Source organism: Uranotaenia lowii, chromosome 2, assembly GCF_029784155.1.
Source record: "Uranotaenia lowii strain MFRU-FL chromosome 2, ASM2978415v1, whole genome shotgun sequence".
Taxonomy (NCBI): Eukaryota; Metazoa; Arthropoda; class Insecta; order Diptera; family Culicidae; genus Uranotaenia; species Uranotaenia lowii.
In genome coordinates, this window is record NC_073692.1 from 369488501 (window position 1) to 369560589 (window position 72089).

General features: G+C 31.0%; 1 protein-coding gene across 1 annotated transcript; it reads left to right on the forward strand.

Annotated features, from left to right (window-relative positions):
* The first annotated feature begins 22018 nt into the window (after window positions 1-22018).
* Window positions 22019-23560, forward strand: LOC129743157 (uncharacterized). Its single transcript, XM_055735127.1, has one exon. The coding sequence runs from the start codon at window positions 22019-22021 to the stop codon at window positions 23558-23560; it is 1542 nt and encodes a 513-aa protein (XP_055591102.1).
* Window positions 23561-72089: the final 48529 nt, after the last annotated feature.

A 72089-nucleotide genomic window follows, 5' to 3' on the forward strand; every position in this document is an offset into this window, starting at 1 on the left:
ATGCGTTGGCAATTTTAGAATGAATTAAATCGTACTTTGGGTAGTAAAAATGTTATGGTTTTCAGTAGAGATGTACCGAATAGTGGTATTCGGCGAACGGCCGAATACCGAATATTGACCTTTTCAACTATTCGGCCAAACGAATATTCGGCCGAATATTCGGTCTATTGAGTTTTTAATGAAAAAAAACTTTAGTGATTATTTCAATGCTTTCTATTTCTTCAATATTTATACCCCTCATGTTTTTAAGTCGATTATTTTCAACCAGATTATATCATCGGATGAGAGATATTTTTTAAGACATTCTAAACATCACCGAAAAACATCAACGAGAACCCCCAAAAGATAAAACCAGCGGTGATCTAAACGGTCGTAAAAAAAAATAAGAAGGGGCCTTTCTGATTTTTAAAATGTCACCAATAACTGAAAAGACATCAGATGACTAGTCATTTCTAGGGCGTGTATCACCAAAGGGATCCTGTGAAATCTGGGACAAAACATGTCGAAACAGGTGCCAAGCAATTAAGAATTGCTTCTTTGGTATTGAATTAGATGAAGGTCAAATTTGAGTAAGATATCTTCAAAATAGTTGTTGAAAAGAAAGATGATCTTTAACCTTAAGGGGGGGGTAGGGTCTAACGGGTATAAAAAAAACACCTTTTTCACGATTTTTTTCTAGAGCTATCGTTCCAACAAATGTATTCAAATTTTTTGCATTATACAAAGCATTGTTAAAAGAACATTTAGTAATTTTTTCGTAGAAAAATATTGAAAAATGAGCCGGTGACGGAGCATTTTCGAGGATGCCTTTTAAAAAACAGGATTAGCGGTGGACACTGTATCTCAGCACAGAATCATCTGAAGTCAAAAAATCAGAGCAAAATATTTTTAATAGATGTTTTTCTGGACCCCAACGTTTTTATTTAACTTATAAATATTTTTATGAAATTTTTGTGGCTGTTTGAAGTGAAAACTACGATTTTTAACTTAAAAATCCGCCATTTTTCACCTCTAAAACCTCCCCAAAGTAAAAAAATCAAAAAAGAAAAACGTTGGGGTCTGGTATTTTATATGTAGAAAATATGTTCCAAATTTGAAGAGAATCGGATAAGTAGTTTTCAAATGACGATGTCCACGGACTTTAAAAATGCGCTTTCGAGAAAAACGCGTTTGAAGTTTCTGCTCTTGCTTTCTTGCAGTATTAGATAGGAGGAGATAAAGGCCTATAACTTTTACAGTTTTGCTTCAATCGACTTGAAAATTTGACACAACATTCTTGAAATGTTTTACAATAAGAAAATAAAAAAATAAAAAAATCGATTTTTTTAAAGTGTTAGACCCTACCCCCCCCCTTAAGCATACCACATGTACCCACATGATCAGGCATTCAAGACGATTTTTGAAAAAAATAAAATAACAAAGGGCAAAATTTATGTTTATTTTATAATCGTTATTCAACACAAAGTCTAAAAAATTTAAAGCGAAATTTGAGTTTTTATTTGATTTGGCAAATAATTTGAATAAACCCGAGCAAAACTCGAGAAGTTTTAAACACCAGGACATCCCGGCGAGATTTGACTTATCTAAAATCTTTACTGGATTTATGGGCAAGCCTGAAAATACCCAGAAAATCTGGAATAAACTATAATCAAAGTATAAAGCTATTCATGTCAGCATTCTTCTGTACGATCTACACAGCAAAAAAAGTATTGCTATATTACATCAAATACCTGCACATAACTTGAGTCGCAAATGGTACCTAATTTTACATTATCTTGATGTGCCCGGCTGTTTGGAGACAAATAATTTGTTTCGTACCGCTGATCCATATGAGCCAAATTTCCTAAAAAAGGAAAAATAATGAAATTTGTTTTGAAGCAGTGGGTTTGCTTATATTTTTAATTAATTTTGGAAGTACTTACAAGCCAAACAAATACAGCTGAGGTCCATAATCCGTTTCTTGATTTTTGAAATGAAATCAAATTCCAACGTCAACAAAGGAAAACATTGACTACTTGATGCGATATCACATAGAAGGTTTTGATATTACATTTCACGACGTGTTCAAGTTGTGTACATCATTTAGATGTATTATTGCAACAGAAATACGTAATTCCCAGAAATTACATCGTCCATCGTTACATTATTTTTTGCTGTGTATGTACATTAGACCGCTGCAAGCTTTGTATGGAAATTTCAAATTCTTAAATTTTTACACCTCCCATAACTTTTTTTGGTTGTTTTTGCTGCCAGAAATAGCAATAAAATTTTTGGAAGCGATCCATCTAGTCCTGAATTAGCGCAACGAGTTTTAATTTTGTATGGAAATTTGTATGGGAAAACAAAATTTTCCATTCAAAAATCGCCAGAGATGTTCTGAAAGTTCCAAAAAATAAAACTTTGGATGAAAAATGTTCCTTGATTCTTGCAGTACATTTCATGTGAACAAAGCACAAACCTAAATTGTACCCCAGGAAAGATATTCAATGTTTTATAAAATTTTTGTTTTCAAAATTCATTTTTTTAATCATACCGTTTTTGACTGCTTTGTTGAAAGCTGTATAACAGTAGGATGGAAATAAAAAATCTCAAAAAACTGCTTTGCATTGCCAGAGAATTTATTAACATATAAAGCCTTTGCAAAAATATTTCATGCAATTATTAACAGCTCTAGCAAGTAAAGTCTGCCGTTTTTGAATACTTTTCAATGGATTCAGATTTTTTATTTTGAAATGGTTATAACTTTTTTCATGAAATTCTTAGCTGCTTGTCATGTAAGCAAAAATGAAGCTTAAGAATAGTCAAAACTAAAAATTAAAGACCGACTTCATTTCAAGCTTATTTGAATTTTCAGGATGATTTAATGTGCAAAAATTTCTTCTTCCATACAAATTTCCATACAAAATTGAAACGCGTTGCGCTAACTCAGGAATCAACCAAATCATCTCAAATTTTGCACTGATGCTTGGTGACCCAAAAGGCATCGAAAAAACATATGGGAGCAAAAAGTCATTTTTTGCAGCGGTCTAATGTACATTCAACATTGAGAGATACGCAAATACACCTTAGATGTTTTGCTGAAACCATAAGTTTTCAATGATTGTGTAGCTTTTACAACATTACTTTTGGATATTTTATACATAATCCAACACCTTTTGGAAAATTTTATGAGTCTGTAGTAGATATTCGGCCGAATACTGAGCTTAACTATTCGGTGAGCCGAATATTCGGCTTAACGGTTTTTCGGAGGTATTCGGCGCCGAATATTCGGCCAAACGAATATTCGGTACATCTCTAGTTTTCAGTAAATCAGAAAAGAGCAAAGGCAAATAATTGCAAGTAAAGACCCTGATCGATCTAGGCAAAACACCCGAACATTATGTATTACCAAAATCCAAGGGATTTTGTACTTTTTTCAAATTTTTTTCATCAAGTTTTGACTATTTTTAATCATATTTTGTTGTTTTTTATCATTTTTTTTAGACTAAGCTGGCCCGGTTTCATTCAGATTTGCCTGGATATTTCACACAAGATTTAGGAAATCTTCAACCCGGTCTGGTTGCCCGGATTCCCTTGAAAATTTTACCTTTATTTTACCCGGATTTGGCCCGGATTTATTCGTTATATTTTGTGAAATACAACATAATTAACATAAAAATTGTCGATTTTGCGTTGTGTTGAAATGAATAATTCAACGCAGGTTTCAGTGGTGGAATAGAGTTATCTTTATTCATGTTTCGTCTATGAGGTCACTAGATTACAACTATATTAATTAGCGATAGCTAATTGTCACTTCCACATCTTATAATCCCTAACCGGGAAAGTACTCATTTCTCAATGAGTACTTTGATATTCTTACCCAGAATATCTGGCAACACTGTTGTGTTACCACGAACCCAATTTATGTTGTCTCGCTTGACCGTGTGATGATGTAAACATTTATACCGTGTTTACCATCATCAGCTGTCATCTTCAATCATCACCGCTATTGTTTCAATTGCGAATTGACTCAAAGCATGCGGAACCAAAACAAACTGTTTTGGTTCTGCTCGTGGGAGCAGAAGTTGCTGCTTGCTGTTCCCAAGGAAAACCGTAAGTTTCAACACGTTGTTTCGAGCATTTTATATCTTAAGAATAATGAACAGTTTTAAGCCTAAACTGCGATACAAAAACTGCTAATGTGATTTCAAAGTAGTCGAAGATTCCTTTGAATTCAGCTACAGTATTTGAAAGACCCAAATACTAGTATTTCACTAGCTACTTGCTAGCATCCTCAGTGGGTTATCGACTTAGATAACCCACTGAGGATGCTAGCAAGTAGCTAGTGAAATACTAGTATTTGGGTCTTTCAAATACTGTAGCTGAATTCAAAGGAATCTTCGACTACTTTGAAATCATAGTTTCATTCAGCTAAGAGGTTCTTCAAACCTTTGATTATTAGTGACTGCTAATGTCTTTTGATTTTTGTTGAATATCTCCGTTGTTTTAATAAAATATGCCGAATATTGCCGGATATTTTATTATTAATTTATATATTAATTTATATAAATATTTTTTTAAATTAAACATAAAATTTGACATTTCTAATTAAATTTTGATGAAAAACTAAAATGATTCAAGAGTAACAATGATAACAATCTCAACTTCAAAACCTCGAAATTTCATTGCAGGACGACAATTCTACAACAGTTTTTCAAAAAAATTCTCAATTTGCCTGCATATTGGCCGTATTTTAAGAGGAAATTTTGAATTAATATGCCCTAATTTCGCAAGGTTTTCAGATAAAATTGCCTGGATTGGCCCAGCCCCGAAACTTTGCGGAAAAATATCTAGTAAGTATCTAATTCAATGTTCTTGATTATAAGTTTGGATCAGTTCGAATATTTAAAATTCAAACCATTTTTAAGATTTGAACTTGAAACATAAGAAAAATTCATGAGTCCAGAATTGAAAAATGTGAAACAATATCATCATTCACGATTTGATTTTAATTTACAAGTTCAAATTACGAATAATAATAAAAAAAAAATATTGAAAACCACAAATTAAGAATGAAACAAGAGATTGCCGGTTAAGGGTTCTGTCACAAATTTCGCCTTTTGGTTTCAATTTCATGGGATTACTTACCTGGATTTTAGATTCAGGTTTTGAATTCAGGTTCAAAATGCAAATTTTAGACTTGGAACAAAAATTCAAATTAAAGTTTTATGATCAATATTGAAATATCAATATTAGAATTTGAGCATACAAATTTAAGGAATTTATTAAATTAAAATTTGAATTTAATGAAAATTTCAAATTCCATAAAAGTCATATATGAAACACAAACCTGGCGAGATTCACATATTCAAAAATAAGAACTGAATTCATTTCAAAGAATTTGTTTTTTTTTTAAATCTAGATTTTGATTTTGAAAACTTTAATCACAGGATTTAAATTATCAAACATAAAAAAATAAATGATAATTTTTGAACTTGTTTTTCATTCTCATGTAAAAAATCAGCTGGAAATTTTATTTAACATTATTTACGTATATTGGAGATTCTTCAAAATCAAAGGATCTAACTGAAATCTTTAATTTGAATCGAGTTTACAAGAGTAGAAAACAAACATTATTTGAACCGTAACACTATTTTTTTACTTTTATTTCAGAATATTTGATACATTTTTACCATGTTGAAAATGCTTATGCTTGGGGTTCAAAAGAATAAGCTTGCTCATTTGAATGATTAAAAATTTAGTTTTTCTAAATGAAGCGCTCAAAATCCATTTTTATTTCGATTATGGTCGTTTCTACATCATTGTGTCACTCGCGGCTTTTATTAACGATGCTTTGGCACCCCAGTCATTGAAGAACTTTTCTGGATTAACTGTGTTCGATGTTTTCTTTTGGCCTCGAACTCATGGACATCAGCTCAGGGGGCAACTGAATTGTCCCCATATTTTTTTAAAGCTTTATGAAAAAATTAGTAACTCCTAGGACTTATTTTAAAAAAATAAATCACTTATAATGCAAAATAACTTTAACCTGAATAATTTGTTCTTCGAACAAATACTTTTTTTTCACTTGTACATTGTGCATGCATTTTTCAAGCAATTCAGCAAAAAAATGCAATCAAACCACCCCCCTCCCCCCCTGAGCCGGTTCTTCCTACGGCCCTGATTCCTTTATAGATTCATATAGCGATTTGTTTTAAAATTTCCACACACCACATCACCAAAAACCAGACGAAAAATTCGACAAACAATCTATTTTATGATTTTCTAAGGGAATTTACCAAATTAGCTCGACAAGCCTTGTTGGATAAATTTGCGACTCGTCCTGAAAAAAAAAACCTGATGTCAACTTGCTGTATAGAAAACTATTTGAAACCATAGACACCAAAAATGCTGTTTCCATGTCTGAACTGATGAGGCATACTTTATAAGTTTTGAAAAAAAATGAATCGGATCTGAATTCAAGCTTTTTTAATTTCATATTTCCAATAAGTGACAAATTAAAAGTACAAAAACGTTCACAGTTCTTTAACTTCTTCGTGCTCGTGAATCAGTTTTCATGAAATTTGTCTTCAAGTTGTTCGAGTTTTGTCCCGTTTCTAGTTGATTTTGTATAGGAGCCCCCTTTTATTAAAAGAGAGATGGTTGAAACTATTATACAAACTATTTCTGACCCGAAAAACCCTCGGATTCCAAGTTTCACTTCATTTTGACGGTCGGTTTATACGTGATGGTGTTACAAAGAAAATGCCTCCATTTTTTATAAATAAGATTTTTCAGAACTAACCCAGTGGCAGTCCATCAACAGATGATTTCATTATTATTATTTTTTCAAAAATCTGTATTAATCTGTATTGAGGTTGAAAAATCTGCATGGAAATTTGTACCTGTATATAACCTGTATTGGTGTTTTACACCGCTTCTCGCTAGACACCCGGCAAAGATGTCAATTGTATTTCTTGTTTTTCAATGCCAAAAAACATGCCCCCTTTCAACACCCAATAACTTTTTCGTCTAATAAGATACGAAGTTATGATCTTCGACAAAGTTGATCAGCTGCAAATTTTCTTTCAAAAAATTTATAAATTGGCACAAAAACCAGTCTACTGTCCCAAAGCCAGTAGTAACGGACCCCTTGTAAGCATGAAGCATATTTGAATGTGCGATCGAGACTTTCCGTAACGACTCAGGTCGAAATACCTATCAGCCACTGGTAGGTCAAACATACAAACATACAATATAACTTTATTGCGGGAATCTTGAGTTTATAAACTCAAAATCCGGAAATTCAGAGAAATTACAAATTGACACAGTTCACAAAACAGCTATCTTTGAAAATCAGTCAAAAATTCTGTGTTGAGTGTTTTGATAATCTAAAAATGCCAAAGTGTGTCAAATGAAGTAAACTTTCCATTCCATTTTTCAAAATAAGTTTACTGTGAATGATACAATTTTTACGGTTCATTGATTAAAAAGTACGATTTTTATACCAATTTTATACATTTTCTGTCGTCATGATCTTATAACTTTTTAAAAATATATACACTTGTTCGCAACGTATAGCTTCTAAATTAAGCTATTATGACACTAAGTAAAATTTTTGTTGAGCATTCCGGCGCTGATCTACGGTATTTTTCCGAAGCATATTTTTCGGATTTTTTTATAGCTCTCAACGGAATAACGGAAAACTGAAGTGTAGTTCCTGTATATGTCTGATGAACATGTTTGATCTATATTACGAGGTTTCTATAACTATCAACTTTGTACAAATCGGTTGAGAATCAAGAGAGATATAGCGATTTTAACCGGGAAGTGACAAATTGACACTCAAGGTCTGATTAGCGAGTAATGATGCAATTTGTTGATAATTTTTTTAATTTGATGCGCTTGAGTAAAGATAAAAACAGCCAAACTTCACATAGTGTCATATTGACACTCAAAAGTAGTGAACCTGTATATTTGCATGTAGGTTCACTACTCAAAAGCAGATTAAGGTTAATCAAGTGCTCTTAGCTTAGATTTCTTCAATTTAAGTATGTCATGGGTGAAAAATAACACACATGGAGAGTTTGCAGCAAAATTAAAAGAATAAAAACTTCTAAGCCAAAGAAAACCACACTCTGAAAAACACTTTTGATGCGGCGATTTCTAAAATCTTTATTGCCGAACCCGAGCAGATTTTGATGCCCAAATTGATAGCAAAGTGAAAGCATTATAAGATGTCAACAGCAAATTGATAGCATCTTTTGCTATTGAGTTTTGTACGAGAGCAAAACTAGGCATAATTGAGGTCTCATACATTTAGATTTTACAGCAAGATAAGACCACATTTAGGTATCAACAGCAAATAGTGAGCAAAATTTGGAATAAAATTTAACTTGATAGCAAAAGTAGGCATTATGGAGGTGTCCTTTTTTTCTTATAAAATGCAAACCCGAGACCAACTTTAAATATCATTTGCTGTAAAACTAAACCAAAGGCAAAGTTAAGCATCATTGCGAAGTCTCTAATTTTGACCAAATAAAAATTTTAAATCAAAATTAAAGCATAACCTTGAAAGAATGCATTAATTTACTCCTGATTAAAAACAAAAATTGATAGCAAAAGTAGGCATTGATGAGCTGTCCATATTTTTTTTAAAATAATGTTTATGAATCAATTCGAACACCGGTAACTCAGATCTTAAATCAAAAAAATTGGTGAGAGCCGAATAAGGTTCTTTTTTTAATCTTGAGCTTCAAATGTTTGTTTTTAACTATTTAAACTCCTGTATCAAAATCATCGTTTTTATCGAAAAGTAAAAAAAAGATTTACCAATTCAAGCTACACAATTGAAAAGGTTTGAAAATGTTGTTTTGAGTCTTATCAAAGATATCGTTCATAAAAGTCAAAATAGTTATTTATGCAACACATTTTAAAAAGTAATTTTTTCAGCACGAGTCTTAAGTTTACATCGGGTGCTGATAAAATCGAGTATTGCAACGAGTCACATACACAATATTATGCGGATTCGGAAAATTCCCTTAAAATTCATTAATTAACATGAGCACATCTCAACAAATAACCGCATGTGGACGAACATGTCAATGACAGAAAAATTCACTTCTAGTATGTTTTAAACTTTCCATTTTTAAGCAAAAAAAAGTGTTGAAAAGTAGCAGTTTTTGATACTGTTTTCGGTGTCGTTTAATTTTTGAAAAACACTTTGTGTTTTAGGGGCAGATAAGATGCAAGCAATTGTCGGTTACTTGCAATGAATATTTTTCCCTGTTTCTTTTCTTCAGTGATTCTTTCAATCAGAAAATCTTCCAAAATTATAAAAAATTTGAAATTTAAATAGGATTACATGGAAATGTACAAATGATCGAAAATTGTATCCTTTTTTTCATTCTTTATGTGATTTTACATTTAAATGAGATGTTACTACCTTACTCATACAAAAACATACCAATTTTTATAATATTTAGTAATTCTGTGTATGTACAAATAAATATTCATGGTTATTACAATTCTAAAAAAGTTTAATAAATACTACTCATTTTTTCTCGAGTAGTGAATTTTAAAAATATTTTGAGTTCATAAAATGCAACTCAGTTTTGTTCCCAGGCATAACCTAACGTTGAGTTAAATTTTGTTAGTAGTGTACGTCAATGTTGTTATTGTTTTGATTTGCTGCGCGAAGTTTTGTTTTGTACGGGATTTTCTGGGATGATTTATCCCGATTGCTGCGGGGATGGTTCGGTTCGGGTTACAAAAATGGTTCCTATGCCACCGGTTCCTCCTCTTCGTTACCAGCGTGACCATCAATCAACAACCGGCTCAAACGGCTGAGATAAAAGATCTCCACTGCTGGCGATCCGGATCCAGCATCTTCACTTGCTGCCAGCCAATGTTCTCGTCAACTGTGTGGATTCCAGCGGCTAGACTACGCCGCCACGAGCTTCTGGGCCTGCCTTCAATGGATTTAATCCATATTATAATATATTATATTATAGAAAGTAAGTCGACACTCATTTTAACAATTATTTTTCAGCGACAGCGAGCATTGATTAATATTGGTCCAATGATGACTGTGGCTTTTAGAGGGACTCAAGATAATGAATGACCCAAAGGAGGCAAGAGGTACTGGTTGATCATTTCTGCGAAAAAGGTAAGAGTTTTATTTCATTTTTTTTAATCTTGGATATCAATTAGTTTTGTCCTGGGGCTTCCTGTTTTGTCAACATATCGGGAGCCGAATACAAGATATCAGCACCAACACGTAAAAAGGGTCTATGTTTATTTATGGCGTTTCGAGGAAAACGCGTTTTAAAATTTTGCAATCTTTTTTAAATCGCTAATTAAAATTCACGAGGAATCTTCCAAGTCTTATATGGTCAAAACGGTGCGTAGGATCATTTTAAATATGTTTTTATCGATAGGTCGGTGTTATTATGTAAAAATAGCTCTCAATTGTTCATAGACCCTAGCTGGAGTATGAAATTCGTCTAAATGTTTTAAACACCTTTGCTTTGTACTGTATGTCTCATATGTGTGAGTGAGATGGAGATAAAATTTCCCCTATTTTTGGACGAAGGCTTATGGTTCTCGTTAAAGGAGTGAGTGAAAAGCTTTCCGCATTCTTCCCATTTTAATGTTTGGCGTCTAGTCTTGACCGTTTGCTTTGTTGTGGAGTAAAGGGTGTATAAAACAAACTGTGTGAGGAAAATGTAATTTTATGGCTCTATTTTTTCTAGATCCTTTGCTCAAACTGCATCACAAATCTTACCAAAACTGAAAAACTAAAAACGGTTTTTATGTTAAGTAGAGCTTATATTGGGCTATGTGAATCCACTGAAAAACGGCTTTGTTTACTTTGGACTTTTATACCCTTTTCACATGTTGGTGTTGATATGACTAAGAAGCACGTAAATAGTGAGTACCTTTTTTTTTAATTAAATCACGGATCATTGAGGCGTTTAGAATGTGTAGTATAGGATAATATATCATGAATATCCTTCCTACCATGAACTAATATTATGAACATATTCATGTATTATGAATATCGCAACCAACTGTGATTGCATAAGTGAAGGCGATTTTCACAACTCTTTGCTTAATAGAGGTAGAGGTGCATTATCGTGTATAGTGAAAATCGCCTTCACTTATGCAATCATTGCTGAAATACGATATTAAGTTCATCGTTTTCACGGGCGCGTAGTTTCATACCATTTGAAGATAATATTTTAAACCATTGCTATATTGTATACGCTATAATTTTAACACGCCATTGTTAACTATAGTTTTGTTGCGGTAAATTTTTCGAAATTTGCATGTTTTAACCCTAATCCGCTCTTAAATGTCAATATGACACTACTGGAAGTTTAGCTGCTTGTAACTTTATTCGGGTGCATCCAAATAATACATTTTTTTCGGGGACCCTCAATTAATTCTCAAAATCTTCAATTTTGCATCATTACTTCTTTTATGGACGCACCCAAAAAGTCCAAAAAAAATCCCTAATCAGACCTTGAGTGTCAATTTGAGCTTCCTCAATTAAAACCACTATAGCTCTCATATTTCTCATCCGATTTTTACGGAATGTATACTTTTGAGAAACCTCGTAATGTAACTAAAATATGATACTCAGACATCATTCACCTACAACAGTATTCAGTTTTTCAAAATCAAAGAAAAATCCGAAAAAACATGCTTCAGGAAAAAAACTGTAGACCATCTACGGAATGCCAAATAAAAATTCACTTATTGTCCAAGAAAGCTGAAGTTAGAAGCTATACGTTGCACATAAGGATATTTTTTTAGATGTATGTTAAAAAGTGGTGTAAAAACCGTACTTTTGAATTAAGGAATCGTCAAAATTGTTTAAGTCACATCAGATCAATTTTCAGGATTCAAAAGTTGACGTTATTTGGCACATTTTTGCATTTTTAGATTGTTAAAATATGAAACACAGAAATCACGCTATCACGCCTTGGAAGTGAAATTTGCTCTTATTTTGCTTGACATAAGGTGGTATACAACAAAAATGAAAGCAAAATTTTCGTGCGCGATTAGCAACGTGATGTCAGATTTTATTGTAAAAAAGACCTAAACCACACCTCATTTTTCGAAATATTTGAGAGCATATTGATATCATTATTTGCTATCTTTGAAAAATATGTGATGCCTTATATTGACCTCATTGTGCTCTCCAAGCTCTCAGAAAACCAGCTGTAGTTGGGGCCTCAGTTTTAGCAAAATTTGGTATCATTTTGCTAACCAAGTATGAAAATTTGTGCTCTCATTTTTGCTGTGTACCACCTTATGTCAAGCAAAATGAGAGCAAATTCGGCTCTCGGGGCGTGATAGCAAAATTTGCTATAATTTTGCCATAAAAGTCTGCTCGGGAATAAGAACCAATATCGTGTAACAGTTTGAACAGGAAGTAAATAAATATCGATGGGGCATTTCATAGCGAAATTGCCATTTGCAAGTTTTTTGATTTTCAAATATCACAGTTCTTAAGTTAAAGTGCGACCATTATGACGCCTTGTAAGTAAGAATTGATAATATGTTAATTTTTTTATTTCATCTATAAAAAAAAAGTTTTGAAATTAACGGAACAATCAAAATAAAGAACCTTTCATTCTAACCTCATTACAACCATAAACGGATTAGCTCGAGGCTCCATTAGCAGACGCTGCTCAATTTGACGCTGCCTTTCGTCTCGCCTCAACGAAACCACATGAACGAAACATCATCACTTAGTTTGTTTAATTGAAAATTGTTTCCCCGAATCAACAGTCTGACACACACCGAACAAAAAATAGTCCCCCTAATAGCACTTGGCAAATCAAATTTGCATATAAACACCACCAAGATGCTTCTACAGCTTTCGCCCCCACCAACAGTCATTAGATTGGGGTTTCTGAGGTTAGAAGGTGTGGTTTTGTGGCTGTGAGGGGGTGGAGATTTGATGGCTGCTGTTTAGAGTATCCTGTATAATTTATATCGCCAATTTCTCCCACACACACAGAGAGCGAGAGTCTAATGGTTTCGAACATTCCCGCGATACCATCGATAGTGACTGGTATTAATTACCGCAGCATCACCAATCACATCAACACCCTCTCGTCGTCAACACCATCATCGACATCATCGGAATGGAAGGCAGAATTCGTTGATTACGAATGGTATGAAAACTAATTAAATTGATTTGCCCCATCGTTTTCCATCATGGGGGGGTGAGAAAGTGTGACGACAATCGAGGCGTCCGTATTGGCGGTAGCTTATTGAAAATTCACTAAAAAGCAGCTCTCTGGTGTGGTGCGGTCAATTCCTCGATTGATCCCCGGCTTGACTTTTACGAATGGACACTAGTGATCATAATGAAAGTTCGACCATTTGTTTCCATTACGGCTTAGAAATAGACTGAAATTTAAGTCCTTATTGGGTGATAGCCATAAAAGTGATTCAATTCAGCGAAATAGGTTGTTGTTTTGGGGTTTAAGATTTATTTATGTTCAGATTTTTGAGAGAAATCACTTGGAAACTGTTTGAGGATATGTTAAATTAAACGTTTACCTACTGATTTTTGGTTAAGAAAAACTAGAAATGAAATCAAATGCGTTAAAGTACTGTCATCTGTTTTCATTCCATGGCGACCGTCATAAATTGTTTAATTAAACCAATGTAAACACGCTCGATTGCTCATTAATTGAGGTTTGAAGGCCAATCAATTATTTTTTGGAAGACAATATTAGCACTGTTATGTGAAGCGTTTCAAAATTGTGCATTCTTCCCTTTGCATGGCGACCGTCAAAAATTTTTCTAAACCGTAACAAATTGTGAGTTATGTTTTACCAAAATTTGCATGGGACCTTCTATTTAAGCATAAGATCGTTTTGAATCTATATTTTTGAATGCTCATTGAAAAATTATATTTGGAAACACAATTGCGTTTAAACTTGAATTTGTACCAAAAATTCTCAAATCGGTTTCTTAGAGTTCAAGATCCACTAATAATGGCTTAATATCCTTTTAAGGATTAATGTAATTCTTCAGGAAAACGGAAAAAATAATGCTATTTTCCTAAACACCAGGTTTAAAACTAGTGTAAATTGTTATTCCTACGATGCAGTGGATTTGCATAATGCATGAAAACCTCAGCCAACATACACATCGCAAAAAGGCTGCACCCTGGATAAACATTTTAAGCATTCCAAACACATTCTTTGGTTTCCACATTATCATCATCATATGGGATGGAAGATGGCCACAAAAAGCAATTGCAAAAATGCTAGTCCATCAACGTTGCAATGGTCACAGACAAATAGATTCGTCCCATTTTGTAACGATTTTTTTCGTCCTGTCCTTTCTCGAAACCTCGGAACATTAGACAAAGTTTAAAGTAATTTCCATCAATGCAAAAACCAAACATAAAAGAACAAATTACGCTGTGACTTATGATTATTTTATGATAATTGAGTCTCGACACGAAAGTGGGTTTGTTTTGGTGGCGCAGTCAAATGTATCCTGCAGATGTCTCGAGCATCTTTTTTTTTTCAACTCCAAAAACGAGAAACTCGAAAAAAGAAGGATTCACGAAAAGCTATCACATGTGGAGAAAAAATGAGTTGAAATGTTTGAAATCTGTCGGGACGAACGCGTTTTTCAAACACAGACACTTGCGAAAACACAGAAGGGAGTAACACCCCGTTGTTAGCTGAGTCGGAAAAAGGAAGGAAGGGAAAAAAAAAACAACAACACGTCGAAGAGATAATGTTATGCACATTCTTTCCGCACCGAAAAACAGTCACGCAAAATGGCACAGGTCCTGTATGAAAATTGAGAAAAATGTTGTAAAAATTTAAAAATTGTGAAAAATTTTGTCATTTTTTCAAACATTTTGAACAATGTTACAAAATTTTACAAACTATTTACAGTGCACAAAATTTCACTAAATTTAAAATCAATTCACAAAGACAAATAATAGAACAACAAGTTATGAAATTTAACATGACTTCACAACGTTTTCACAAAATATTAAAAAAATGACGAAGTTTTATAAATATTTACAAAATTTGACAAAATTTTTGAAAATTTCAAAATAAAACGAAACCTTTCTATAAATTTTTCAAAACTTTGCAAATTTAGAAAAAATTCAAAACAAAATTTACAAAATATAACAATATCCTTCAAAATTTTACAACGTTTTTCAAACTTGGTTAAACTCTTAAAGTTTTGTAAAATTTTGTAATTTTTTGTAAAATTTTGTAAAATTTTGTAAAATTTTGTAAAATTTTGTAAAATTTTGTAAAATTTTGTAAAATTTTGTAAAATTTTGTAAAATTTTGTTAAATTTTGTAAAATTTTGTAAAATTTTGAAAAATTTTGTAAAATTTTGTAAAATTTTGTAAAATTTTGTAAAATTTTGTAAATTTTTGTAAATTTTTGTAAAATTTTGTAAAATTTTGTAAAATTTTGTAAAATTTTGTAAAATTTTGTAAAATTTTTTGAAATTTTGTAAAATTTTGTAAAATTTTGTAAAATTTTGTAAAATTTTGTAAAATTTTGTAAAATTTTGTAAAATTTTGTAAAATTTTGTAAAATTTTGTAAAATTTTGTAAAATTTTGTAAAATTTTGTAAAATTTTGTAAAATTTTATCAAATTCTCTAAATGATTAAAATATTTGTAAAATTTTATAAAATTTTGAGAAATTATTAAGAATTTATTCAAAATTTTACCAAATTTTGTAAAATTAATTTAAATTTTGAAAAATTAAGTAAAATTTTCAAGAGTTTTGTAATTTTCTAAAATTAAATAAACTTTAATAATTTTCTTAAACTTTAAATTTTAAAATATATTTGAATATTTTTTAATAAATTTTAGGTTTGGAAAATTTTATAAAATTTTGTAATGTCTTGAAAAAAAATTGTAAGGTTTTCTAAAGCTCTGTTACATTTTGTAAAACTTTTCAATATTTAATCAAATTTTGTCTAATTTGGTTAAATTTAGAAAATTTTAATATTTTGTAATTTTTTTAAAAATTTGTTTAATTTTGTAACGTTTTGCAAAGATTTCTAATATTTTGAAAATATTTGTAAAACTTTGAAAAATATCTCACAATTTTGTAAAATTTAATTGTTTTATAAATTTTCTAAATATTTGCATATTTTTAAATATTTGTAAAGTTTTGAAAAATTAATTAAAATTTATTACATTTTTTTTTATTTCTAAAATTTTGGAAAAATTGAAAAAATAAACTAAACTTTTGAAGACTTTTAAAAATTTACTAAATTAAGTAACACTTTTAAAAATATTAAGATTTTCAATTTCATTTTTTTGAAGTTCTGATAAAGTTCGAAAATCATTAAGGCCGGAACAAATTTCAAATCGTTCTTTTGTCACTCGGAGTTGGAACATCGCGAGGGGGGGGGGGGGGGGGGACAACAAAAAATAATGCGAAAAGCAAATAAATTTGAATAAATTGCATGACATCTTGTATGCAACAAAATTGCATACTATATCATTGCACAAAACCTACAAATCAAGTCATTTTTTTTATCGAATTATTTAATAAAATCAAGAATACAAATGGTAAAATAACTCTTTTCTTCCAAAATTTAGTTTTTTGGTCTTTTAATCTTTCGGATACTTGATTTTTGTTTCGAAATTTACAAAAAATACTTCAAACTTTATTCATTTCCTTCTTCAGGTTTTTTGAAAATTTCGAAAGGGGGGATGATAAAAGGAGAAATTTATATTTGTTCCAGCCATATTAAGTTATGAGAAATCTTGAACAAAGTTGTAATCTTGTTTTTATTTTTTTTAATTGTAAATTTTTTTGAGGATTTCTTAATTTTGTAAAATTTTGTGAAATTTTGTAACATTATGTTAAATTTTGTAAACTTTTTGAAAATTTCTCTTAATAAACGTTCATTTAAAAATATTTTAATAAAAATACAATATGATAACAAAATTTAACAAAATTTTACGAAATTTATCAAGATAATACAAAATATTGAAACCACTACATAATTATATCAAATTTTACAAAATTTTACCAAAAATTGCAAAATTCAAAAAAAAAACAAAATTTTAAAAAAAATTACAAGATTTCACAAAATTTTACAAAATTTTACAAAATTTTACAAAATTTTACAAAATTTTACAAAATTTTACAAAATTTTACAAAATTTTACAAAATTTTACAAAATTTTACTAAATTTCTTTCAAAATTTTAGAAAATTTTCTTCAATTTTGTTAAATTTGTCAAATTTAGTCGAATTTGTCAAACTTTGTCGAATTTGTCAAACTTTGTCCAATTTTGTAAAATATTGCCAAACTTTGTTAAATTTTGTCAAATTTTGTCAATTTTTATGCAAATTTGGTCATATTTTGTCAAATTTTGTCAAATATTGTGAAATTTTGCCATATTTTTTTAAATTTCAAATTGAGTCAAATTTTGTAAAATTTAACAACACTTTACGAAACTTTACAAAATTTAACAATATTCTACAAAATGAAAAAAAAATTGAAAAAATTTTACAAAATTTTACGAAATTTTACAAAATTTTACAAAATTTTACAAAATTTTACAAAATTTTACAAAATTTTACAAAATTTTACAAAATTTTACAAAATTTTACAAAATTTAACAAAATTATACAAAATTTTACAAAATTTTACATAATTTTACAAAATTTTACAAGTTTTACAAATTTTTACAAAATTTTACAAAATTTTGCAGAATTTAACAAAATTTTACAAAATTTTACCAAGTTCTACAAAACTTTATAAAATTTTACAAAGATTCACAAAATTTAGCAAAATTAACCAAAATTTAAAAATTTCACAAAATTTGACTAAATTTCACAAATATTTTGAAATTTCACATAATCTGACAAAATTTGACAAAATTTGACAAAACTTTACAAAATTTGACAAAACTTTACAAAATTTAACAAAATTTTACAAAATGTAACAAAATTTAAAAAATTTTTATAAAAAAAATTAACAAAATTTGACAAAATTTAACAAAAATTTACAAAATTTGACAAAATTTGACAAAATTTTAAAAAAATTTTACAAAATTTTACAAAATTTTACAAAATTTTACAAAATTTTACAAAATTTTACAAAATTTTACAAAATTTGTCAAAATTTGACAAAATTTGACAAAATTTGACAAAATTTGACAAAATTTGACAAAATTTGACAAAATTTGACAAAATTTGACAAAATTTGACAAAATTTGACAAAATTTGACAAAATTTGACAAAATTTGACAAAATTTGACAAAATTTGACAAAATTTGACAAAATTTGACAAAATTTGACAAAATTTGACAAAATTTGACAAAATTTGACAAAATTTGACAAAATTTGACAAAATTTGACAAAATTTGACAAAATTTTACAAAATTTGACAAAATTTTACAAAATTTTACAAAATTTGACAAAATTTTACAAAATTTTACAAAATTTTACTAAATTTTACAAAATTTTACAAAATTTTACAAAATTTTACAAAATTTTACAAAATTTTACAAAATTTTACAAAATTTACAAAATTTTACAAAATTTTACAAAATTATACAAAATTATACAAAATTTTACAAAATTTTACAAAATTTTACAATATTTTACAAAATTTTACAAATTATTACAAAATTTTACAAAATTTTACAAAATTTTAAAAAAATTTTACAAAATTTTACAAAATTTTATAAAATTCAACAAAACATTACAAAATTTTACAAAATTTTACAAAATTTTACAAATTTTAACAAAATTTTTCAAAATTTTTTCAAAATTTTACAAAATTTTACAAAATTTTACAAAATTTTACAAAATTTTACAAAATTTTACAAAATTTTACAAAATTTTACAAAATTTTACAAAATTTTACAAAATTTTACAAAATTTTACAAAATTTTACAAAATTTTACAAAATTTTACAAAATTTTACAAAATTTTACAAAATTTTACAAAATTTTACAAAATTTTACAAAATTTTACAAAATTTTTCAAAATTTAAGAAAATTTTAGAAAATTTTACAAAATTTCACAAAGTTTTACAAAATTTTACAAATTTCACAAAATTTAACAAAACTTTTATAAAATTTTGCAAAATTTTACAAAACGTTACAAAATTTTACAAAATTTTATAAAATTTTACAAAATTTTACAAAATTTTACAAAATTTTACAAAACTTTACAAAATTTTACAAAATTTTACAAAATTTTACAAAATTTTACAAAATTTTACAAAATTTTACAAAATTTTACAAAATTTTACAAAATTTTACAAAATTTTACAAAATTTTACAAAATTTTACAAAATTTTACAAAATTTTACAAAATTTTACAAAATTTTACAAAATTTACAAAATTTTACAAAATGTTACAAAATTTTACATAATTTTACAAAATTTTAAAACTTCACAAAAATTTTACAAAATTTTACAAAATTTTACAAAATTTTACAAAATTTTACAAAATTTTACAAAATTTTACAAAATTTTACAAAATTTTACAAAATTTTACAAAATTTTACAAAATTTTACAAAATTTTACAAAATTTTACAAAATTTTACTAAATTTTGCAAAATTTTACAAAATTTATACAAAATTTTGCAAAATATTACAAAACGTTACAAAATTTTACAAAATCTTACAAAATTTTACAAAATTTTACCAAATTTTACAAAATTTGACAAAATTTACAAAATTTTACAAAATTTAACAAAATTTTACAACATTTTATAAAATTTGACAAATATTTACTAAATTTTACAAAATTTAACAAAATTTTTACAAAATTTTGCAAAATTTAACAACATGTTACAAAATTTTACAAAATTTTACAAAATTTTACAAAATTTTACAAAATTTTACAAAATTTTACAAAATTTCACAAAATTTTACAAAATTTCACAAAATTTACAAAATTTTACAAAATTTTAATAAATTTTACAAAATTTGACAAAATTTGACAAAATTTAACTAAATATTAAAATTTTTTACAAAATTTTACAAAATTTTACAAAATTTTACAAAATTTTACAAAATTTTACAAAATTTTACAAAATTTTACAAAATTTTACAAAATTTTACAAAATTTTACAAAATTTTACAAAATTTTACAAAATTTTACAAAATTTTACAAAATTTTACAAAATTTTACAAAATTTTACAAAATTTTACAAAATTTTACAAAATTTTACAAAATTTTACAAAATTTTACAAAATTTTACAAAATTTTACAAAATTTTACAAAATTTTACAAAATTTTACAAAATTTTACAACAAATCATATTTAACAAACTTTGACAAAATTTGAAAAACTTTGAAAAAATTTGACAAAATTCGAAAAAAAATTGACAAAATTTTGATCAATTTTGTTGAAAAATTTATAATTTCGAAAAAAAATTGTAAATTTTTTGTAAAATTTTGTTCAGTTTTATTAAATTTTGTCAAACATTGTAAAATTTTGTGAAATATTATGAAATATTATCGGTGGCCAAGTCGGACACTGAAGACAGGTTTTCCTGGGTCAAAGATGTGCCATGGACGTGCGCCACATGTACCAATCAGCAAACACAGGAAAACCTGTCTTCAGTGTCCGACTTGGCCGAAAGTCTAGCACGGCTTCGCGCAAGACAGGAACTGGAAAGATTACAAATAGATATCGACGTTCAACGACGCCACACTGAAGAACAACAAGCGCTTATAAGTAACAGTTTAGGTTTGGAGGAAAATCGCAGTAGACGAAGTAGAGTGAGCAGTCGACAAAGTGAACAACGTATACGCGCGTGGGTAGACGAGGTCGTAGCCACAGCCGGCGCCGTAGGTTCATCTGCTCAACAACAAAACCACTAACAACGGCCTGTCAGATAGCTATCTGACTTCCCGCCCAAATGGAAAACACCAAGATGCACTATGAGCTTTTTCCTGAAGCCTCTAGAGATATCATATCCCATCACTATGTGGACGATTATTTGAAAAGCTTCAGCACCGAAGAAGAAGCCACAAAGGTAGGCAACGACGTCCGTATCGTCCACGGGAACGGTGGGTTTCAGCTACACAATTGGAGATCCAATAGCCAGAAGGTACTTGAACAACTTGGAGTTGAAGACACCCTCAAAGTGAAGGAATTGGTAGAAATTACGCAGACCGAGCGCGTTTTAGGAATGCTGTGGGAATCTACTACAGACGTGCTAAGCTTTTCCACACAATTGAGTCACGAAGTGCAAAACCTGGTCGCGTCCTCAACCCGTCCTACAAAACGTCAAGTCCTCAGATGCGTGATGACATTATTCGACCCGCTTGGACTCCTTGCTCCCTTTTTGATTCACGGCAAAGTACTTATTCAAGACTTATGGCGAACAGGAATCGAGTGGGACGACGAAGTACCCGACAGAGTCTATGAAAGATGGTTGAAGTGGATCGAAGTTATAGCACACATAGAAGAGATTCGAATTCCCAGATGCTACTTCCCTCAAGCCACGAAACACACTTACGATAATGTCCAGCTTCATTTATTTGTCGACGCTAGTGAAGTTGCGTATGCTTGTGCAATCTATTTACGCACTACCGTAAGTGGGCAACCGCAGTGTTGCTTGATCGGAGCCAAGGCGAAAGTCGCACCTCTAAAGCCCTGGTCGATCCCTAAACTTGAACTTCAAGGATGTGTGCTGGGGGTTAGATTGATGACCTACGTAAAGCAACACCACGAAATCACGATCTCACACATATCTGGACCGATTCCCGAACGGCACTCGCTTGGATCAAAGCAGACCCCCGGAACTACAGACCGTTTGTGTCGAATCGAGTCGGAGAAATATTGGAGCATACGGAACCAAGTCAGTGGCGTTGGGTACCATCGCGGTCAAACCCGGCGGACGAAGCTACAAAATGGGGAGTAGGACCATTTTTTGATCGCAATAGTCAATGGTTCAATGGACCTCATTTTCTGCAATTGACCGAAGAAGATTGGCCGAAACCAAAGGAAGAATTAACCGCTACGACCGAAGAAATGCGGGCCTCAGTCTTGCACCATCGTTCCTGGAAGCCAGTTATCATCTACGAAAAATATGCGTCTTGGGAAAAACTGCAACGAGTGGTTGCATACGTGCTGCGATACATTCACAACCGATTAAAATTGCAACCTAGGTACGACTCACATCTCCAACAACACGAACTGAAATCTGCCGAAGAAAACATTATTCAAATGGTTCAGTTCGAGTGTTTCTCCGAAGAAATAGCTGCCTTAAAAGAGAAAAGCCCAGATCTAAATCCTATCACTGAGAAAAGTCCACTCTATAAGCTAGCGCCCACAATTGACGATCGAGGGCTCCTGCGGCAAACTGGTCGTATTGGAGCAGCAAAGGAAGTACCCTACGACACGAAGTTCCCAGTAATACTTCCAGGAAAACATTACGTAACCGAGCTGTTAGTTGACCATTTCCATCGTAAATTCTGCCATCGAAACTCCGAAACAATCGTAAACGAGTTGCGCCAGGTTTACGAGATTCCTAATCTACGCGTTTTGGTTAAAAGCATCGGTCGCAAGTGTCTCTTGTGCCAAATACGACGCACACGACCAGTCAACCCGCCAATGGCTCCGCTTCCTCCGGCACGCTTAGCGCATCACGAGCGGGCTTTCACCTATACCGGACTAGACTATTTCGGACCCTTACTCGTCAAGATAGGACGAGCCAACGTAAAAAGGTGGATAGCCCTCTTCACGTGTCTTACGACAAGAGCCGTCCATCTGGAAGTCGCTGATAGTCTCACCACTGCGTCGTGTATTTCTACCGTGCGAAGATTCGTAGGTCGCCGTGGGGCTCCAGCAGAGTTTTACAGCGATAACGGAACAAACTTTCAGGGAGCCGAGCGGATTTTAAGACATCAAATAAGCCAGGGGTTATCGGAAACCTTCACTTCTAGCGATACAAAGTGGAGCTTCATTCCACCAGGAGCTCCGCATATGGGCGGCGCGTGGGAGCGCCTCGTACAATCGGTAAAAGCGGCCATGAACGAGGCATACTGCGAGGGTAAGCTGGATGATGAGGGCCTACAGACTTTAATCGTAGAGGCAGAGCGAATTGTAAATACAAGGCCTCTTACATACTTACCACTGGATTCGTCCCACTCTGAAGCTCTAACTCCCAACCATTTCCTGCTGCTGAACTCCAATGGTAAAAGAAGGATTAACGACGAGGATAGCTCGCGGGTAGATTATGCACTAAAAACCGTGGACTTCGAAGCGAGAAGAAGTCACTTGGGAGCTTCCTGGGATTTAATACAGCGTCAGTTGGAAACTTTCTGGAAACGATGGTTGACGGAGTATCTTCCGGTTATCCGGAGACAATCAAAATGGTTCGAAAAGGCTCGACAACTAGAAGCAGGTGACCTAGTATTGGTAACGGATCCAACTAAACGGTGCGGCTGGGAACGAGGTCGTATCGATCGTGTGCTGATGAATGATGATGGCCAGGTGCGAAGAGCGGTGGTTCAAATAGGCAAGACAAAGCACGTTCGTCCGGTGCTCCAGATTAGCTCTTCTAGATGTTAAAGGTGTAGTCCCACGAGTCCCAAGGATACACCCGGGGGAGAATGTTGCCGCAGCGAACGAAGAAATGGCCACACTGTAGCTAACACGTGCCTACGATGTCAGTCAACGAGCAAAACAGAACGTCAAACAAATATTATAGATCACTTTTCCTCGTATTCTCTTGCGATACTGTAAACACGCGAAATCACCACGCTGCGCTGTGAAAGCAAGTCCGCTATAAGTTTCATATTTTATTATAATAATCATTTCCAACGCGTTATATCGAATTCCTGTTAAACCCTTCATAACTGTCGAGGGCATAAAATCGTGTTAAAAGTTGAATTGAAATAGTCGACTTAGTGAGGTAAATGTAGTCACTTAAAGGTATCCTATATGCTGATGAACACGTGAAACTCTTCCAACTATTAGGTCGGAGATTTACCGAATAGCCGCCAAGATTCCGAAAATAGTCTAAAACATCCGTTGAGCCTTTTTAGACTTACTGGTACATTTATTGAAATCTATTAATATCATTCAGCTCGTAAATTAACATAATATAATTACTCTAGGAGAGTACAGCAGAATTGAGGTTAGGTCTTAACTGTCCCTGCAGGAGCGCTAAAACCTACCCAAGTAACATTTAAGGTTTTATAGCAGGCTACAAGATAAAGTTTTGGTTTTATAAGGGGCTTGAAGAGTCCAATAAAACTATCGGTGTTACTTGGGCTACCAACCCTTACTGAATTGTAAGTAAACTTTATGATAATGTTATATCTGAACCCTAAAACTTATAAAAATATATTCTTCTAGTTTGAAGCAGTTGCTATCAGAACCAGTATCGAGTTTTAATCACGCCCGCAGTGACAGTAATATTTGTAACATTTTTAAAAGCAAAAGTTTAAAACTTTCTAAAATTTCAAAATTTGTAAAAAATTAAAGAAGACTTTAAATTTCGTAAATATTATTTTATTGTATGAATTTGCTAAATAATGTGGAAAATTGTAAAAAAAATTTAAAACCTTCCATAAGTTTTAATTTTTTCAAATATCATAAAACTTTGCTAAAAATTATCTATTTTTTTTCGAATTCTTTAAATTTTTTTTTATCTTGTCAAATTTTGCAAATTTTTGTAAGATTTTGTAAGATTTTTCAAAATTTCGAATTGATTGAAACAAATATTATTCAAGTTTGAATAATTTTTAATTTCTATAGAAAATAAAATTTTGTAAAATTTTGAAAATTATTGTAAAATTTTGTTAATTTTTTGTAAATTTTGCTTTATTTCATTGAACATAGATTTCTTAAGCTTTTCTTAAAATTAAAACATTTTAATAGTTTGACAAAATTTAAGAAAATTTAACAAAGTATAACATTATCTTGAAAAACTTGAAAAATGTTCAAATTTAACAAAATTTTCGGTTTTATACGAAATTTGACCAGATTTTGAAAAATCTTACAAAAATTTGCATAAGTGACAAAATTTGAAAAAAATTGAAAGAATTCGAAAAACAGATATTTTTTAACAAAATTTTATGATATTTAAAAAAATTAAATTTTATGGAAGGTTTTAAAATTTTTTACAATTTTCCACATCATTAAGCAAATTCATACAATAAAACAATATAAACAAAATTTAAATTCTTCTTTATTTTTTACAAATTTTAAAATTTTAGAAAGTTTAAAACCTTTGCTTTATTCAACAATGTTCCAAATATTACAAAATTTTATAACATTTTAAATAAATTTAACAATATTTGACAAAATTTAGTTTTATTAAACAAAATTTTACAAATATTTCACAAATTTTTTACAATATTGGACAAAATTTTGTCAAATTTTGTTATATTTCGTCAAATTTTGTCAAATTTTGTCAAATTTTTTCGAATTTTGTCAAGTTTTGTCAAATTTTGTCAAATTTTGTCCAATTTTGTAAAAAAATTGTGAAATATTTGTAAAATTTTGTAAAATTTTGTAAAATTTTGTAGAATTTTGTAAAATATTGTAAAATTTTGTTAAATTTTGTCAAATTTTGTCAAATTTTGTCAAATTCTGTCAAATTTTGTCAAATTTTATCAAATTTTGTCAAATTTTGTCAAATTTTGTCAAATTTTGAAACATTTTGTCAAATTTTGTTTAAATTTTGTCAAATCTTGTCAAATTTTGTCAAATTTTGTCAAATTTTGTCTAATTTTGTCAAATTTTGTCAACTTTCGTCAAATTTTGTCCAATTGGATCAAATTTTGTCAAATTTCGTCATTTTATAATTAAAAATTCAAATATTGTCAAATTTGTCAAATTTTGTCGAATTATGTAAAATTATGTCAAACTTTTGTCATTTTTTTTTCAAATTTTGTCATTTTTAAATAAAATTTTGTGAAATTTTGTAATATTTTGAAACATTTTGTCAAATTTTGTTTAAAAAAATTTCAAATATTGTCAAAATTTAACCAAATTAAAAAGGAATTTGAAAATTGTACAAAAATTGACAAAATTTTACAAGATTTTACATAATTTTAGAAGATTATACAATTTTGACTGAATTTAAATTTTTTAAAAATTTTCGTCAAATTCGCCAAAAATTGAAAAAAATGGACAAAATTTAAACAAATTTGACAAAATTTTACAAAGCATTTCAAAATTTTACAAAGTTTTTCTAAATTTTCAAAATTTATCAACATTTAAACTTTACCGATTTAAAAAAAAATCAAAATATGACAAAATTTAACAGAATTTGAAAAAAATTTCAAAAATTTTATAAATTTTTACAAAATTTAAAAAAAAAATTACAAAATTAAAAAAAAAATTTCAAAATTTTACAAAATTTAAGAATAAAAAAAACCAAAAATCGAAAAAATTAAAAAAAATTAAAAGAAAAGTAAATAAAATTGAATAAATTTCAAAAAATAGAAAAAAAAAACTAAAAACTGAACAAACTTTCCGAAAATTTTGCTGACAAAATTCAAATTTTATTGATCGAAAATTTTGTTAAGCTTCGTCAAATTGAAAAAAAGTGAAAATAGCGAAAATTATGAAAATAATTTCAAATTTTGTAAAAAGTTTTCAAGTTATTCGAAAATTTCAAAAATTTTGTTAAATTTTTCAAAAAAAAAAATGGAATTTTTCAAAAATTTTGTAAAATTTAGTTTGAAGAATTTTGTAGAATTTGGTTTGGAAAATTTTGTAAAGTTTTGAAAAATTTTGTAAATTTTTGCCATTTTTTTTTAAATTTTATTACATTTTGTACATTATGGTTAATTCTCTAAAATTTTGTGAATTTTATAAAATTTTGTAAAACTTTGTAAATTTTTGTGAAATTTTGTAAAATTTTGGAAAGATTTGTAAAATTATGTCTAATTTTGTAAAATTTTGTAAAAAATTTTTTTAAAAAATTTTGTTAAATTATGTAAAGTATTGTAAAATTTTGTAAAATTTGGTAAAATTTTGGAAAATTTTGTAAAATTTTGTAAAATTTTGTTAAATTTTGTTCATATTCGTAAATTTTTTTTAAAATTTTAAAATTTTGTATAATTTTTACAATTTTATAAAATTTTTTTAAAATTTGGTGATATTTTGTAATATTTTGTAAAATTTGTAAAATTTTGTAAAATTTTGTAAAATTTTGTAAAATTTTATAAAATATTGTAAAATTTTGTAAAAGTTTGTAATATTTTGCAAAAATTTGTAAGATTTTGTAGAAATTTGGTCAATACTGATGTTATGAAATCGTTTGGTACATTTGGTAACATTTTGTAAAATATTGTAAAATTTAAAAAAAACGATGTTAAATTTTGTGTTATTTTGTAAAATTTTGTAAAATTTTGTCAAATTTTGTAAAATTTTGTAAAATTTTGTAAAATTTTGTAAAATTTTGTAAAATTTTGTAAAATGATGTAAAATTTTGTAAAATTTTGTTAAATTTTCTAAAATTTTCTAAAATTTTGTTAAATTTTGTTAAATTTTCTAAAATTTTGTTGAATTATGTTAAATTCTGTTAAAATTTGTAAATTTTTTAAAATTTTGTTAAGTTTTGTAAAATTTTGTTAAGTTTTGTAAAATTTTGCACACTTTTGTAAAGTTTTGTAAAATTTTGTAAAATTTTGTAAAATTTTGTAGAATTTTGTAAAATTTTGTAAAATTTTGTAAAATTTTGTAAAATTTTGTAAAATTTTGTAAAATTTTGTAAAATTTTGTAAAATTTTGTAAAATTTTGTAAAATTTTGTAAAATTTTGTAAATTTTTGTAAATTTTTGTAAAATTTTGTAAAATTTTGCACATTTTTGTCAAATTTTGTAAAATTTTGTGAAATTTTGAAATTTTGAAAATTTTTGAAAATTTTTGTGAAATTATAACAAATTTTACAAAACTTTTTTTATTTTCTTTCATTTCAACTGTCGAATGTAATCAATTAAACTTGGGATCACTAAACCAGAACCCAATCAAGTAAAAGTTGGTGGTACTCAACAAATCGTAAAACAAATCGAAGAACGTTTTTTGCCTCAACTTTTTTGCAACGTCGCAGTAAAAGTAGGTATGTGATATTGGATTGCATTGCATCACACCGAGAAATGGAGCTAGAAGTGAGGTAAATCAATCGCGTAAAACTACTTCCACAAAGGTGTGTTGTTGGGAGAAAAAGGTAAAAATAAAACACCGAGCAAGGGCGCTCGTTTGCAGAACTGCCAGTCTCAGCACTACAGGTTGATGATGCAAAAACTTACTAGCTTAATGTCTATACTCGTAGAAGCGCTCGTACTATAACTTCTCCGAATGACACCTGATGGTTAACCCATTTGACCCACATTGTTTGTAAATATGCAGTCAGGAAAAAAACATATCTGGGCAATCGTTTGTTAATTCTTGGTCTTTTTGTTGTTATTTGAACATTCTCAAGACGGTTTCATAAAGAAAAATGGAGAATCTAAAATTGGATATTTTTTAGAATTCTAGTTTCTAGAATGCTTGTCTCAGTGAAAGTGCTTGAAAATTATCAATCAATCGAAATGTCAATCAGAATTCAGGTCGGCAGTAAGAAAACCCATCATCCCAAATTGAATGGCTCAGAATGCGTTCATCGTATACCAGAATAAAATTACAACTTTGGCAACCAATCATATTTTTAAACATGAGCAAGAAAACATAATCGTAAAACCAATTACCCACATCACTCGACAGCAGCATTCGTTCCACATTTTCGCAGTACCTAACCTCAATCGATTGAACTTTCTTTCTTAACACAAGCCTTCAGCATGGATTCTGCATTCCGATTGAGCTGCATGCAAGACGCTTTTGGATTATCCGATAACGAATTCATTCATACGATTTTTCCTTCCGGTTTCCATCAATGCTCCAATAATGGGGACACAAAAGTATGACCCAAGTTACCAAGCAGAAGGGAATTTTACGCGCAGCTTTCATCTTTTCCCAAAACCGAAAACCGACATTCCTTGGACTGACCGAGTGACCGACCGAGTGGAAGGTCAGAGTCAGGAAAAGTTTCATAAACCACCAACTGGAATTGGATAAAATGTGAGTCATTCTAGGGGGATGATGGGTAAACGATGAACCGGAAACGTTAAAGAGAGTAGAAGGGTCAGGGTTTTGTTTCAGATCGAAGCCAACCGGACACAACCCAGTCGAATGAAAAGGTCAAATTTTATCAGACAGATGCACGACGAAGCACCGGATCCGGTCCAAGCTGTGAGTGTTTGTTGAAGGATGGAAAGGATTTGCGGTTTTCACAATTGACAAATTCTTTCCACTTGACCAAGGAATGACTTTGATGGTTTGGTCCTGCCTGGCGCTGTGGAAAGCTGTGACGATGTCCAAGGGGGAAATTTGATTTATCTGGAAATAATCCCAAAAACCGGAAATCGGAGGGTGTTGGTAATTCGATTTGAGTGCTTTTCATTGATCGGCATAAATCAGGCTCCTAGGAAATGGAACCTTATCAATTGTCGTTTGGTTTATTTGTTATCCAAACAGAGGCCTACACAACAATCGGAAGACGACTGAAAGCAACCACGTTCAAATAGTATTTTAACAAACATTGGAATTTACTTTTGGTTTATCTTCAAGAAAACACAACCTGCAAATGCTTAAATGTACAAACACAAATTCTATGCTCGTAAAGAACCATCGAGGAGACCTCAGTTTAACAGCAAATGTATCTCTCTGGAGAGTGCATTTCCCACTTGCATGTATGGTCAAACGTCAGACCTGGTTCGAAAGTCCAGAGGAAGCTGTTACACGTTCACAATCCGGAACAGCTGAAGCAAATCGCTGCCTTGTGAAACTCTATATATTTCTTCTTCCCTCTTACTCTCTGAGCTTTCAGTGCTTTCAGTGCCTTGTCTGATAATAGAACTTTCGTCACTTTATACCTACATATACTGTTGGTTTTGTTTTGAGCTAAGATGTTCCTCGTGATGGGGTAACATATAGCAGGGAGCGTTCAAAAATTACGTCAATACTGAATTTTAAAACAGGCACCTAATAGCTGAATAACATTGTCTGAAATGATCGACAATTAAACCCAATCTAAATATATAAAAATGAATTTTTGTCTGTCTGTTCCCAATAGACTCGGAAACAACTGAACTGATTTGTATGAAATTTGGCATGTGAGGGTAATGGATGCTGGGGAAGGTTCTTATTATGGTTTGAGACCCCTCCCCTTCACAAGAAGAGAAGAGGGGGTCTTTAAAACAAAAAAAATGTTTGCTTAACTCGAGATCCGATCAACCAAATGGTACCAAATTTGGCGTGTTATGATATTCGGGTACGATAAATGATTCTAAGATTATTTGAGACCCTTTCGTTCTTCCAGTGTCTTTCCAGTGTCTTTCCAAGAACTAAGGAAGCAAATGGAACCAAATTTGGCATGAGAAGGTATTCGGGTTTGAGAAATGCTTCAATAAATATTTCGCACCTCACCCTCCTTCCAGAGAGGAGATAGGAAAAGAAGAGGGGGGCTCCCTTATAATTTTGTGCATAACTGAAGAACTAATCGAGCAAACAAATATAACCAGAGGGTATTTGGGTACGGGAAAGGTTTTATGGTTATTTGAGACCCTTCTCTCCTTCCAATCGGGAAAAATATGGGATCATACATTTTTTATATCGAAGTAGAACAAATCCAGCAAATGGAACCAAATTTGGCATTAGAAATGTATGAAGGACGTACGATAATTTTTTTATTTATTTACATAGTATTCCGTCTCACGAAATAACTTGACGAACATAATTCCTAAAATTCACTCGGTCCATGGCAACCGTTCTCCAATTCCTCGGGCACCCCACGTTCGCCAGATCACGCTCCACTTGGTCTAACCACCTCGCTCGTTGCGCCCCCGCTCGTCTTGTTTCAACCGGATTCGTAGCGAACACCTGTTTTGCAGGACAGTCGTCCGGCATTCTCGCAACATGTCTCGCCCAGTGTATCCGGCCGTACGATAAATGTGTCTATGAATCTTTAGCACCCATTCCCACTTACAATGAAGTAGTTAGAAGAAAGGAGAAGGGTGCCTTCACAATTTTTAACATAACTTGAACACTATTTGAGCAAATGGAACCAAATACGGCATAGGAGGGTATGTGAATACGAGAAATATTTAAATGGGAAAATCATACAATTTTTTATTGCATAACTTGAGAACTATTGGAGCAAACGAAACCAAACTTGGCATGGAAGGGTAGTTGAGTGCAACAATGGTTTCTTTTGATGTTTGGTACCACTAACTCCTTCCAGTGGGGTGATAGTAAAGGGGAGGGGGCTCCTATACAATTTGTTGCATATCTTGAGTACTGAGTACTTGAGTACAAGTATAAGTTGTCCTTTGGAACTTTTACACCGCGTGACGCTTTTTTGGTTTCCAGTAGTACCAACAACGCTGACTCCAGCCAGTATTACTTCGGCAACCACCCGCCCTACGAGAACATCTCCAACTATTCTGGGATTTCTGCACCGGGACGCAACAAGCTAGGCACTTCGGAGACCCTTGAGCCCTTCGACTCAGTCGCGCTGATTCCTGTCAACGTCATCAGTCGTCCCGGCCCTGAGTTCGTCTGCGGCGAAGGGGTTCTCCAGCCTGTGAATTCAGGCAAGTATGGTATCTCTGATTGCATTCCTGTGCCTGATGATGTTCTACCTTCCAGTGCACGTCTCTTCAGATCCGTTCCGGGTCCATCAGATACCATTACCCTTTACTACCAGAATGTGGGGGGTATAAATTCCTGCCTGGCCGACTACCTACTCGCAACTTCGTGTTCCTACTATGACGTCATCGCCTTCACGGAAACATGGCTGAATGACCGCACACTATCAAGTCAGATCTTCGGCCCTGATCACGCAGTGTTTCGCTGTGACCGAAGCGCCCGTAAAAAAGCAAAAAGTCCAGTGGAGGCTGGGTGCTACTCGCCGTGAAGTCGAATCTTCCAGCGCAGCTCATCGACAACAATTCCTGGTGCGATCTGGAACTTGTATGGATTCGCATTGATCTTGTAGACCGGAGATTGTACGTATGTGTAGTATATCTGTCACCCGATCGCTCAAGAGATGTTGCCCTCGCTGAGTCGTTTTCTCGCTGCATCCTCGAAGTTAGTTACTTCTGCGCTCCAGAAGATGACTTACTTGTCATTGGCGACTTCAATATGCCCGATTTGAAGTGGTGCTCCAACCATGGCAGCTTTTTGTACCCGGACCCAGCACGCTCTACTTTTTCGGCGCCTTCAAACATCATATTGGACTCCCTGAGTGCAGAGACTTTGCGCCAGATCAACGACGTGGTGAACGAATACGGTCGTACGCTGGACCTCTGCTTAGCCAATGATGGACCTCGTTTACCGACCATCGAATTCGCTCCTGCACCGCTTGTTAAAGTATTCCCATATCACCCTGCTCTATTGGCATCGCTTGAAGTAACTAGGCTGAACGCTACAGTAGAGAAACCAGCGACCTTCTTCCTCGACTTCAAGAACGGTAACTACGACGACATCTCTAACATTCTGGGCACTATCGATGCAGCTGATACCTTTTCACACATTCTGAATTATGTCATCGATCGCCACGTTCCAAAACGCTCTAGCGGTGGAAACACGCGAATCCCTGGATCACGACTGAACTGCGACAACTAAAGACGGCAAAAAGATGTGCTCTTCGAAACTACAAGAAGCAAAAATCAGCCTACACTAGGGACAGGCGCGGTCCTATGGGGGGGGTGATCGGGGTGATCACCCCCCCCCCCCCCCTAGCGGCAAAAAAACGTTATAAAATACTCGTAAAAGCTCGAATTTCTAAAAAAAGTTGGATCTTTCCTTAGTAGATGTGCTTTTAAATTTTCAAAATTGTCCACTCCGTGGGGGTGTTTATTCAGCAAAACAGTTAATTTAAGGCTCAATATTGAGAAAAGTCGGACCATCAAACTTAAGCAGCTGTAACTTGCGATTCCCTGGTCTGAATTATACAAAATAACTTTTGTTGATAAGTAACTCAACCAAAGTGTGTTGTTGAGTTTTGATTTTGAATTCGATATTAATGAAATGTAGAGACAACTTTTTTCTATTGTCACTAATTTCCCGCATATGCCTAAATTAACACGAGCACATCGTCAAAAATTTTATAATTGGTTCAAATTCAGAGCTTTTGAATTCATGATTTTGTTTTGAATTTTAATGAAATGACAAATTTGAAAAAGTCATATAGGGGGGTGAATATGGTTATAACACTGAAATACTTGAAATATTTGTTCTGCTGTCATCATACATTTATTGCCTTCAATATGCAGTTTTTTTTCTATTTGCTCAGATTTAGAAGCAAACAATGAAAAAAATCTTTAGACTATGAACGTACGGAATCATGGGATTTTCAATTTTCTTTATTTTTTAGAAATTTCTACCATATTTAATGGATTAACAGATCTTGGTCGTTCTAAGAAGTAAAAAAACTTTTGACCTTGAAGTGTCAAATTGCCTTTATTGTAAGAAATTTAAATTTTAGTCAAGTTATCCATCGGAGTGTTCAGTTTTCCAGTAGGCGTTGAAGACGTATGACTTCAATTTTCAACTTTCTAATCTTTTTTTTGTCTTTTAGTCAGCAATATTTCAATAAACAAATTCAATCGTAATAAACAACAAGTGTTGATGCCGGATTAAATTCATTTTTGATGAAGTTTTGAGCAGCGAAAAGCTTCCCATTAGGATTTTTTGTGTTTTAAAATATTTCTTAAATCGAAGGAAAATTATCAATTCAGAATCAGAAAAAATCATTATAATTTAACTTTACTTTAAGAATATATAGCAAATACATATTTGATATATAAATATATATTTGAATTTGAAATTCTTTTTTTTTTCTTCTTTTGTTTACAGCTGGTTTATAGAGATTTTTTAAACATTTCAAAGTCATATCATATGTCTAATGCTAACCTCATTTATAAATCTAAAGTAATGCTATTTTTCACTTGCGTTTATAAGGAATTCATGACTTATTGCAAATTAAGAATTTAGGTTCTGAATCACAGTAAAAATTCTCTTTCGCGAGTTTTTATCACCCTAAATTTTTCACCATTAAATTATGAATTATAAACTTTAAATTAATAACCTATAGTAGGAAATTCAAAATCATAAATTTCAATTTCAAATCTGATTTTATTTAATTCTGTTTAAAATGTATCACATCAAACATTCATATTATGGATGACCATGAAAAAACTACAAGTACTGCCAAACAGAAATCGAATATAAAATATCCATAGTAAGAGTTTAAATTTAAAAAAAAAATCTTCTCTTGAGATTTCAGCAACAATAAATCGAAAAAAAGAGATAAAGTGTTATGATTTTTGCGAACCTTGTGAGTTTTTAGAGCCAAGAAGGAACAAAAAAGTATTTATAAAAGTTGTTTCAATATGAAGGAATTTATCTCCAGAACCCACAATTTGCATTCAAAACTAAAACACAAGGAAACAAAATCCACATTTTCCTAGGTGCAAAGAATTTGAAAACTGATTTCGACTTATTTAGGAGTACTAAATGCAAATTTGTATTTTTTTCATCAGCTCTTGTTTCCGGTATAAATTTTGAAAATACAAGGTTCATTGAATAAATTTGTGCATTTCAGCAAAATTGTAAAATATCAAAAAGATTAAAAAAAAGGTTTTAACTTAATGATAAATTTTCATAAAGACTGTGAGCAATTTACCATGAGAAAAAATTATAGAAGTATGTATCTTTCCCCATTTTGTAAAATACGCAGATTATCTAGACGAAATCTGTATTGTTTTTTCCGGGAATTTGTCAATTTTTGGCATTCTTCCCTCTAATCTGTATCGTTGAATGAATAAAGGATCATGAAAAGGTTTCTCATTGATCGATTTCACTCTAAACTGCTAAGTGTTAAAATTACTAAATGCCAGAAAATAAGAAAGGAGAGAAAAAATCTGACCAAAAATCGAGTTTGAGTCGCAAAAATCTTCCAAAATCAGTTTGCCTCGGTTTAAATTTTTCCCTTGTGAATGAAAACTATTCCCTTATAATTCCACAAGGCAATATATCATACAAAACAGTCAGAAGATGTGATTTAGTGTGAAGTTAGTGATTTTTAACCAACACTCCTGGATTTCAGAAATTATGTCACCGATACTGCTTTCAGCTGATCTACACAATAATATTGAAGTTTTAAGTTAAAATCATGCTTAAGGTTTGATATTCTGAATCTAAAAGCTTGGCTATTTTAATTGCAAATGATTGAGACTCTACACTAAAGAAAATTAGATATTAACATTCCGAATTAACCGTTTATTGTATAGTTCTTTTTTATAATTCAAAATTATTTAAGAAATTAGGAATTCTTTGAAGGTACCTACATGAACAATAAAAAAGAAATAATCACTTTTTTTATAATTTATTTGTTGTTGTACAATTAAAATTGAAAATTTTAAATGTTAATTTTAAATTAAAGAGCAAATCAAATAAAATTAGGTTACAGAAGCTTCATATTCAGAAACTGATTTTAATAATCGGTTTTTTTTTCTAAAAAATAATAATAATTTCGATATCACGATTCAGAAAAGTAATTCAATGAAGAATTTAATGCCCGTATGTTATATTTATTGATTAGTTTATCGGCCATATCAGTGAAAAGTTAAATACATTCGATAAATTTTAAAATATCCGAGCTCTAATATTTTGAAGCTCAGGAAAAAAACCAAGATAGCTTGGAAATTTTTTTCTACATTTTCATCTCTCAACAACGTATGTTTTATTTTCATTGGAAAAATTACATTTATAACGAGAAATTATTTAAAGGGCTCTTAAAGTGACAATTTGAAAATACCAGATATACCTACAAATTAAAAAAAATTATCAACATTTTTTCGCAGTGGATATTATAGATTCTGGTTTATTTATAAAAGGATGTGTAAGTTGTGTAGAGGGATATTGAAATGAGTAGATATATAGAGAAATTTTGATAAAGTTTTCATTATTCATCTCTTGTTTCATACTTTTTTAAATATCTGTTGTTCATGGGAGATGAAGGAGCAGTGTGCAGCTTATATTGTAGACTCATTTGCAACTGACCATCCCCCCCCCCCGCAGCCCCTCCCCCTCCTTTCACTCACTCAAATGATTGTTTTTTCACCGGATATTAACGTTCCATCAAATTGACTGATTTCTGAAAATTGGAAAATCACCCCCCCCCCCCCCCCCCCCTCCAAGAGCCAGCTCTAGGACCACCCCTGACTAGGGAATTATATCATAACTTAACTCCGTTTATAAAAAAGCCAGTGAACGTTGTTATCATAACTATCTACTTAGCGTACAACGTAACCTCAAGTCTTGCCCAAAATCCTTTTGGAAACACGTAAATAGTCAGCGGAAAGAACCTGGTATACCTTCAAACATGTTTTTGGACGGCATAACGGCGAACTCTGACCGTGGAATCTACGATCTTTTCGCCCAAAATTTTTCCAGTATCTTCACATCAGCTTCAACATCCCCAGAACATTTAGCTAGCGCTGTCAGGAACGTTTTGCCATTTGGCTTTTCAATAAATGGTATTGAAATCGAGGAAGCAGTCATCGCTAGAGCAGCAGCGAAGCTTAAGAATTCCTTTTCTACGGGCCCAGACGGGATACCAGCTGCTTTTTTAAAAAGTTTTATGCCTGTTTTGCTGACCGCTATTCGGCTCATTTTTCAAGCTCCGCTAGATAGAGCCACCTTCCCTCTACTATGGAAGAAAGCTTACATGTTCCTGGTACATAAAAAAAGAAATTGGAGAGATGTTAACAATTACCGTGGAATCTCTGCCTTATGTTCGATTGCCAAACTATTCGAATTGGTGGTCTTGGATCCTTTCTTCACGTACTGCAAAAATAACATCTCGAATGATCAACACGGATTATGCCCAAACGCTCTACGACAAGTAACTTGCTAACGTTCACTTCTTTTGTGCATGAAAGTTTTGCTGCCTAATCTCAAACCGATGCAATCTATACCGATCTGTCTGCTGCATTCGACAAGGTGAATCATGAGATAGCCATCGGAAAACTCGAACGCTCTACTCGGCTGGTTCCGCAGTTACTTAACTGGTCGTAAATTGATTGTTCGAAAGGGGGATACCTTTTCCAGGCAGTATTCTGCCACCTCCGGTGTGCCCCAAGGTAGCCATCTCGGACCGATTATTTTCCTAATTTATTTTAACGACGTGTTGTCACTCCTCGACGTCCCCAAACTTTGCTATGCTGATGACCTAAAACTATTTTACTCCATAAACGACAACGACGACATAAATTTTCTGCAATGTCAATCCAACCTCTTCGCTGAGTGGTATGACATTAACTGCCTGCCATTAAACCGCAACAAATGTGCAGTCATCAGCTTTTCTCGTAAGCGGCAGCCTTAAATTGCGGAGTACTTCCTTGGAAACGAACCTATCTCACGTGTGAACCACGTTAACGATCTTGGCGTAATCTTAGATCAGCGGCTGGAATTCAAGGCACACACCAACTACGTGATTGACAAAGCATCCAGAAGTCTCGGCTTCATTTTTAGAGTGGCGACCCAAGCAACCAAAAGTTCGGATAACATTCCTCTATCAGGTTTGATCAGCTTAATCGAGTATGCTAATATAACTTCTTTTCAGCTCAATTTTTAAGTAGTTAAACGAACTTTTCGCATAAATCGTCAAACAACTTTTAACCAGCTTCAAAATCCACTTTTTAAGCAGCATAAAAAATCGAAAAAATTACTCTTCTGCTCCTTCAATTGCCTTCTCAAGTCTGCTATTTTGATTCATATTAATCAACTATTTTTGTTACTAACTCACATTACATTTGAAAAAAAAACATGTTCTTACCAAGCCTCGAACCCGAGCTCACCGCTTGAAAGTTGAGATCCATACTTATTGCCCTATATGAACATCATGAGTAGGCAACGATTTTACTCGATGTGATGATTTACTTCAAAACGACATTCAGGTTCTTTATTTCTACTTAATTCCCACTTTCAAGCTGTTAAAAAGTTCTTCCGGAACTTAATGTGTACTTCATATAGTTTTTCCCCAAGTAACGATATGTGTTTATTTATGCAAACACGTGTTGAAGTTCGAAAAAAGTAGATTTTAGCCTTTAAATCTACTTCAAAGTTTCTATACTACGAAGCTGCTTTTGAACGCCCGTTGGAACTAATTAAAAACTTTCAAGATTACAAAATAGTACAACAGAGACTTTTTACGAACTATTGAGCTGTACAAAAAGACTTGCAACCCTTTGATAGCTACTTGATTTTGAAAAAAATGAGAAGTACGTAACAAGTAGATTGTTTTTCTTCATACAAACTTTAAAGTTCCCAAAAAGTAGAAACAGAAACCAAAACAGTACTTTAAAGCTTTTTTTGAGTATTGGCTGAACTTGATAAAGAATGAAGTTCCATGGACCTCGAAAAAGCATTTTGAACAGCAAAAAAGTTCCACAGAACTTTTGTACAGCTATATATGAACTTATTAGTTCGTTCCTTAAGTGATATTCGAACTTTTGGTTGCTTGGGGAAGGACTTCAAGGACGTGTATTGCCTGAAAAGCTTATACTGCAGCATTGTTCGTTCCATCCTTGAATACGCTTCAGCTGTTTGGTGTCCCTACTACCAAAACGGTGTCGATCGGCTCGAGGCCATTCAGCGGCGATTCTTGCGATATCCCCTTAGACACTTATACTGGCAAGACCCCTTACGCTTGCCCAGCTACGAAAATCGATGCCGCCTCATAGATATCGACACCCTTCAAGCCCGCAGACAAGCAACTCGTGCCTCATTTGTCGCCGACCTTCTGACATCGCGAATCGACTGTCCCACGCTACTGGAGGCTATTCCGCTTAGTGTACGATCCCGTGGATTTAGGAATCAGGATCTTCAATTGTACATTCCCTTTCGAATGAACTATTACGGAGCTAACAACGCTCTCATCGGTGCAATGAAATCGTTCAACCGTTTTTCGGAGCATTTTGACTTCGACATTTCGAGGTATGTTTTCCGAAGAAAAGTGATTAGGGCCTTGAGAACCCCATAGTTAGATTGGAATGTTTTGTTTTTAACTTTAATTTTAAGATATCATTTGGATCAACATGTGATCCGTTGATCAGAAATAAATAACAAATAACAAATAATCAAGCAAATGGAACCAAATGTGTCATGGGAGAGCATGTGGCACAAGTAAAAGTAATATCATTAAATGATACTGCTCAACTATTCAATGGGGATATACAAAGACATTAGAGAGGCTTTCATAACATTTTTTACCGAGAACTTATTTGAAAAATGAAACCAAAATTGACATGGAAAAGTATAAGGGAACAAGTAGTGATTTTATAATTATTATAGACACCACCCTCCTTCCCTTGAGTACACATGGAAAATTGACCTCAATACAATTTTGTTGGCATAAATCAAGCGAATGAAATCAAATTTGGCTTGGAAAAATATCTGGATATGTTTCTTTTATTGTGCAACCTTGCAGTTGCTTAGCTTAAGAACTTATCAACCAATGAGAACAAATTTTATATGAGGATGTTTTTGAATACGAAAAAATGGAAATGGGAAAGAGGGAGGGCTACCATACAATTTTTTTTTGCATAAATTGATAATTTACCAAGCTAAAGGGGCCATATTTTATAATAGAGGTTGTTAGCGTAAGAATAATTTGAGACACTCCCTTTTTCTGGACGGACTCGGGCTGGATCCAAAAGCGAAATGTAACGTTTTTCAAGTACAAACAATATTTTTGATCTTTTTTTTCTCGAAAATTTTTGATTCCTGAGAACTATTCATCCCTCATGTTTTTATGGTAGTTCGTGAGACCTTCCCACTTCGAAAAAAGGAGAGGGTGGAGAGTAAAACTCAGAATAGTCGAATTCATGAAGGTCCTGAAAATCAAGTTTCCGTAAATACGTTTTCCATATTTCGATAATAGTCGTTTTACATAAGAAGAAATTGATATTTGTTCCAGCCTAATCGGTTGACAAAAAATATTGCGATAATCTGCCTTTCTCATGAATGTTGAACACTGGCTGATTTTACCTGGCCGTGCTCGGGTTGCTATTGTCCACTTATCATATTCCCTATCCGAGAAAGTACTCATTTCTGAATGAGTTATCCCCTCACAATATCTGGGAACACTGCTGAGTTACCACGAACACAGTTTGAGTCGTTCAGGTTTATCGTGTGATGATGTGCACATTTGTAACGTGTTTATCATTGTCACCTGTCATCACGAATCATCGATCTATTGTTCAGTTGCGAATTGACCACAGCATGTGGAGAACAAAAACAAACAGTGTTTTGGTTCTGCTCGGTGCAGCAGATTACTTATGCTGGTGGATCATTCCGATCCACAAAACGTTGTCCTGTCGGAGGATCCGAGTGAGTTTCAACATTTTCAAGAAAGATTCCCTTGGGAAATTGACCGTATTGAAGATAACAGGTTCTTGGTCTAAGACATACAATTACAAGACTGTTACAACTTACTGACTCACTTACAACCAGCGTCACCACATGTACAGATTTTAACGTAATTTTACAGATTATTTTGAAATTTTCCAACCAAGAATCTGTATATACAGATTACAGATGATTGGAAATTTTTACAAATTTTAAACAGATTTTCAGCAAATCAAAAATGTATCAAGATATGTTTATTACATTTTAAGTTAATCGGTAATAATTCACATTAGTGATCCATCGTGAAAACCTTAAATGTCACACCCACAAATTTGAAAAATCTTCCATATCATAGATCGGGACATTACAGTGCTTACAACGACAAGCAAGGGTTTGAAAACAGTTTTGAAAACTGTGTGCCAACTACAAACGTTACGTTTCACGAAAGGCAAATTTGAATGCTAGTAAAATATCATTCAATTTCAGAAAAGCTATTTTACGCATTTATTTGAAATAACAGCGATAAATAGTTTGTGATATTGACATTTATAATGTGCACAGCTTGTGTATAATGTTCTCTTTCTAGAGGCATGAATATTCCCATACTAAACTCTTCTTTCATAACATCAGATCCCTTGATAAAACAACGAAAACTTCAACAGAACACCAAAAATGTCGAATACTTATGTCCATCAGTGTATGTGAATATAACTAAATACTGAAACTGGCTTACAAAAAAGACTTTTTACACAATTATCTAATCCCAATTGAGTGTTAAACCCAGGAAGGGCACAGTTCGATTTTTTATTTAACGAAAGATATCGACTCAAAACTTAACATAGTCTTATATTGTCCGTTGCACTGAAAGCGATTCCGTGTATCACAAAGACAGGATTAACACTGATTTGACAATCCGCAGTCCGCAGTAAACAAGAAGGCAGTCCAATTCAGTGCGCTACACGTTATGAAAATGTCATCGAAGTGCAGCGTTGGCATCCGGAATCAAAATATCAGATACAGATATCAATACAGATTTTTGAGATTTTATACAGGTTTAAAGGATTTTTTTAGCTCGAAAATACAGATTTTAATGTGACAACGCTGTTTACAACTGCACTACACTGCGCTCAACATTTAATTTCATAATGAAAACATAGACAATTTGTTATTTTGACACGAGCTCTGTGTCCATCTTCCGATAATATAGAAAAACTAATAGCTTTGAGGTTTGCATTATTGAATATTTAAAATAATTTCTCATGAATACACTTATTCATCCCCTTATGGAAAACATTTTAAATCCAGCATTTTTAGGAAGCTTGTGTGGATTCGACCTTTTTTTATCTTAAAAGGTAACCTGGATATATAATTAATAATTGTTTTTTTTTGTTTAATTAAATTCGCTAAAATTATAATAATTTTCGATGTGGGTGGATTTTTTTAAATGTTCTTTATTTAGATTGCTTAGGCAAATAAAATTTTTTATGCTTTCTTTGCTTTTGAAAGGAATTTTTCGTTAGATCAATTTTATCGTCACAAAAAAAACTGCTTTCTAATTCTAAATAGATCTGAAAACACTTACTATGCACGAAATCTAACACATTTTACTTGCATTTTTTTTTCAAAAAAATCTGTCGATTTCGTGCATTTTTCTCAGAGTATTCGATACCGATATGTGTATTTTGGTAATTGAAACTTTTAAAGATATTTAAAGATGTTTGGAATGTTCCAAAAAGATTCTAAAATAGTAGAGTATTTATTGACCAAGAATAAGAGAGAAAGATATAATGAATCATAATTAAAAAAACGAAAAAAATACAAGAAAAGTCGTTTACTTTTGTCCATCAGTGTTAGTTTGATTATAGAAATAAGTTTTTCAACAGTTTATAAAATGTCCCGATTTTTTCGTCGTTTTTTTTTCTAAATATCTAGCAAGTCTGGTTTATCATCCTTCTATTGATGGTTGATACATAAAAGTCTAGTTTGTATAGTCGAAGAAATGCAAAAATTTAGCAACACTGGCTGAATTCGTTTCAAACCAAGAAACAATTAAGAGCAATCTTTGTAAAATAATTTTAATCGTTTTATGATTATTCATCAACTATTGTTTTCATCAAAGCCAAAAGATGCAAATTACGTCTAAGCGCAATGCAAAAATTTTGATTTTATTGGAATATCTTGACGTTAAGATTAATCATTTCTTATAAAGTTGTTATAAGATAGATCCATATTTTAAAAAAATATTATCTATTGATTTGACTGTACTCATTAAATTTTTATGTTATGTGCATCACATAACAATATGATTTTTTGAGAAAAATCAAAAAAATATTTTTCTGGATTGTTTTGAATTTCTAAATATTTTTGGTCGGATCTAGTGCCTGTTTTGGACAAGATCATTGAGATGCGTTGATTCAATTTTTTAAAAAAATCTGTAAATTAACATGAATAGTAATTTCTACTTATCGCAAATTACCGAAAGTATTAGCTCAAATTTGGCGTGAGTGGTGGGCATTGAATAAAAATATTCCTTGAAAGTTTTGAGGTCTGAAAAAAATGAGGAAGTTAAAAACGACGAAGACATCAGTGTGTGCACAATTATTAGACATTTCATTTTAATTGATAGTTTCTTGCGATCTACCCGATACTTAGGCATAAATAAAATAAAATAATTGACCTTCGAAGGGACTGAACTAATACACAAAATGAAGATATATTGCCTGCTACCTCAGCTTTAGAAGCATCAAAGTTTTCTCGAATATTTGAATAGCGTACCGCTTATAATGTAATTTAACAAAGGTTGACGATTTATCAGAATTTTGAGCAAATTTTTATCACAGAATCTGTGTTACAGATCACAGATTTTTGAAAATACAAACAAATTTCACCGATTTTTTTAATTTCCAAAGTTACATTTTTTCATGTCTATAAAATTTTTAGAAACTCAGAATCGTCCACAAACGTCCTAAACAAAAATCAAGAAATAGAATGAAAAAAAAAATCATCAGAACTCATCGATAGATTTTGAACCAAAAAAATTTCGTTTTGGAGGTTTTTGGTTGTTTTTTTTTTGTTTAATGTGCCAAATAAGGTGAATAAATCCGGGCATTTTTCAATGAAATCCGGGCAACCGGGCTGGGCCGTACTGTTCGTAAATTTAGTAATAAATATCCGAGCAAACCCGAATAAAACCGGACAATCTGGCAACCTTAACCTAGACCGAATTTGTAATGACTTTTTAACGAAATTTTTTAAATATCATCACAAAAAATCATTACAGAGGTTTTGGGAGAAATCACAGAAATTCAATTTTTTTTCGCCTAAACACAGAATTTGTTCAGCAACCTTGAATCCAACCTTTTTCTAAACAGGCAGTTAAATGTTTAAGATAGCTTTGCATGAAAACTGAACTCGAAAAAAACGTAACAATGTCTTTTGTGAATAACTTTTGCATACATGGATAGAAGTTAATGAAATTATTCAGTAGAATTCATTCATCTAACAAAAATTTCGGAAATTTTGGTATATTCACATAAAATATTGGAAAGATCAAAAGAAATTGATTTATGGAGTTTTTATTACGATAAATTGTATGTGAGAGATACCTAAGATAGTTTGCAGAAAAATTGCAAAAAAAACAAATTTATCGATTTAATTTTTGAAATTAGTAGTTTTTGGAAAATCTAAAGCTGTTTTTGGTAGCATTTTGACTAGTAGTTAGTGCTCATGATTTCTTGGAATTTAAAGCTTTTCTGTAGTGAACTCTTCGGAACATTCAAGCCAAACTTGCCAAAAAGAACGTTTCGCAGTCGATTACGAATTTTTTCGACATTCCATCGGTGTGGACAGCTTGATTACCTTGAGGATATGGATTCCGGTCTGTCCTATTATTTCTTCGACGAACCAGACAGTAAAATTGATCTTTTTCATCACTTCTCGAATCGAAAGGTTCGTATTGTGCTTAATTAAATCCTTTTTCTTCCTTCCTTTCATGGTTTAGTTAGTTTTGTTTTCAGTATGCAGTTAGTTTATGCAATTTTTTTGCAAGCAACTTAATGTTGAATATTATAAGTAAACTATCAAAGTTATTTGTTTTCAACAGCTTAAATATTTTTTACTGCTTCTGTATTTGATACTTTATGGTTTTTAGTTTAGTTCAGCTTTTCGTTATTTATGAACTTTCTATGGGATGCTTTCAGCAAACCTCTCTATGGACTGCAATTCCACCCGATACCACAGATGCAACACTTTTGTTAAATGGAGAAGAAAAAACACTTCCTGGGAAAAATGATCGCACTTCGGTTTCATTTTTTGCCGTTCTCTCCATCAAGGTTTATTTATTCTACGAGAAGCATTTTGCAGCAGAAAGATTTACGACGAGTGAATGTTTAATTTGGCATAACTGGAAGGTATATAGCAAAAAAAGGTTTAAGAAAATAACAAGTAGGTATTTTTTATCAATGGAAGCCATTTCCGGTTAAGGTTAAGATCAACAATCGAAATTGTTGAATAACCAACAAAATGGGGAAGTTTTCTTTCAATCAACATTGTGTGAAATTTATATGTGTTCAGAAAATTTCGATCGGTTGCTGAAAGTTCTTGCTTTCGATTAAAAGACGAAAATTTCTTTTAAAATTTAGCATTCCATTTTCATTTATCCATTTTCATAAAAAAAAACTGAAAAGCAAAAATTTTTCTCTATTAAGGATTGGAAACTTTATATAAGATTTTTAGCGAGATTTTTTGTTGGTCTACCCGTTGAGGTTAGGAAATCAACGCACAAGTTTGGACTATTTATGGCCCTTGCTGCCAAATTCATGAATCCACATTGGCTAGTATTCAGAAATAGCATTATTTTCAAAACAAAAGTAGGAAGGTATGAAAACAACACCGAACTTCCTGAGAAGTGAAGTCAGCTTTTTGGGAGAGCTAATCACCCGTGAATTGGCGAAATGATTTCGCTGCGATAGGTACCTACTTAAACCTAAACTTGGGTTTGCTTTTATTGCCGGCAGCAGGAGAAAATCAAAAACAATTCCTCACCCATTCATTGAAGCGAATAGTTTTCGGGGGAGCATTATTTTGGAATTTTGGCCCCAACAACAACAACATAAACAACAACAACAACGAATGGTTCAAGTTTGCGAAAATAAATGCATTCGAAGGAAGGAGAAAAATAGAAAATTGTTTTCCTCCGCTGGATGTGATTGAACATTTCTTTGCTTCTTCTGAGCGTTCAGCTGAATGAATTGGCTGAATGAGACAAAAATAGATGAGCTGACGAGTAATTTGATGCGATTTGGGTACGGATGCCGATTTATGGATGAATGCCGATTGATCGGGACGATCCTACTCGAAAGTCGATTCCGGCAAATGAATTGAAAACAAAAATACAAAAAAAAATCATTTTAAAGAAAAATAAATAATTTTTCTGAGTAAATCAGTTATATAAAAAGGTAAAAAATTCGACATCGAGTTTTCAAGACAGACCATATACATTTTGTATATTGGCCCAAAATTGACCTGTGCTAACTTTGACTTTTTAAGAAGTTCCTAGCACTAAAAGTTTTTCAATTTTTATTTTCAAAATATTGATAATTTTGAATAAATTTTGAAATCTTTCTATAATTTTAAAAACTTTTTGGAAATTTTTGGATGTTTTTGAAAATTTTTGATAATTTTTGATAATTTTTGAAAGTTTTTGATAATTTTTGATTATTATTAAAACTTTTTTAATTGTTTTTTGATAAATTCTGATAATTTCTGGTAATTTTTGATAATTTTTGATGATTTGGATAATTTTTGGTTATTTTTGATAAGCTTTGATAATTTTTGTAAATTTTTGTAAATTTTTGATAATTTTTAAAATTTTTTGATAATTTTTGATAATTTTTGATAATTTTTGATAATTTTTGATAATTTTTGATAATTTTTGATAATTTTTGATAATTTTTGATAATTTTTGATAATTTTTGATAATTTTTGATAATTTTTGATAATTTTTGATAATTTTTGATAATTTTTAATAATTTTTGATAATTTTTGATAATTTTTGATAATTTTTGATAATTTTTGATAATTTTTGATAATTTGTGATAATTTTTGATAATTTTTGATAATTTTTTTTCTGATTTTAATGAGTGATCTCAACAATTTTTTTTCACGTTTTGAATTTTTTATTATTAAATTAAATTTCTGACTGATATTTTTTTTTTCAAAAGTAAAAAAACTAACAAAAAAATGTTTTCAAATCACATAAAAATCACAATTCAATTTAAAAGATAATTTATAGAAAACTTTTTAATAAAATTGAAAAAACTATCATAAGTTCACAACATTATAAAAATATCTATGAAATATACAAAAAAAAACTCAAAGATTATCAAAAATTTTCAAAAATTATCAAAACTAATCAAAAATTATCGAAAATTATCAAAATATTCAAAAATTCTCGAAAGTTTTCCGAAATTATCAAAAATTATCAAAAATTTTCAAAAATTATCAAAAATTATCAAAAATTATCAAAAATTATCAAAAATTATCAAAAATTATACAAAATTATCAAAAATTTTCAAAAATTATCAAAAATAGTAAAAATGTATCAAAAATTATCAAAAATTGTCAAAAATTATCAAAAATTATCAGAAATTATCAAAAATTATCAAAAATTTTCTAAACTATTCAAAAATTATCAAAAATTATCAAAAATTTAAAAAATTATTAAAAATTATCAAAAATTATCAGAAACTTTCAAAAATTATCAAAAATTATCAAAAATTATCAAAAATTATCAAAAATTATCAAAAATTATCAAAAATTATCAAAAATTATCAAAAATTATCAAAAATTATCAAAAATTATCAAAAATTATCAAAAATTATCAAAAATTATCAAAAATTATCAAAAATTATCAAAAATTATCAAAAATTATCAAAAATTATCAAAAATTATCAAAAATTATCAAAAATTATCAAAAATTATCAAAAATTATCAAAAATTATCAAAAATTATCGGAAATTATCAAAAATTATAAAAAATTATCAAAAACTATAAAAAATTATTAAAAAATATAAAAAATTATCAAAATTTATCAAAAATGGTTGAAAACTATTAAAAGCTATCAAAATTTATCGAAAAATATCAAAAATTATAAAAAACTATCAAAAACTATTAATAACTATCAAATATTATAAAAAAAAAATATCAAAAATTATCAAAAATTATCAAAAATTATCAAAAATTATCAAAAATTATCAAAAATTATCAAAAATTATCAAAAATTATCAAAAATTATCAAAAATTATCAAAAATTATCAAAAGTTATCAAAAATTATCAAAAATTATCAAAAATTATCAAAAATTATCAAAAAATTATCAAAAATTATCAAAAATTATCAAAAATTATCAAAAATTATCAAAAATTATCAAAAGTTATCAAAAATTGTCAGAAATCATCAACATTTATCAAAAATTTTCAAAAATTATCAAAAATTATCAAAAATTATCATAAATTATCAAAAATTATACAAACTTATCAAAAATTATCAAAAATTATCAAAAATTATCAGAAGTTATCAAAAATTATCAAAAATTATCAAAAATTATCAATAATTATTAAAAATTATCAAAAATTATCAAAAATTATCAAAAATTATCAAAAATTATAAGAAACTATCAAAAATTATCAAAAGTAATCATGAACTATCAAAAATAATCGAAAATTATCCAAAATTATCAACACTCATCAAAAGTTATCAAAAGTTATAAAAAACTATGAAAAATTATCAAAAATTATCAAAAATTATCAAAAATTACCAAAAATATTCAAAAATTGTCAAAAATAACTAAAATCATGGAAAATTTTTAAAATTTTTTAAAAATTATCAAAAATTATCAAAAATTATCAAAAATTATCAAAAATTATCAAAAATTATCAAAAATTATTAAAAATTATCAAAAATTATCAAAAATTATCAAAAATTATCAAAAATCAACAAAAAATATCAAAAATTATCAAAAATTATCAAAAACTATCAAAAATTATCGAAAACTATCAAAAATTATCAAAAATTATCCAAAATTATCAAAAATTATCAAAAATTATCAAAAATTATTAAAAATTATCAAAAATTATCAAAAATTATCAAAAATTATCAAAAATTATCAAAAATTATCAAAAATTATCAAAAATTATCAAAAATTATCAAAAATTATCAAAAATTATCAAAAATCATCAAAAATTATCCAAAATTATCAAAAATTATTAAAAATTATCAAAAATTATCAAAAATTATCAAAATTTTTCAAAAATTATCAAAATTTTTCAAAAATTATCAAAAATCATCAAATATTATCAACAAATTATCAAAAATTATCAAAAATTATCAAAAATTATCAAAAATTATCAAAAATTATCAAAAATTATCAAAAATTATCAAAAATTATCCAAATTTATCAAAAATTATCAAAAATTATCAAAAATTATCAAAAATTATCAAAAATTACCAAAAATTATCAAAAATTATCAAAAATTATCAAAAATTATAAATTTTTTTAAAAATTATCAAAAATTATTTAAATTTTAAACAATTATAAAAAATTATTATTAAAAATTATTATTATTATAAACATTATAAAAAATTTTCAAAAATTATCAAAAATTATCAAAAATTATCATAAATTATCAAAAATTATTCAAACTTATCAAAAATTATCAAAAATTATCAAAAATTATCAAAAATTATCAAAAGTTATCAAAAATTATCAAAAATTATCAAAAATTATCAAAAATTATCAAAAATTATCAAAAATTATCAAAAATTATCAAAAATTATCAAAAATTATAAGAAACTATCAAAAATTATCAAAAGTAATCATGAACTATCAAAAATAATCGAAAATTATCCAAAATTATCAACACTCATCAAAAGTTATCAAAAGTTATAAAAAACTATGAAAAATTATCAAAAATTATCAAAAATTATCAAAAATTACCAAAAATAATCAAAAATTGTCAAAAATAACCAAAATCATGGAAAATTTTTAAAATTTTTTAAAAATTATCAAAAATTATCAAAAATTATCAAAAATTATCAAAAAATATCAAAAATTATTTAAAATTATCAAAAATTATCAAAAATTATCAAAAATTATCAAAAATCAACAAAAAATATCAAAATTTTTCAAAAATTATCAAAAACTATCAAAAATTATCAAAAATTATCAAAAATTATCAAAAATTATCAAAAATTATCAAAAATTATCAAAAATTATCAAAAATTATCAAAAAATTATCAAAAATTATCAAAAATTATCAAAAATTATCAAAAATTCTCAAAAATCATCAAAAATCATCCAAAATTATCAAAAATTATCAAAAAATTATCAAAAATTATCAAAAATTATCAAAAATTATCAAAATTTTTCAAAAATTATCAAAATTTTTCAAAAATTATCAAAATTTTTCAAAAATTATCAAAAATCATCAAATATTATCAACAAATTATCAAAAATTATCAAAAATTATCAAAAATTATCAAAATTATCAAAAATTATCAAAAATTATCAAAAATTATCCAAAATTATCAAAAATTATCAAAAATTATCAAAAATTATCAAAAATTATCAAAAATTATCAAAAATTATCAAAAATTACCAAAAATTATCAAAAATTATCAAAAATTATAAATTTTTTTAAAAATTATCAAAAATTATTTAAATTTTAAACAATTATAGAAAATTATTATTAAAAATTATTATTATTATAAACATTATGAAAAATTTTCAAAAATTATCAAAAATTATCAAAAATTATCAAAAATTATCAAAAATTATCAAAAATTATCAAAAATTTTCAAAAATTAACAAAAATTATCAAAAATCATTCAAAATTATCAAAAATTTTCAAAATCTATCATAACCTACCAAAAATGATCAAAAATATCAAAAATAATTTAAATTATCAAAAATTATCATGAACTTTCAAAAATTATCAAAAATTATCAAAATAATTAAAAATTATCAAAAATAACCGATATTTTCAAAAAATGTCAAAATTATCCAAAAGTATTCAAAAATAATAAAAAAAATTTCAAAAGTTTCCAAAAATTACCAAAAATTTGATAATTTTCGTGAATTATAAATAATTTCGTATAAGTTTCGATAAATTTTGTTTATTTTTGATAAGTTTCTTTATTTTTTGATATTGTATGATAAATTTTGTTATTTTTTGATAATTTTAGTTTATAATTTATAATTTTTAATAATTTTGATGATTTTTGATAATCTCTGATAATTTTTGTTCAATTTGGTAATTTAAAAAAAAATATTTATTTTTTAAATTTCCTATAAATTTTGTTTATTTTGGATAACTTTAAAGGAAAGTTAAATAAAAGATTTTTCATATTGATTTAAAATATATTTTATATTTTTATAAAAATTTAAACATTTTTTAAATATATTTTTCCATATTTTTTTTATATTTTCGAAAAATCTTTTTTAAATTTATTAAATTTATTTTTTCATAAATATTGATTTGATAAAAAAATAATTTAAAGATAATTTTTTTAAAAAGTTTTTTTTATTTTTATATTCTTTTTTTAAAGTTATGAATTACTTTTGAAATTGTTTTAAGTTTATTTTTTTTATCTTAAATTTTTTTTAAATTTTTTTCTTTTTTTTTTGTTTTTTTTAATTTACTTTTATAAATATTTTATCTTTATCATTTTTAAATATTTTTAAGAGTGATTTTATCATTGAAAAATACTAAAATTATTTTATATTGTAATAATCTAACTGTTTTTTTTTACTTTCGATAAATTGTTTTTTTCAATTTAATTTTGATATTTTTTTTATTTTTTTATTTTCTAGAATGTTCTTTAATAATTTTAAATTTATTTTTTCAATTTTTTTAATAATTTTTAAAAAATATTTTTTTATTTTTTATAATTCTTTGACATTATTTTGGAAATTTTTAAGATTTATTTGACAATTTTAAATGATTGTTTGAATATTTTTCTAAAATTATAATTTACTTTTTTGAATTTTTTTTTAATTTTTTCTTATATTTTTTTTTGTATTTTATTTTTTATTGTTTTTGTATTTTTTTTTAATGTTGATAATTCGTTTAAATTATTTTCTTAATGTTTTATAATGATTTCATAGTTTTTTAATTTTTTTTATTATTTTTCTTAAAATTTAATTAATTTTTTTTTTTTTGAATTCTAACGAAAATCATTTTATTTATTTTCTTCTACATTTTATTATTATTTTTAAATTTTTGACATTTTTATTAATTTAAATCGTGTTATTTGCTATTTGGTTAGTTTTGTCATTTCTGTCATTTTTGTCATTTTTGTCATTTTTGTCATTTTTGTCATTTTTGTCATTTTTTTCATTTTTGTCATTTTTGTCATTTTTGTCATTTTTGTCATTTTTGTCATTTTTGTCATTTTTGTCATTTTTGTCATTTTTGTCATTTTTGTCATTTTTGTCATTTTTGTCATTTTTGTCATTTTTGTTATTTTTGTCATTTTTGTCATTTTTGTCATTTTTGTCATTTTTGTCATTTTTGTCATTTTTGTCATTTTTGTCATTTTTGTCATTTTTGTCATTTTTGTCATTTTTGTCATTTTTGTCATTTTTGTCATTTTTGTCATTTTTGTCATTTTTGTCATTTTTGTCATTTTTGTCATTTTTGTCATTTTTGTCATTTTTGTCATTTTTGTCATTTTTGTCATTTTTGTCATTTTTGTCATTTTTGTCATTTTTGTCATTTTTGTCATTTTTGTCATTTTTGTCATTTTTGTCATTTTTGTCATTTTTGTCATTTTTGTCATTTTTGTCATTTTTGTCATTTTTGTCATTTTTGTCATTTTTGTCATTTTTGTCATTTTTGTCATTTTTGTCATTTTTGTCATTTTTGTCATTTTTGTCATTTTTGTCATTTTTGTCATTTTTGTCATTTTTGTCATTTTTGTCATTTTTGTCATTTTTGTCATTTTTGTCATTTTTGTCATTTTTGTCATTTTTGTCATTTTTGTCATTTTTGTCATTTTTGTCATTTTTGTCATTTTTGTCATTTTTGTCATTTTTGTCATTTTTGTCATTTTTGTCATTTTTGTCATTTTTGTCATTTTTGTCATTTTTGTCATTTTTGTCATTTTTGTCATTTTTGTCATTTTTGTCATTTTTGTCATTTTTGTCATTTTTGTCATTTTTGTCATTTTTGTCATTTTTGTCATTTTTGTCATTTTTGTCATTTTTGTCATTTTTGTCATTTTTGTCATTTTTGTCATTTTTGTCATTTTTGTCATTTTTGTCATTTTTGTCATTTTTGTCATTTTTGTCATTTTTGTCATTTTTGTCATTTTTGTCATTTTTGTCATTTTTGTCATTTTTGTCATTTTTGTCATTTTTGTCATTTTTGTCATTTTTGTCATTTTTGTCATTTTTGTCATTTTTGTCATTTTTGTCATTTTTGTCATTTTTGTCATTTTTGTCATTTTTGTCATTTTTGTCATTTTTGTCATTTTTGTCATTTTTGTCATTTTTGTCATTTTTGTCATTTTTGTCATTTTTGTCATTTTTGTCATTTTTGTCATTTTTGTCATTTTTGTCATTTTTGTCATTTTTGTCATTTTTGTCATTTTTGTCATTTTTGTCATTTTTGTCATTTTTGTCATTTTTGTCATTTTTGTCATTTTTGTCATTTTTGTCATTTTTGTCATTTTTGTCATTTTTGTCATTTTTGTCATTTTTGTCATTTTTGTCATTTTTGTCATTTTTGTCATTTTTGTCATTTTTGTCATTTTTGTCATTTTTGTCATTTTTGTCATTTTTGTCATTTTTGTCATTTTTGTCATTTTTGTCATTTTTGTCATTTTTGTCATTTTTGTCATTTTTGTCATTTTTGTCATTTTTGTCATTTTTGTCATTTTTGTCATTTTTGTCATTTTTGTCATTTTTGTCATTTTTGTCATTTTTGTCATTTTTGTCATTTTTGTCATTTTTGTCATTTTTGTCATTTTTGTCATTTTTGTCATTTTTGTCATTTTTGTCATTTTTGTCATTTTTGTCATTTTTGTCATTTTTGTCATTTTTGTCATTTTTGTCATTTTTGTCATTTTTGTCATTTTTGTCATTTTTGTCATTTTTGTCATTTTTGTCATTTTTGTCATTTTTGTCATTTTTGTCATTTTTGTCATTTTTGTCATTTTTGTCATTTTTGTCATTTTTGTCATTTTTGTCATTTTTGTCATTTTTGTCATTTTTGTCATTTTTGTCATTTTTGTCATTTTTGTCATTTTTGTCATTTTTGTCATTTTTGTCATTTTTGTCATTTTTGTCATTTTTGTCATTTTTGTCATTTTTGTCATTTTTGTCATTTTTGTCATTTTTGTCATTTTTGTCATTTTTGTCATTTTTGTCATTTTTGTCATTTTTGTCATTTTTGTCATTTTTGTCATTTTTGTCATTTTTGTCATTTTTGTCATTTTTGTCATTTTTGTCATTTTTGTCATTTTTGTCATTTTTGTCATTTTTGTCATTTTTGTCATTTTTGTCATTTTTGTCATTTTTGTCATTTTTGTCATTTTTGTCATTTTTGTCATTTTTGTCATTTTTGTCATTTTTGTCATTTTTGTCATTTTTGTCATTTTTGTCATTTTTGTCATTTTTGTCATTTTTGTCATTTTTGTCATTTTTGTCATTTTTGTCATTTTTGTCATTTTTGTCATTTTTGTCATTTTTGTCATTTTTGTCATTTTTGTCATTTTTGTCATTTTTGTCATTTTTGTCATTTTTGTCATTTTTGTCATTTTTGTCATTTTTGTCATTTTTGTCATTTTTGTCATTTTTGTCATTTTTGTCATTTTTGTCATTTTTGTCATTTTTGTCATTTTTGTCATTTTTGTCATTTTTGTCATTTTTGTCATTTTTGTCATTTTTGTCATTTTTGTCATTTTTGTCATTTTTGTCATTTTTGTCATTTTTGTCATTTTTGTCATTTTTGTCATTTTTGTCATTTTTGTCATTTTTGTCATTTTTGTCATTTTTGTCATTTTTGTCATTTTTGTCATTTTTGTCATTTTTGTCATTTTTGTCATTTTTGTCATTTTTGTCATTTTTGTCATTTTTGTCATTTTTGTCATTTTTGTCATTTTTGTCATTTTTGTCATTTTTGTCATTTTTGTCATTTTTGTCATTTTTGTCATTTTTGTCATTTTTGTCATTTTTGTCATTTTTGTCATTTTTGTCATTTTTGTCATTTTTGTCATTTTTGTCATTTTTGTCATTTTTGTCATTTTTGTCATTTTTGTCATTTTTGTCATTTTGGTCATTTTTGTCATTTTTGTCATTTTTCGTCATTTTTGTCATTTTTTGTCATTTTTGTCATTTTTGTCATTTTTGTCATTTTTGTCATTTTTGTCACAAATTTGATCTGAATAAAAAATATGGGTTTCCGAGAAAAATTGTCCCTCGCTCTGAAACTTCGAAGAATATTCTTTCAATGGTAAAAATGCTTCAAAAAGAAAACCAGCTACTTAAATGGATAGATTGTATTCATACCTTCACGAGAATAACACTTATCTTCAAACCATTGACCAAACTAGGTGGTGAATAATGCATGACCAACATTCAACATATGAAAATTTCCTCCACATAAGCCACTTATGATCTACCTCAGAGATATTGCGTGTTGCCTGTCTCTGTACGTGTGCGCTTGTTTGTGTGTATGTGTGCTAGACCATCACCAAACAATAAACGACAATACAATGGACGACAGCAGCTGCGGGAGATACAAAATGGTTCCAGACAGATATTTATTCCAGTTAAGTATTCAAATCTGTCTCCCGGATCAGGCAGGAGGAGGATGCATCTTTATCTGTCTGTCAGCAACGTCTTTCCAGAGCAAGCTTGCTAACTAGCCCTGCAGTTTGGCAAAAACTGAATCTATGATTTTGTGAACGGAGATTAGCATAAATACATACCTGGAACACCAGATTGTGGCATGGCATGGCACCAGCAATTTTGACCAAAGAAAGGTGCTTTGATGTGACAAATTTAAACCAAAGAGAGGTAATTTTGGACAGAAGAAATCTGTATCTGACTGAATTTTTAGTTGTAAGAATGTATTTAATCTCTAAGAAAGTAACCTTAGTACAACCACCTAACTTCAACATTCTCATATTTTTTAAATCAACATAACTTTTCAAATTGTTTTTCTGAAATTTCGGTCTTCAGAAATCAGAAGCTTAGCTAAGGTTGTGGCAGTATAAAAACCATCCCAATTTTGTTCTCGTTTCATTGAATTTCCAGAAGCTCAAAACAGTCCCGGAAACGTAGGATTCCTATATTCAATTTGGGAAAGTATCCGCAGTTGAGAAAAACGGCTGCTGGAGAACGACATTTTTTGTCGGATCGCGATCAAAAGAATGTCCTGTTTGTTTGTGCTTTGGTTCCTGATTTTGGTTTACCCAAATACGTAAATGCAACAAAAAAGGGGGCTTCCAATATGTAGCTAGCTGCTATTTTTTGGCCGCTTCGACTGGTTTGCGAAATATTTTGCAACGAATGGTGGTGGTTTTTATAGGAATGTTTTGGTTGGCTACCTTGGAAGTTAAGAACTGTGCTTTTGCTCTATAGGTATGTTACTTTTTTCATAACCATGGAGGCAAAGCATTCAATCGAGGTAAAAGAAACCCTTTGCTTAATTTAAATTTGGTGAACTTTAACGTTGTTGTCTACGAAGTTTATGGTGTGAAAGCTTTGAATTCTTGATAGATAAAAAAAATAATTTGAAAATCTTTATTAATTTAAAAAAAATGCTTAAAATATGTATAGAAAAAAAAATCGTCAAAAAAGGCTCGAGAGCCCAAAAAAAATTCACGATTACATATTTTTCAATTCGTAGTGTTATCTACAACATCGAACATATCCTTTGATGTATTCTTTTTATGACATCTGATTGGTTTGAATGGAACTTTGTCACTTACAGCCACTTATTTTATAACAACACTTAACAAGGAAACTAGAGCAATTTACACTGATAGACATAAGTATTTTAGTATTTTGTGGAAATTTTCGTTGTTTGAACAACTTGTTATGGAAGAAAGGTTGAGTACAAGTAAATTCATGCCCTAAGATTGAGAACATTTCCTAAAATCTATTCACATAAAATATCTATAAATATCACTTGCTATTTAGAGTTACTGTAAATTGAAATGAATACGATGATTTAGCATTACAGTGTCCCAAATTACTCGATTTTTGAAAATGTTCTACGCTGCAGGCTGAAATTGATCCTTGGTGTAGTACCTACAAGTTCCCATTTGTAACGGGCTTGTGATATAGCTCAGTTGGCAAGTCAGTTGCTTCCTGAGCCGATGTTTGTGAGTTCGAGCACAAAAGTAAACACCCATCGCTCACAGTTGAACCGGATAAGTTTTTTAATGACTGTCCGCTAACTCCATCGTTGATATAAGTTGCGAATCATATAAAGATGTTAAAACAACTACAATTGAAACAAAAAAAAAGTCCTATTTCCACATTTGGACCAAATCGGACGACTGGAAGGCTCAACAAGCCTGCAGGTTGTATGGGATTTCGAGACATTTCGTTAGGGATGAACATGAAAAACCAGTTTTTCTTCAATAACTTTGATCCTCTTTGACCAATTTCTTCTGGATATGGTTTTTCTAAAACCTTAATCTATGACGAATATTTCATTCCGCAGTAGTATAACTTCTGAGACCAAGTTTAGAAAGAATGAATGAAAGAAAACGAGCATGTGTGTTAGGAATTCTAGCTCGGTACATATAGAATTCATTGATAGCTGTACAGATAGAATCATCGATAGGGGAGGCGCTGCTATATGCGCCTATTAAGCAGAAAACTGATTTAATCATATATATCCCCACTTCCATCTGTACCGTTGAGCCGTCAACACGTACGCCGGAGCATCGTATCGTTGCTGTGTACCTGCAGGAACATTTATTATTATTATTTTTTCCTTACCTGTATTTCAATCAGCACTTTTCAGTGCTAAAATTATTTTCATTTTCTTTTATTCATATTTTCTCTTTTCTTTCCAGCATGGGGAAGTCATCGGCCGGTTCAAGGGCCGGCAGAAAACGGATTGCCGAGCCTAATTCAGGTCCATCGCCCAAAAAAGTTGAAATTTCCAATTCATTCGATGTTCTTCATAACATCGGTGATGAGGAAATATTCATATTTAATTCTGATAAGAGTACTAAGAAACCTTCTTCTTCTTATACTCTTAAAAATGAAAAGATTCCTCCAATAACGGTCACGATTCCTGACTTCAATGCCTTTCGAAAAGAAATCGTCACTTCCGTCAAGGATGTGAAGATTTCTTTTCAGATCGGTCGAAGGGGAACTGCTCGTATATTGGCGGAATCTTTTAATGATTTTCAAAAAATTTTAAATTATTTTGAATAATAAAAAACACCAATTTTTTACGTACGACACTAGAGGTGATCGTCCTTTTAAAGTTGTACTTCGTGGTCTCACCGGCGATCAGACACCGGATGAGATCACAGCTGAATTAAATTCTTTGTTAGGTTTTTCTCCAATTCAAGTAATTCAAATGAGGAAAAGAACCAACACGAATAATACCAGTAGTGTTGGTTTTGCTCCTGAACTTTATTTGATCCATTTTAAAAAGGATCAGGTTAATAATTTGAAAATTTTGGAAAAGGCTCGTCTTATGTTTCATTGTCGAGTAAAATTTGAACCTTTTCGTAAATCCCATACCAATTTTTTACAAAATATTACGCCATGTCGTCGTTGTCAAGCTTTTTGTCACGGCACTAAAAATTGTAGAATGAATGCCAGATGCATGTTTTGCGGCTCATTCGATCATGAAATCTAAATGCCTTTTTGGTGGTGATAAGCCAAAAACAGAATTTTTTAAGTGTGCGAATTGCGCAGGTAATCATTCCTCGAATTCTCTAGATTGTCCCGTTAGGGCAAAAATTGTTGCTTCTAGGAAAAACCCCAAAGTTTCCAGAAAATTTTCTTCTCCTCCTTCCTCTTTTTCGTCTACACACGTCAGACCGGCAAACAACCTGCCTGTTCCCATGCAGCCTCGGTCTACATTGGAATCACGGCTGGGTAATACCCGAAGTGATTTTAATGTTACCTGGGCTGATTCTGCGCCACAGACTCGTTGTTTATCGTTCTCAGAGGTGCTTGAAAATGGGTTGCCCTCTTCAGGTTCAACTAATAAAAATGGGAAAAAACCAAGTCTCAACGTTCATGCGAAGGCTTGGGAAAATCCCCGAAATTCAAATACTTTTTCTTCTCCTTCCTCTTCTGATTCTAACAATTTTGTTGATTTGGGTGAGATTACTGAGGAAAAATTAAAATTTTTGCATCAAAATTTAATGGAAATGATGCAACTTATGTTGAAAGCAAATTCAATGTTTGAAGCTTTCCAAACTTCTTTTAATTATGCTAACAAAATTATTATGACTTTACGATTCCCTCATGGATCCAAATAGATGTTTAAATATTATGAATTGGAACGCTAGATCTTTGCTGGCTAACCAAGACGAGTTCTTTTTATTTTTGAAAACTCAAAACATACATATTGCTGCCATCACTGAAACTTTTTTAAAGCCAGACAATAACTTGAAAAGCAATGCTTTCTTTAAAATTTTACGAAATGATCGACTTGATCGACAAGGTGGGGGTGTAGCTTTTGTCATCAATAGTCGTCTCAAATTTAGACTTCTTCCTTCTTTCAATACAAAAGTCTTAGAAACAATTGGAATTGAATTAGAAACTTCTATGGGGAAAATTATAATTGTTGCCGCATATTTGCCTTTTCAATGTAGCGGTGAACAGGAAAATTTTTTGAAGGGAGATTTACAAAAACTCACCAGAAATAAATCTAAATTTTTTATTATTGGTGACTTTAATGCAAAACACCGATCTTGAAATAATATTTCATCAAATTCAAATGGGTATATTTTGTTTAATGACTGCTCTGCAGGATATTATACTGTTGAATATCCTAATGGGCATACTTGTTTTTCTTCAATTAGAAATCCCTCCACAATTGATTTGGTTCTAACGGATTTAGGCGAGCATTGTAGTCAATTAGTTACTCATGCGGACCTCGATTCAGACCACCTTCCAGTTACATTTTCTTTATCCCAAAGTCCCATTGAAAACCCTTTAAAATCAACTTTTAATTTTCAAAAGGCTAACTGGGAGCGATATATGAATTTTATTGAACGTAATTTAGATGTAAACGTTCCACTGAATTCAATAGAAGACATTGATTTGGCTATAGAAAATTTGACAACTTCAATAGTCAATGCTAAAGCCGCTTCAATACCTAAAGTTAAACATAAATTTAATCAACCTTTAATTGATGATGATCTTCAGTTTTTGATACGACTTAAAAACATTCGTCGACGCCAATATCAACGTACTAGGGATCCTTATTTAAAATTTATTTATTGCGACCTTCAAAAAGAGATCAAACGTCGTTTAAATTTCATTCGTAATGAAAATTTTGCTAAAGCAGTAGAGGACATAAACCCCTACTCAAAGCCATTTTGGAAATTAACTAAAATTTTGAAAAAGCCAAAGAAGCCAATTCCTACTTTGAAAGATGGGGATAAACTTCTTTTAACTAATTCAGAAAAAGCTCAAAAATTAGCCCAACAATTTGAGTCTGCTCATGATTTTAATTTAAACGTTGTAAGTCCAATTGATGCTCAAATTTCCCTTGAATTTGATGATATTTTTTCTAAGCAAATTGTGTTTGAAAGTTCTTGTGAGACAAATATTGATGAACTTAAATTGATTTTCAAAAAATTTAAAAATATGAAAGCCCCGGGGGAAGATGGGATTTTCTATATTCTTATTAAAAAGTTGCCTGAAAGCACTTTAAATTTTTTAGTTAAAATCTTCAATAAATGTTTTCACTTGGCTTATTTTCCCAATAAATGGAAAAATGCCAAAGTAACTCCAATTTTGAAACCTGGAAAAAGTGCTTCAGAGCCTTCAAGTTATCGACCAATTAGTTTGCTTCCTTCTTTAAGTAAACTATTTGAGAGAGTTATTTTGAATAGAATGATGATTCACATTAATCAGAATTCTATTTTCCCTGATGAACAATTTGGTTTTCGTCATGGACATTCTACTACACATCAACTTTTGAGTGTAACTAATATGATTAACGCTAGCAAATCTGAAGGTTATTCAACTGGTGTTGCTCTTCTTGATATTGAAAAAGCTTTTGACAGTGTTTGGCACAAAGGTTTAGTAGCTAAATTAGCTCGATTTGATTTTCCTGTATATCTCACCAAAATTATACAAAATTATTTGACTAGCCGAACTTTGCAAGTAAGCTATCAAAATTCATGCTCTGAAAGGATACCCATTAGAGCTGGTGTCCCTTAGGGTAGTATACTTGGGCCTATTTTATACAATATTTTTACTTCTGATCTTCCTGATGTCCCAGAAGGAAAAGGTAGAAGATTATTTGCTGACGATACTTTGCTTTCAGCCAAAAGTCGAAATTTACGGGTGGTACGCAGTAGATTGCAACAAAATTTAAATTCCTTTTTGAATTACTTGAAAATGTGGAAAATTTCTCCTAACGCTTCCAAAACTCAACTTATTTTATTTCCCCATAAGCCAAGAGCAAATTTTTTAAAACCTAATGAAAATCATTCCATAACTTTTAATGGGGTTTCTTTAGAATGGTCTGATCACGTGAAGTACTTGGGACTCACACTTGATCGGAATCTTTCTTTTAAAAATCACATTGAAGATATTCAATCTAAATGTAATAAATACACTAAATCCCTTTATTCTCTCATCAACAGGAAATCCCGACTTTGCCTGAAGAATAAGATGCTTATTTACAAGCAAGTCTTCCGACCAGCGATAATGTATGCAGTTCCGATTTGGTCTAGCTGCTGCGCGACGAGGAAGAAAGCCATCCAGAGGATTCAGAACAAGATTCTGAAAATGATTTTGCGGCTTCCACCTTGGCACAGCACCGAAGATCTTCATCGGATTGCAGGCATTGAATCTATCGAAGAGATGGCCAACAAAATCATCTCCAACTTCAGAGGCAAATCTATGCAGTCTTCCATCGCAGAGATTCGCTCTCTCTACAATTAGTTTAATTTTAGGATAGCTTTAGTTTTTAGTTTAAAATATTTTTTTTTCCCTACAGGATGTTCTCCTTTATAAAAATGCTTGATTGTGCTCAGCAAATTTAAGTCGAATAAATAAATTTTAGTGATTAATAAACTATAGGGCTCTGGACAGTTCATTATTGAACTGAACACCTAATTTAATGTATTAATGTAATATAAATGTAATGATGAATTGGTACTAATAAAGATATATTTAAAAAAAAAAAAAAAAAGATTTAATCATATATTACATCAAATATGTGTACAAAAACTATATACACATGAGCAGACATCTGTTTTCTATATATTGATGTTATTTTTTTTAAAAATCTTCCGTTTTTGAGAAATTGATTTTAAATATTACAACTGTTGTCAAAATTGCCGAACCTCAAACCGTGCGGGCTAAACGCGCCTATTTATGTTTAAGGTAAAATTTTTGTTTCTTTTTCAATATTTCCGTATAATTTCATTGGAAATGCTGGAAACTGATAACTTTCAAACGACAAAGCTGAAGTTTTATAGAAATCTATGTCTTTTATAACTTTATGGAATAAACAAAATTTAGGGTTGCCATCATATTGAGGAATTTCATTGATAAGATGAATTTTATCAAATCTGTTTTGAGATCTTCGATTTGCTCTTAAGATGTTAATTAGAGCTTAGATTTGAAGTTTAAATGATAAAAATCATATATTTATTCTATTTAAACTGTTATTTAAGGGTAGTGGCATTTTACAAACATGATGGGGGCATACAAAAACACTCTCTTACTCCACTTTCTCATCATTATGAAACCATCATAAAAGTTTAAATTTGTTTTGTTTTTATGGTTCATTTGAACAAGAAACAAAAACCACTCAACTTTTTGTTTTGAGCTTCTTTATGTATAATTTTTAAAAGTCAAAATATTACATCAAAAGGTGTCAAAACCTTGAGTTGGTTTATTCATAAAATTCTTTCTTGCCTTATGTTCAAAGCGTATCACCCTAAAAATGCATTGATTAGATATGTTGTCTTGTCAGCCATTTCGTCAAACTGCCGTAGGCGCATTTAATCCGATAGGCCCATTTAGAACCCTTTTTCCTATAAATGAATTAGAATTTTACTTGAACATGGAATTTTTATATTGTACATACGTCAATTAAAAGCTAGACAATACGTATAAATGACAAAAAAACTGCATTTCAATAAGAGTATAAAAACAAAGTTATTTTTTATACTTTTAATTTTGAGAGGGATTAACCTTTAGCCACAGACAAACAGACGGGACACTCCATTTTCATTCTTCGCAAAATGTAAAACGATAGCCAGAGTGGTAGGCAATGTCGCCACCAGGTAGCACTACTTTATCTGTTTTTGAAATCATTATTTTCATCATGGTAGCCGTTTGCTTTGTTTACCTTTTCGTAACAACCAGAAACTCTTCAAAAAATAATACAACTGGTAATGTAAGTTGACTCTCTTTTGAATTATCTATATATATAAAAATGAATGTTTGTCTGTCTGTCTGTTCCCTATAGACTCGAAAACTACTGAACCGATCGTCGTTAAAATTGGCATCTGAGGGTTTTTGGGGCCGGAGATGGTTTCTATAATAGTTAAAACCCCATACGACTTAAGGGAGGGGGGCTCCCATACAAAATTTGTAGTTTTTCGAAACAAATTAAAGTCATGACATCCATTTTCTCGAGATTTTTTTTTCTTTTGGGCGGTTTGTTTTTCGTCTCCATGGTCGAGGCGTCGCGAGCCAACGTCGCGAGAGGATAGTAACCATGGCATAGCATACTGATCAGTAGGAATATTTTGGCGCGTATTTCTCAACGAAGCATATTTTCAATGCAATGGGTGGCGATGTCTTGATGTGGTTTTTTTTACATGATTCCTAGCTCATTTGTACAGCACATGGTTATGAATGACGCCTAGATGTGACCCAGATTGACATTTTGCCGATCGAATAAAACATAAACTTTTTTTTTGCCAAAATCTGAAATTGAAAAGGCATGGCATTCATTTTTAGAGATTTTCTTTTCTTCGAGGGGTTTGTTTTTCATCTCTATGGTCGAGCAAACGTCGTCACAAGTGGATAGTAACCAAAACATACTGTTCATTGATCACTGGAACAATTTAACAATCAGGCGCCTGTTTCTCAATCAAGTACCTATATTTCTTATGCACGTGGGGCGATATGCAACCTAGATGTGTTTTTTCTTGCTTAATTGTGCACAGCACGTGAAAATCAATGACGCCTAGATGTGACACGGATTGGTATTTTATCAATCTACACAAAACCAATTGAAAGATTTGCAAAAATACTTCCATTTTTAATTCGTGTGAATGTAGGTAGCATTTGTTATCTAAAAAATATAAATTTAGTTCTGATGCTAATGAAATAATGGTATGACACTTTGCGGACGATTGAAAAAAATACAAAAAATAAAGAATTTACATACAATTTTTTAACCCATTTCGCCTACTAGGTTATTTTTGAATCATATTGATAACAGAAATATGAATAAGATGTTTTCTACAGAGGTAGATTGGAAACATTTTGTTGAACATGTAAAAATATACTTAAATGAAGTTTTATCAAGCGACTTTTGATTTGCTTCTTTTTTGAAAAGTGAGACTTGAGTACTAATATACAACTGAAAGCAAAATTTTTATGAGAAATTTTTAGTATATCCTTAAAGTGTTAAAAACAATATTCCCTCCTGTCAACTTACACGGTTGGACAAGGGCAAACGTCGAACTTTTAAGAAATTCATCTTCAAAATTATTTAATATGTTGGAAAGACCAGAAGGGGTATTCCGAATATTGAAACTGAAGCGGATATTTAAAACTCTTAAATGTCTTTGTAAATGAAGGTCATTTGCTTTGAACAACATTCGTTAAAAGTGGAGTAACAAACATAAATTTATACTGCAGGAATTCTGCAGGAATACTGCAGATATATCAATGAAACTTGATAAAACATACAAACAGATATATGTACGTATTAAATCCATTTTAAAGCCATTACTCTGACGCATCTGAAAATAAGCTTTGCCACTTGCCCCAAAATACGGGACAAATGTTAACCTAGAAATATGTTTTTGCCAACATTTTTGAATATTTGACTTGCAAAGAGAAAACAAAAAACGCTCAAATTTATTTAGTGATGCAACTGATATTTTTTTTAAATACTTATATTTTTTGCTTTAATAAATTTATTAAACAAATAAATTTGCACTGTATAAAATCGATAATTTTCATACCATGACAAGTGCTGTTTGGGAAAACTTCAAGCTGTAATGTCTCATGTCCACGAGTTTGGCATTTTTTAACATAATTTTGGCGCAAGAAGGATAGATATTCAAACTGCTTCAAAGGGCGAGAATGGCGAAAAAAGCTGTTTGAAATGGTTATTGAAAATCTTTTTCATCATTTTTAACTTCAAATTTCTGTAGCCAATTTTTTCAACTCCAAAAAATATACCATCTAAAGCTAATCAGGAGCTGAAAGTGAAGAAGTGAAGAAATTTATGTAAACTTAAGCAGGGTAAATCAGCCTACCTTCTGCAGTGGGGGACAAAATTGGAAAAGAAGGGGGAGCTCCCATGTAAGTTTGAGATAAAGAGTTTTTCAAAGAAAGGACCATATTTTAAAAGAGGGTTTTTTGCGTACGGTTATTTGGCATAAGTCAAAAATAGATGTGACAAATGATTTTATGAAAGTTCGTAACTTCCCACTTTGCGAAATAAGCTAAAAAATCCATAAATTTTAACATTATGGAGCTTTAAAAACAGAGTACAAATTTCAGAACATGAAAAACAAATTTAGAGAATAAGTTTCAGTTAATAATATATACCATTTTTGAATTGCAATTCGGAACTCCAGCTGCAGCTCTCATTTCAAAGTTGTTGAATCTGAACTATGAGATTTGATTTAAAAAATTGCTTACAAAAATCTAAATTTGAATAAATTTTTACAAATTAAATTTATTTTTGGAAGGTGTAGCAAAGCACACCGGGTCAGCTAGTTTGAAATAATTTTTAACAGTTTTACAGTTTATGTTTCAGGATAAACCTCCATAAAGAGCTGATGAGCAATACTCTCCAGTATCTTGATAGAAGAGAAAATGCATTCAATTAGCTTATATTGTGACGATTTTATCCTGGAGTTATCGAACTGGAATATGTGGGGTTCTCGTAAACTTGAAATAAGGACACAATCACGTAATAAATATTATAATTTATTTAGAATCCTTGAGTCACTCCGTTCTCTTTACGTCTCCCAAACTACTCGTCTTTTCATCTAGTCGGTTACTATGTTTTTTTTAAAACATCTTAAAGATAAGACACTACAACCCCCCTTTTCTTTTTCTTTTTTTATTATTAATCAATGCGGAACATAATCCTTAAAATTGATTTGTTCTTTCCTTGGGCGCCTTATTGGTTGACCTTCTGAATCTTTCTCACTACTAGAACTGGCAGCTTTCAATCCGGGTGTTTCTTTATTTCCAGAAAGCAATACCGTAGTCTCATTCTCAGAAATATCAGGTATCTTCTTCAGATGCATTACATTACGTCTACATTCCTTTCCGTCTACTGACGACCGTAAGATTACATCTGCACCATTTCGCTTGATAACCGTATGTTCTTCTGGTGAAAACTCCTACCTACCTACCTAAGGGTCCAGCGCCGATTGACCGGCGCATAGGGCTGAGATAAAAGATCTCCACTGCTGGCGATCCGGAGCCAGCGTCTTCACTTGCTGCCAGCCAAGGTTCTCGTCAACTGTGCGGATTTCAGCGGCTAGACTTCGCCGCCACGAGCTTTTGGGCCTGCCTCTTCTTCGATGCCCATCTGGATTCCAGTCAAGCGCCTCTCTGCAAATCTCGTTTTCATCTCTTCGCAGCGTGTGCCCAATCCATCTCCACTTACGTTCCCGAATCTCGATTTCTAGCGCCTTTTGATGACACCGGCGATGAAGTTCAACGTTTGAGATCCAGTTGCCAGGCCACCAAGCGCGGATGATGTTCCGCAGGCAGCGATTCACAAAAACTTGCAGTTTTCGCGTCGTCACCGCATATGTGCACCAAGTTTCACACCCGTACAGCAATACGGATTTGACGTTTGAGTTGAAGATTCGGATCTTAGTTCGTAGAGAGATCTGGCGTGACCGCCAGATGTTTCGGAGACTCGCAAACGCAAATCGGGCTTTTCTGATCCGGGTTTCGATGTCCTTCTTGGTACCACCATCAGGCGTAATCTGGCTACCAAGATACTGGAAGCACTCCACTGTCTCAACCTGTTGTCCAGCTACCACGAAATTGGAACGATTTTCTGTATTGATTTTTATCGACTTGGTCTTTCCGACATTGATTTTGAGACCTGCTGCCTTGGAGCTTTCGGTGAGGTCGTCGAGTTTGCTCTGCATGTCTTGTTGTGTTTGGGCGAGCAAAACAATATCGTCTGCCAGGTCAAGGTCGTTCAGTTGCTCCATGGTTGAAGGATTCCACGGCAATCCTCGGTTTGGTCTACAGTCAATCGATCCAGTCAAGATCTCATCCATTACGATGAGAAAAAGCAGCGGTGACAAAATACATCCTTGTCTCACTCCAGCAGTTACCGGGATTGGTTCGGACAAGACACCGTCGTGCAAGACCTTGCACGAAAATGCCTCGTATTGTGCTTCGATGAGATGGACTAGTTTCTCTGGGACCCCTCGTCGTCTAAGAGCAGCCCAGATGTTTTCGTGGTTCAGTCGGTCAAATGCTTTTTCGAAATCAACGAACACCAGCAGAAGAGAGTCCTGGAATTCGTTGATTTGTTCCAGTATTATTCGTAGCGTTGTGATGTGGTCCACACATGATCGTCCGGATCGGAATCCAGCTTGTTGCCGTCGGAGTGTAGCGTCGATTTTCTCCTGGATCCTGTTCAGGATCACTTTGCAGAGCACTTTGAGGGTTGTACAGATCAAAGTTATGCCACGCCAGTTACCGCACTCTGTTAGGTCTCCTTTCTTTGGGACCTTTACGAGGATACCCTGCATCCAGTCGGCCGGGAATGTTGCAGTATCCCAAATGTCAGCAAAAGACGGTGCAACATTTGTGCTGACAAGGCAGGGTCGGCTTTGAGCATTTCAGCAGGAATGCAATCGATTCCAGGCGCTTTGTTGGATTTCATGTCCTTGATTGCCGCTTCTATTTCAGCCAGCGTGGGCGCTTCCGAGTTGACGCCATTAATGCGACTTACTGTGGGCGCCTCGAGCTGCGGGTTCTGTTGGCCATTGCTATTTGTAACTCGGAAAAGTTGATCAAAATGCTCAGTCCAACGCTTGAGCTGATCTGTTCGATCTGTCAGCAGCTGACCTGCTCGGTTTTTCAGCGGCATTCTTGCATTAGTCCTTGCACCACTAAGGCGGCGAGAAATATCATATAATAATCGGATATCTCCAATGGCGGCGGCTCTTTCTCCCTCTTCGGCTAGGGAAACTCCGCTCGGCTAGGTGAAAACTCCGTACTTAAATTATTTTCCTTCCTAAATCTTTTGATTAGAACTTTTTCACCCACCTGAATGTCGCTTTCGTGAGCTCGACGCTTATGATCTGCATAAACTTTTCCTTTTTCCTTCATCAATCTGTCATGATCACTTACACCTTCATCTTGACATATTTCACGAGGTACCTGAGGAAGCTTGCTGCGTATATTACGTCCAAACATAAGTTCAGAAGGCGACCGTCCTGTCGTAGGATGAGGTGTTGAGTGATACTTCAATATGAATTGACTTAAAACAATTCGCCAATCCTCGCCTAATTCTTGAGCAATTTTAAGTTGCTTGAGTATAGTCCGATTCTGCCTCTCCACCTCTCCGTTTTGTTGAGGCCAGTAAGGAATTGTGTTTAACAATCGGATACTCATATCTTCACAAAATCCTTTGAAATTGTAGGGTTCTCTTTCCGACCAAACGAGAGCACAACCAGAATGCATCCGCCTCGCATTCTGACTGTCTAATTACTCGTCTTTTTCTCTTCACTCGCTTACTTAGTTCTATCTTTATTATTCTATGTCCTTGTCCTTAATGGACAAGACACTGCCCAGTAAACATGAATCGACAGAGAGTTAACTCAAATCGACAGAGGGATCGCATCGATCTCTCTAACGATTTTGCATCATCTAATCGGCAGAGAGGAACACACCATACGCGTGCCTTGGGTGAGTGCCACGAAATAATCTAAGCCACGCACACAATCCGAATCGTACGTTTCCCTTCGAGACGCGTGTTTGCCTGCCTGGAGAAGTCGACTGCTACGATTGAAAGCACGCATTTAAAAAAGACGGGGATAAAGTGCGAGCACACCGTACGAGCGTACGATTCAAACTGATTTCGCATGTACGCATTCGTATTCGTTTCCTCTAGGTATCTCGGCAGTACAAACCGAATGAGAATATTTGCGTGTTCGGAGTGTCGCCGAATTTAACCGTTTTATTCTAAGTTCGGTGAATCAACTCTCAATTTTTTGCATGCTCTGTCGATTTCTGAGAGGACGCGCTTACTGGGTGCTAGCGCCGATTATCAAGACACTACAATTCCACTCATTTGTTCTTTCCTATCAGCCAGGGATGCTAGGACTAGCTGTCACCAAGTCGGAAATTGTCCCATTTCCAGGAATCAAGATTTCTTCTGTATTGTAATCTCTTTTTTATCACCTCAAAGCGTGTATAAATATATAAACGGCTAATAACGAACACTTTCCCTTCTTTTTACGGTTTTATGTCCATTGGCTTGTTGCCATTGCGTGCATCACGTCTTTAGCACTTGCTTTTGTTACTGTTTCGCATATTCCCGTTTCTAACGCTATGCCTTTTTGCTCTAGATACACATTTTCAACAAATAACAAGCCCGAGAACACGCTGTTCTCCTTCTATAAAAAAAAAAAAGTACATGATTTCGAATCATTGAAACCGAGAACAATCTGTTCCCTTCTTATTTCATAGATACATTCTGTTCAAACTTGTGCCCGAGAACTTATCGTCCTCCTCCTGTCAAACAGGTACATTCTTTTCCGAGAACATATTGCCCTCCTCCTGTCAAATAGGTACACTCTTGCCCGAGAACTTTATGTCCTCCTCCTGTCAAACAGGTACATCCTTATTTGTAGAACCCGAGAACAATCTGTTCTCCTCCTATTACATAGGTACATACATTTTTTTTTTCTTTGCACCCGAGAGCAAATTTGTGGGGTTTTCGTAAACTTGAAATAAGGACACATTCACTTAATAAAATATTATAATTTATTTAGAATCCTTGAGTCACTCCGTTCTGTTTTACGTCTCCCAAACTACTCGTCTTTTCATCTAGTCGGTTACTATGGTTTTTAAAACATATTAAAGACAAGACACTACACAATAGTTTCCCAAAAAGATTAGTCAGCACCCATGGAATGCCAAGCCGGAATGGATAAGAATCGATTTCTTGGGATTTTTTTCCTGTGTTGTGTGTATTCCCCCGGTGCTGTTTGTATAAATAGTTTCTAAGAAGACTCCACTGAATTTAGAGAGGGCATATTCTTTACAGGAACGAGGCATCGATCATCATGAACAGCTGTATTAGGTTTAAATGGCCGGGATTCGACCAGACCGAACTGAACGCCAATTTGAAAAAAAATGAGTTATCTATTGCAGCGGATGCAAAACATGATGAACTACAATAATAATAATTACAATGTATCATATTTCTATTTTTAAACTTGAATGTGTACCAAGTAATATCACATGCAAATTACATGAGTGCGGTCGTTTTTTCCATGAGTTTTGTATGGGAGCCCCCAGTTTCAAAAACGTAGGGATCATTTTGAATTATAAATCAAACTTCTTTTTCTAAATCAAGCTTCTGTACCCATTTTTATCAAAACCAAATAGAAAAAAACATTCGAGTTGTGGCCAGGCTTGGCAAAAGTCATCGTCATGAGGCGTGAAGCTGTGACTGTGAAGCCTCTTGGTCCGTCAAACTCAATTGACTGTTCCTTAACGACCAGTCACTTCGTTTGCCAGTCATTCATTCCCCAGTCATTTGAAGCTAAAATAATAACCAAGTCAAGCAATCGCATTCAAACGACCGATGACGAAAAAGAAACGCATTTATTATTATTGTTACTCCTGCCAGCAAACCGAAGACGAAAAAGAAACGCATTTATTATTATTGTTGCTCCTGCTAACAAGCTCGTTTTCAGTTTTTTATTGCTATTGTTGCTCTCTGCCAGCAAGTCGTTCAATTAGTTGTACCTGCCGTCAGCAGCCGATCGAAGTGTGAAGAGATTTGCCAGTCACTCTCAGGAGAAACTTTGACCATGTGTAGGAGCTTCGCCAGTCGATGATGGAGAAATGTTGATTGTTGTCATGCTTTATCCGTCATGCGAGTAGTGAGGCTCCGTCAATTGAGAACAGTGCCAGTCGTTTGATGAAACAAAACTAGTCGGGTCAAGCGTGACGGGCGAAATTTACCATCACTGGTTGTTGCATATTTTAAGATGAATTTGTGTGGGAGCCCCCTTTTCATAGAATCTTGGGTATTGAAACAATTATACAAACCAAAAAAATGGTTTCAATTAAGTTAGCCCATTGGATACAAAGAGAAATATATTAGAAAACGAGCTGTTCAAAAGATTTGTTCCAGTAGACTGAGTCGATTTGGGGTCATTTTTGAATTTATCAAACCCTGGGGTCTGAAAAGCTTCGTTTCGCTATAAAGTTCATCCCAGGTTTTATTTTGCTCATCTTGACCAAAAGGAGACAGTGAACTTTTTTGCTCCAAATATGGCCGGAACAAATTTCAAATTCTTCTTTTGTCACTCGTAGTTGGAACATCGCGAGGGGGGGACAATAAAAAATAATGCGAAAAATAAATAAATTGGAATAAATTGCACGAAAGCTTGTATGCAACCAAATTGCATACTATATCATTGCATAAAACCTTTAAATCAAGTTTTATTTTATCCAAAAATTCAATAAAATCAAGAATTCAAAATGTGAATTAGCTTCCATCTTCCAAAATTTGTTTTTTGGTCTTGTAATCTTTCGAATATTTGAATTTTTATTTGAAATTTACTAAAAATACTTCAAACTTTATTTATTTTTCCCTTCGGGATTTTGGAAATTTCGACTGGGGGAGGGGGGGGGGGGGGGGTTTTGACAAAAGAAGAAATTAATATTTGTTCCAGCTCAATTGTGAGTCTTTTTTTAATTTAAAGCATTTCATTCTCTGCTGCTGAGAGAGCGGGGAGAAATTTTTTCTCTAACCAATGATCACTCTTCTACTGACAGAGCACTTTGGTGTGTGACTCTGAAAACACTTAATCAGTGCTACTTGTGATCAGTGAAATGAATTGCGATCGTTGATTTCTCAGCCAGTTACTGAGAAGCTAATGAACATTTCTCTTTGCGAGAATGAGATTGGGTGACT

Bases quoted from the DNA above. Each gene is read 5' to 3' on its own strand.
- LOC129743157 (XM_055735127.1), top strand. From the start codon at position 22,019: ATGCGGGCCTCAGTCTTGCACCATCGTTCCTGGAAGCCAGTTATCATC.